The sequence below is a fragment of the Microcaecilia unicolor genome, chromosome 4 (genome assembly GCF_901765095.1).
Source record: "Microcaecilia unicolor chromosome 4, aMicUni1.1, whole genome shotgun sequence".
Taxonomy (NCBI): Eukaryota; Metazoa; Chordata; class Amphibia; order Gymnophiona; family Siphonopidae; genus Microcaecilia; species Microcaecilia unicolor.
Window position 1 is genome coordinate 282775451 of NC_044034.1, and position 72089 is coordinate 282847539.

Below are 72089 nucleotides of genomic sequence, written 5' to 3' on the forward strand. Positions count from 1 at the left end.
CGATCACGTGGTCCTCAGATACAACAGCATAGCCAGCTCTTCGACTTCCCTCTATTACTTGGCTACTTCCATCGGTGAACAGGGTGATGCCCCCCTGCCAGGGTTGGTCCTTGAGGTCAGGTCTGCTAGAATGCACAGTGGCCATTACCTCCTCACAGTCGTGGAGTGGTGATTCAGGGGCCGGAAGGAGGGTAGCAGGATTAAGGTTGGTTGTGTCCAGGATCCGCACCTCCGGATTTTCGCACAGGAGGGCTTGGTATTTGACCAATCGGGAGTTGGTCATCCATCTGGGTCCGTGGCTCTCGAGTAGGCCGCGGATGGTGTGGGGTGTGGTCACAAAGAGTGTCTGGCCAAACGTGAGTTTATTGGCCTCGTGTATCAGCAGACAGGCCGCTGCAATGCTTCGGAGACAGCCCGGCCATCCTCGTGCCACGTTGTCCATTCCCTTGGAGAGATATGCTACAGGGCGTTGCCAGGTGCCGACCAGTTGGGTGAGGACTCCAAGTGCCAATCCTTTCTTTTCGTCGATGAACAAGTGGAACGGCTTAGTCACATCTGGTAGTCCGAGCGCTGGTGGGGCCGCAAGGGCATCCTTGAGGTCCTGAAGGGCTTTCAGTTCGTGTTTCTCCCACTGGAGATTTTGGCCCTCGAGTTCAGGCCCTCTCAGTTTGGCGTACAAACTGTGGGTCAGGATGGCAAAGTTGATGATCCAAATGCGGCAATATCCAGCGGCTCCGAGGAGTGCCCGTAGTTCCTTCTTATTTGCAGGAGTGGGTTGGTTGCGGATAGCTTGGGTTCGGGGGGTACCGAGCCTTCGGGTTCCTTCTCGGAGGCGGAAACCCAGGTATTCGACTTCGATCTCGCATATCTGGGCCTTTTTGCGGCTGGCCCGGTACCCCTGGGCTTCCAGGGTTTTCAAGAGGTAAAGGGTAGCTTCTGCACAGTCCGTGTACGTTTCACGGGCCACCAACAGGTCATCCACGTACTGGACGACCGGCCCGTACTCGTCTTGGTACGTTTTCAGGTCCTGGGCAAGCTGGTCACCAAAGAGGGTGGGGGAGTTCTTGAACCCCTGAGGAAGCCGGGTCCATGTATATTGCTGCTTGGTTCCCGTCTGTAAGTCTTCCCACGTGAAGGCAAACAACTTCTGGCTGTCGGCAGCAAGGGGGATGGAGAAGAAGGCGTCCTTCAGATCAATGACACTATACCACTTGGTCTGGGATGGCACTTGGGCTAAGATGGAGTAGGGGTTTGGTACGAGGGCGACTATGTCGGCTACCTGGTTGTTGACTTTCCTCAAGTCCTGGACGGGTCTGTATTCGGATGTTCCTGGCTTCTTAACGGGCAACAATGGGGTATTCCATGCGGATCTGATTGGTTTAAGAACCCCCTGTTGAAGAAGTTTCTGTAGATGAGTGTGCATACTATGCCGGGCTGCATAGGGGACGTGGTATTGTCCTTGGTTGACAACTTGAGCATTCGGTTTGAGCTCAATCCAGATGGGGATAGCGTTAACGGCCAGTCCTCCGGGGTTCACTTCTGCCCATACATCAGGCACTTCATCCATTATGGCTCGCCTCTGCTGGGCAAAAGGGGTATTCTGGTCGTAACGGCAGTCGCCAGGTCCTACAGTTGAGGGAGCGTGTAGTCTCCATTCTTCTCTTACTGGACAGATAAGTGTTACTGGCCGATCTTCAAAGCGAGCTTCCACTTCACCCGTGGTCTTGAACTTCAAGGTGGCCTGGAGCTTACAGAGCAGGTCTCGACCAATCAAGGGGACTGGGCATCCAGGGATGTGTATGAACTGATGAGACACCATCGTCCCTCCGATCTGGACTTGGCGCTCCTTGAGGAGGGGGGCCGCAAGGGATTTCCCGGAGGCTCCCACAATTGGTATAGTTTCTTTCGTGGCTGGGGCTATGGCGGTGGTGATAACAGATCGCTGGGCCCCCGTGTCTAGTAAGGCCTTCATAGACTCTGTCCCCACCCGAATTTCCACCAGAGGGTCAGTGGGGACTCTGCCCTCCCGGTTTCTTCATGCTGTGCTGTCTCGGGTAGCGTCCACCGCCATCTGCCATTCCCTCCGGTCATCCCGTCCTCTATCTCTTCGGCCCCTTCCCCGGCCTCGTCTGGGGGCCCCTGTACGGTCGCCCGTCTCCTCCTCTCTCTGCCGGTCCCATGGTTCCTCTTCTCTCGGGCTGTCCCGTATCTCCTCTGGACAATCAGCCCACCAGTGTCCTTCTTGTCGACAATTTGCACACTGGTTACGTCCTATGGGGGACCGCGTTCCTCTTGTTCTTCTGCCCCTCCCCCTTGGTCTAGACCTCATCCGTTCTACCAGCACCGTGGCCAACACATCTGCCTTCTCCCGCATCCACCTGGTCGATTCCTTTCGGGCCTCCGTCTTCTCTTCCTGGTCGCGATATCCGAATACGCGATCCGCTATAGCTTTCAGTTGGCTGAGGCTCATCCCTTCGAACCCCTCCGTTCTCTGTAGCTTTCTTCGTATATCCGGTGCTGACTGGCTAACAAAACTCATAACTACGGTTGGGAGGTTCCTGGGGTCTTCGGGGTTTATCGGGCTGTGCCTTCTAAATGCCTCCATAAGCCGTTCCAGAAAATCCCCCGGACTCTCGTCCTTTTGTTGGACTACACTGTGAATTTTCCCCATATTGGTAACCTTCTGTTTCCCCTTCTTTAAGGCGGCCAGGTACGCCTGCTGGTATCGGCGGATAAGGGTTTGGCCTTCAGCGGTTCGGTAGTCCCACGCAGGAGCAGCGAGGGGCGCCTCCGTCTCTATTAGATTCTGTAAGTTGGCATGGGTGGGGTTCGCATCCCGGACAGCTTGCTCCATATTTTGTTGTAAAAGGCGGCGTTCTTCAGTGGTCAGGATGTGGGCGCTCAACTGCCTAAGGTCTCCCCAAGTCGGATTATAACTGTATATAATGCCTTCCACCAGCTCCACCAACTGCTCGGGTTTCTGGTCGTAGGACGGCCCATGCAATTTCCAGTTATACAAATCGGCGCTCGAGAAGGGAACGTGGCTATAAACTGTTGATTCAATGGGCTGGCCCCCCCTTCCGCCGGGTTAGGGGTATAGGTGGTAGATTGTCGAACTGGGAATAGGTTAGTGGCTCCCTCTTTCCTGCTCGAAGGGAGGGCATTGCGCGGACTCGATTGGGGGAACCGAGTAATGTTCTTCACAACCCGTTTACTCTTCCGTATGGTTGCGGGGCCCGGTGACTCAGGCGAGTCTGGACGGGACGTCTCTCCGGCCTCCGACTCTGACCCGGAAGCATCAGCGTTATCCGGGCCCTCCTCCAGGCTCGCGATGTCGGGGTATATCGGGGCATACGGCGGTGGCGCGATGTCGTCTTCGTATGCTTCCGCCGTAGCAAGTATTGGGGCCTTTGGAGGCTTCTTTTTGGGCAACCCCTGAACTTTCCCTAGGGTTTCCTTTGGGGGTTTCATTCTAGAAAGTGTGCTGGTCGTACTGGGCGTAGCTCCTACCTTACCAATGGTAGCAGGGGGCGTGGTCTCAGTGGCTTCAGCGCTAGGGGCGGTAGGCCGTATGGGGGCGGTCCCTGCGGCCTTCTGAACGGCAGCGGTTGCCGAGCTTTGGAGAGCGAAGGCATGGGTCGGCAGGGCCTTAAGTTTAGTTTTCCGGCCCTTTCTCTGCTTTACCACCATGAGGGCGGCCTTTTCTACCTTCCGTTGGGCCCAAGCCGGCGGGTCCCGGACTACATCCAACCACGCTTCTATATATGGGATGTTCTCGGGACAGCCTGGGTTTCCCTCAACTATAACAATATTCATGACCGCCGCCACTTTTTCATACTCGAATGACCCTCCCGGGGGCCATTCGGCAATTCCTAGCCCTGGCCACATAAATTGACATCTCTGTATCATCCCGGCCCTGCTACATTTATCTTGGTCGAACACTTCGCTAAAGTGTTCCGTCATTAAGTCTAACGGTGAAGACCCACCCCCGCCCATCCTAACCTGAGTGCCAAAGGACAGGTGACGGACAAAAGGGGGAAGGGGCGGTGGAGGAGTAAGGGGTCTCGTTCCACCAGACACAAAAGGGTCAACACTCGGCCTGACCAGGACGCGGTCGCCCGGCCTGGAACTGCAAGCCCATCCACACACTTTCATACGCCACAAGAAACCCTCCCGTTCGCCGCTCGGTTTCGTCGCCGGAGCCTAGTGAGTTTCGGGACCTAGTCGTATACCAATAGTCCGTATTAGTCACTGGCTAAAAGAGGGTGATCACGCCTCTTCTTCGGTCCTTACTGGGCCGGTCACTACGTAGAGTATACTCGCCTGTCCGCCGGGGTCGCAGGCTGCGCCGTCGTACGCTTCTTTCTGAAATAGAAAAGGTGCCTTGCCGGAACCACACAGCCCCCTCTACAGTCAGGCGGAGTTGATCGACCCTCCTCCGGGAGATGGACGCTGAAATCAGCGGTGGCCACTCACCACCTTCTCGGGTGGGGATCGATAACCCGACTCGACCGCAGTGGGGGAGGGGAAGAATATAATCCGATTCCCCTTTCTACTTCTGTCCCATCTGGGTCGCCAATGAAACAGGTGGGAAATCAGGAGACGAAAGGCAAACTTTGGTTCCAAACAAGGCAACTTTATTGCTAGCAAGTGAACAGCACCGAGTAGTCTCGGGACACTGTGTGTCATAAATCATCTGACACTTACATTTATACTTCCCTACTGGGCCTGCGCATTTGGCCCCTTACACATCACTACTGGCATGCGCAGTAAACATTTGTAGTTCTTACAGTACAAAATTGTAGTCCCAGTACATACTCACGTCATAACACTGAAATGATACTGGCAAGAAAAACGAAACTTAGCAGCTTATTCTTCACACACACACAATGCTCCTTTCTAGCACAGGAGATAAGGTTCGGCTCAGGAATGCAGGGGGTGTCAGCACCCTCCAAGGTCGCGTTGCTACATGCAAGCTGGTCTTGTATAGGCCTTGCAAACTACTGTTACAAGCTATATGTCTAATAGTCCTGCATTCTGTCCTTACATTAGTAAACAGCAACCTTCTTTCGTTAGTAAACAGTAAAACTGGATAAGGCACAAATGTCCAGTGCAGTAATAAGGTGTGGCTAACCAGCCAAAAGCAGAGGTAGAGTGCATAAGTATACGTCCATCAGTAGGCACAAAAACATGAGGTTGTCCTGTTGTTCAGCAGTATTCGGGTAGCATTAGGCGTTCCACTCCTTCAAATCTACTTCATTTACTCCTAGGAATAACTCCCAGATAATGTCAAGTCCTTAGGATGTACTGTCTACAGCTGCTATTTGCACAGTTATACCCATACTATGGAGAATCTAATTTTCCTTGTTGCTTGACCAGCTGACTGAAAAAACAAAAAAAAGAGAACATTATTTTTCTTTTAACACAGTGTATACTGATGGTGTAGAATCTGTTGTTGGAGGATACGCTCAAGGGAACATTTAGAACAGAATTCAAAAGAGGTTTGGACAACTTCCTGGAACCAGGTAGACTGGAGTGACCATTGCTTATCCTTGGAGATGAGCTATGAGAAATAGATCTACTTTTTGGGATCCTCTAAGTACTTATGACCTGGCCTGGCCATTGTCACAAGTAGGATGCCGAGTTGGATAGACCTTGGCGTGACTCAGCATAACTTACCTTATGTTCTCATGTTCTTTTTATTCCTTATAGTTGTTGCTGTACCTCTTTCTAAGGAGGTAAGGTTAACTGTGGAGGCTGTACATAAGGGAAAAGTACACCGGTGTTTATCAAATTTGGGGATAACAGTAGGCAAGACTGGTGCACAGGAATAAAGATCTAGGTGGATAGGGGGAAGAGAAATCTAGGTTTCCATTATAAAATACTGTAATGCCTGTGTGAGAGAAGGAGGAGGAGGGTTGCCACAGTCCAGCTTTGATATCACAAATTGAAATCTATTTTCATATACAAATGCATTATTTTCATATAGTAAAAATATACAAAAATATTTGTATTTAATAGTATAACACACACACATTCAAGAGGGTTTCACTATACATATACTAGGCTGGATTTATTACTATTTTCCCCAGAAGTACAGACGAGAAAGCCCTTATTAAATCAAGCCCTATTCTTGGAAGACATGACGAGCAATTATTGTGAGTAAGCAGACCTTTATCTTTATAGAATTTTATAATCTTAATATCATCGCTCTTTGTTGGCTTGAAATTGGGTGACATATATAGTTCAGTCTTTCATGAAAGGTTTGGAAGCTCAGGAGTCCTGTACAGCTGACGGGCTTCTGTATAAACAGCAGCCTGCCAAAAACAGCTGTGATTATTTACACACCATGTTGAGATGACCTTCTGCAGATATCCACAAGGAGGCTGTGATACATCCTAGGTTTTGTACATAAAACTGTGCATAAGTGATGATTTATTCTGTCAGTGTAGGAGATTGTGTGTCACTAAAAGAAAATCTGGTAGCTTGCTTTCCATCTTAATTTTTCTTTCTTACACAAAGATAAGTAGCAACAGGTGAACATACAAGGTCTGACTTTAATGTCGATTCTGCACACTATGAAATTGAAAACCTAAATTTGTTTCTAATAGTAGGACACATGAGGACTGGAAATTGACCATACCTACTTTTAGAAGGAAAACAAATATTTTCTGGGACAATAAAAGGCCCTTTTACTAAGCTGCATTAGGCATTAATGTAAACCTAATGCAGCTTAAAATGGCCAACTGTGGGACACACTTGAGCATCCTGTGATATCTGCCAAACCTGCATGCATTGACTGCATGTCAAAACTATCCCCCCCCCCCCCACGTTTACAAAGCCACGCTAGCGGCTGCCGTGCACTAATGCCAACATAGCCCATATGTAAACAGTGGGCTATTGGCCCTTTTTACCAAGTTGTGGCAAAAGTGGGCTGGCTCTGGTGTTGGCGCATGTCTTACACGTGCACCGAGGCATCCTTTACTGCAGCTGGTAAAAGGGAAGTCTTGCCTTCCTGCAGGAAATGGCCACGCAGCAAGTAAAGCACTTGCTGTGTGGCAATTTCGAGGGGGATCCCTTACCACCACCCATTGAGGTGGTGGTAAGGGCTCCCGCATTAACCCAGCAATAACCGGGCAGCATGAAGCACTGCCTGATTACCGCAGGGTACACTCCGGTGCTACAAAAATGTATTAATTTTTATAGCACCGGAAATGACAACACGCTAGGGGTGGGAAGTACTGCTGGGCTGGTATGGTAGCCCGGCGGTACTTCCTGTATAGCGAGCTGTAAGCCCACATTGGACTTACTGCCATTTAGTAAAATGAGTCCTATATTTGTTATTTATTTTTTTGTGGGGGGGCATATCTAGGGGTGGAGAGTGGGTGTTTCTGTACTAACCAGTTAGAATAGCTATATTAATTCACTAACTGGTTAGCACATGGATACTATTAGGCTTATTTTTGAAAGAGAAGGGCGCCCATCTTTCGACACAAATTGCAAGATGGGCGTCCTTCTCACAGGGTCGCCCAAATTGGCATAATCGAAAGCCGATTTTGGGCGTCCTCAACTGCTTTCCGTCGTGGGGACAACCAAATTTCCCGGGGGCATGTTGGAAGCATAGCGAAGACAGGACTGGGGCGTGCTTAACACATGGGCGTCCTCGGCCGATAATGGAAAAAAGAAGGGCGTCCCTGACGAACACTTGGATAACTTTACTTGGTCCTTTTTTTTTACGACCAAGCCACAAAAATGTGCCCTAAATGACCAGATGACCACCGGAGGGAATCGGGGATGACCTCCCCTTACTCCCCCAGTGATCACTAACCCCCTCCCACCCTAAAAAAATTGTTTTTTAATATTTTTTCCAGCCTCAAATATCACACCCAGCTCCATGACTGCAGTATGCAGGTCCCTGGAGCAATTTTAGTGGGTACTGCAGTGCACTTCAGGAAGGAGGACCCAGGCCCATCCCCCCCACCTGTTACTCTTGTGGTGGTAAATGGGAGCCCTCCAAAAGCCATCAGAAACCCACTGTACCCACATGTAGGTGTCCCCATTCACCCGTAAGGACTATGGTAGTGGTGTACAGTTGTGGGGAATGGGTTTTTGGGGGGGTTGGGGGGCTCAGCACACAAAGTAAGGGAGATATGCACCTGGGAGCTTTTTCTGAAGTCCACTGTAGTGTCCCCTAGGGTGCCCGGTTGGTGTCCTGGCATGTCAGAGGGGATCAGTGCACTAGGAATGCTGGCTCCTCCCATGACCAAATGGCTTGGATTTGGTCGTTTTTTAGATGGCCGACCTCGGTTTCCATTATCGGCGAAAACCGAGGCCGGCCATCTCTAAGTCCAGCTATCTCAACATTTAGGTCAACCATCTCTAAGGTTGACCTAAATATTGAGATTTGGCCAGCCCCAACCGTATTTTCAAAACGAAAGATGGATGCCTATCTTGTTCGATAATATGGTTGGCTCTGCCCCTTCCCAGGGCCGTCCCCGGAGATGGGCGCCTCCGTTCAATTATGCCCCGCATTGATTTTATAAAATAGGTTTTCAGAATTATCCCCAGTAGCATGCAAAAGCTCTGGCACTCCTCTCTGAGGCAGGTCCAAATATGTATGTTTATTCTATGCACGTACACATGTTCATTGCAACTCCACACCTGCCCGCCCAGACTATGCCCCTAAGAATGTATACACTGGGTTTTGTGAGCCTTTTATATGTATATACCCCCAGGCATATTTATAATCAGGATCAGAGGTAGAAAAAAGAAATACAGAGATCTCCATATTTAGAAATATATACAAACTAGAGCAAAAGTAACATCACATTTACCATATTTTTCCTTCACCTCAACAAAGAAACATCAACATTTCCCAATTTCATGGACTTTCTAGTTAAAATATTTGCTTGCTACAATATGTGAAATGTATAAAGTTCAACAAGCTTTAGGAATTTGTTTTTCAGTACTCTCAATGCTACCACTGCTGTGGATTATTATTAATTGTTTCCTTCTGTGCTAGTTGGGATGGGTGGCAGGAATCTCAGGAGGTACTGTGGCACTACTGCTTAATGCTTAGGGTTGTGGGTATATTCTCAATATTTGCCAACTAAGGGGAGTTCCTCTCCTCTCCTTGACTGGACATAGGTCCAGGGTGCAGAGGATGGACGGGCCCCACGGGAGGGGAAGAGGGGAGGGAGAGAGGGGGTGTAGGGGAGGGCTTGTTAAGAATGTAAAAAGCGTTGTTATTGTGCTTAGACAGACTATTGTTTGATGTGTTTCTGTTTACACCTTGTACTATGTTGCAACTTTCAATTAAAAAAATTGAATAGTTAAAAAAAAAAAAGCTTTAGGTAATTTTTTCATCCAGGTGTACATAACTTTCATGCAGATTTGGAAATTTTTCCATTGCATTAATATTGACAATGTGTAATCCTTCTAACTGAGCAAGATGCATTACAAAGAACTAACACTTTGAGATATTTTTTTTTTACTGTAACAATGTGCATAAAAGAGATGTGAGAGAACTATATCAAAAGAAGTTATTTCAGTGTACAGTAATTTCCAAAAATATGGTAAATTGTGTGCAAGTATTGAGGTACTGGATTATTTTCTTAACAGAAACTGTAGCTAGGAAGCTTAAGAAGGCAGCAAAACTGATATGATGCTACCCTCTCTGTGAAATGCCCAGATCAGCTGCCATCTATAAGTCAGTGTCCTAGCCAGGAATTTTCAAGAGAGTGATGTGCATCTAGCAATTTCCTCTTCCCCTGCCCCCCCCCCCCCCCCCCCCACACACACACACTGTTTACAGACCGGCATCTCTCTATTCCCTTCCTTGCTCACAAAGATCCCACATTTCCCCTCCACCCTCTAGTTTACAGTCTGGTATCGCGACTCTCCCTTCCTGGTCCACAAAACTCTCACAATTCCCCCCCCCCCCCCCATGCCTTAAAATCACCTCCAGTCCTTGCCCGGGCAGTGCCAGTAGCTGCGGTACTCATAGGCTGCCTGTGGCCTGCATCGGGGCTTTCTCGCTGAACCATCCCGCACTTCAGAAAACAGGAAGTTACAACAGAATGGGAGGGATGGTTCAGAGAGAAAGCCCCAGTGCAGACCACAAGTAGCCTATGAATGCCACTGCCACTGGCACTGCCCGGGAGAAGAGTGGAGGTTATTTTAAGGCATGGGAGGGAGAGGGAATTTCGAGACCTTTGCAGGGCTGAGAAGGTAAGGGAGAGAGGCTGGACCATGCGTGGAGGGCGGGAGAGAGAAGGGAGGGAAATGCAGCATGGCACCATTAATAGTAATTAATTGACAAGGGTGTGTACAAAATTCAAAATTGTTTTCATTGTTAAGAAAATTCATAAAGGAACAGCTGTGACCTTTATTATCAAATCATTTTTGTAAAGGTCGACATTGAGGAAAAAAACAAAAAAACAAAATAATACACAGTGCATTTTTTGTGCTGGTACGCACTGGTGTGGCGTACCGGCACCTTTTCTTTTTTACCTCCAAAATCCCCCTCTGTTCTTGTTTCCTTGCTTGAGAGTCCAGGTCCCCGAACAATCAGTACAAGACCCGACCGGCACCAGCACACTCAGTCTTCGAGCCTATCCACTCATGGAGGCCCTGTTGGTACCGCCCCTCTGATGCATAGGTGATGTCTCAGAGAGGGTGGAACTAACAGGGCCTTCCCGAGCTTGTGGCATTGGCGCGAAGGCTCGTCAGCGCTTGTGCCGGGCCTTGTACTGGCTGATGCTGGGGGCCCAGACTCTCAAGCAGGCAAACAGGCAGGCAGCGGGAGGAGGATGGAGGGTGGGGAAGGAGAATCGCTGGACATGGATGGCAGGGGAGGATAGGGAAAGAATAATCACTGGACATGGATGAGAGGGGAGGCCAGGGGAGAGATGAGAGTTGCTGGATATGGAGGGGAAGGGAGGGCAGGGGAAAGAGGGGAATTGCTGGACATGGATGAAGAGGAGAGCAGGTGTCCCGTCCGTGGCCGTGACAACCCTCAGACTTACCCTGTTTCGGGGAGTCAGTGTCTGTGCTGGCTTCTGCTTGTCTCTGTGTCTGTGTCTGTCTTAGGTTCTCTCTGGCTCTGTGTGCTGATTGCCTTACTGAACCTCACCTGTGTGGGCTTTGCCTCTTCCAAGATGGCTGCCGCCTCCTCCTCTTTGCCAGTATCCAAGATGGCTCCCGCTGTTCCTTCCTATGGGCTGACTGCTCTGAGTGTCAAGCCTCTGTTTGGTCACAAGGTGATTGCTGCAGCTGTGGCTCTGGTGTTGATGGGCTTTATTAGTCACTTGGAGACTACAGTCCTGGCCTTTGCATCTCATCTAAAGGTCCTGGTGTATAGAGTGCTCTGTACACAGTTTCAGTGTTTGCTCTGTGTGAGTTTCTATGTTTGTTTAGACTAGCTAGCTTAGGCACCGTCTGGCTTGTAGCCTGTGTATAGCTTTGCTAGTGCTCTGTGTTTGTTTCCAGTGCATGACTAGTTAGCTTAGGCACCGTCTGGCTTGTAGCCTGTGCATAGCTCTGCTAGTTCTCTGTGTTTGTTCCAGTGCATGACTAGTCAGCTTAGGCACCGTCTGGCTTGTAGCCTGTGCATAGCTCTGCTAGTTCTCTGCGTTTGTTCCTAGTGTTAGACTAGCCGCCCTTGCTAGCCACTATCCCAAGACTGTGTTTGTTCCTAGTGTTAGACTAGCCACCCTTGCTAGCGACTATCCCAAGACTGTGTTTATTCCTAGTGTTAGACTAGCCGCCCTTGCTAGCCACTATCCCAAGACTGTGTTTGTTCCTAGTGTTAGACTAGCCGCCCTTGCTAGCCACTATCCCAAGACTGTGATTGTTCCTAGTGTAGACTAGCCAGCTTAGGCACCGTCTGGCTTGTAGCCTGTGCATAGCTCTGCTAGTTCTCTGTGTTTGTTCCTAGTGCAGACTAGCCAGCTTAGGCACCGTCTGGCTTGTAGCCTGTGTAAAGCTTTGCTAGTGTTCTGCGTTTGTTTCCAGTGCATGACTTGTTAGCTTGGGCACAGCTTAGTTGTTAGCTGGTGTATAGCCTTCCAAGTCTCCTGAGTTTGCTCTGTGTATGTTCCTGTGTACGACTGGTTTGTCTGGGTATAGCGTTCCTATTAGCCTGGGTACAGTTTACTAGTCATTGTGTTGAATCCTGCCGACTGCCAGAACCCGGACAGTCCCTGCTTGTCTGCCTTGCCTTCGCCTAGGTGCCAGGGGGCACTCCTGGATCTTCATTCCTGCTGTTCCTGTAAGTCCTACCGGCTGCCAGAACCTTAGGGCTCAACCCTCGGGGAAAGGCAGTCAAGTGTAGGTGAAGCCTAGGTCCAGGGTGTTCCAGTTCCACGGGTTCCGCTCCAGTGTGTTCCAGTCCAGCGGGTTTCACTCCAGTCCAGTGGGGCCACTCCAGTGTGTCCAGTCCAGCGGGCCCCACTCCAGTGCGCACCCGTCCGGTGCGTTCCAGTTCCGAGTGTTCCAGTGTAGCACTCCAGTCCGGAGTTCCGGTCCAGTCTTGTTTCCTCTCTACCTGGAAGGTGATTTTGCCTGCCACTGCCGCTCCACGGTAGTGGCCTATGGACTCACAAACCCCGCGCTCCCGGGGAAGAAGCCTGAAGGTATGCCAAGGTCCTCGAGAGCACGGCAAGCGCGAGAGACGCGACAGGATGCAAAGGCCATGAGTTCGGCGAGATCATCGGTCCAGGTGGGCTTCATGCCCATTAAGTTCGTGCCCTATGGACAATCCGAGGGTAACTTCTGATTTTTTTTTTTATTTCCAGGACTGCCCAGTTTCTTTTTTGGATCCCTCTATCAACCCAATTTTCTCTGTGAATCGTTTCGTGACTCTCCGTGACTTCCGGAAGAGACTTTTGTCTGATCCAACCCTGAGAGATACTTTTGAAGCGTCGGCTGAGAGAAAGCGTCTCCAGGAATGTGGGGTCCACTATAACCCAGTTTCTGACATGGATTCGGCTATCACGCTCTGCGAGTACCGCCTCAGACTTCTGGAAAACCCAGCTCTGCGGGATACTCCGGAGGCTGAGATCGAAAGAAGACGCCGGGGACTTCCTCCGCTCGAGCCACCTCAGCCGAGCAGTCGGTCGTCCTATGGTGGGTTGGCTCTTCTTTACGACCCCAGTCCACCTGTGTCAAGTCCAGTTCGAGGAGGGAGTCCAGTGGAACCTCCAGCTAAGCCGCTGAGTTCGGGCCGAGGGACGGTCCTGACCATGTCTGTGAAGACAGGCCGAGTGAGGCGTCGGACCAAGCCCTTGACCCCAGTTCAAGTAGCGCTGCCTCCTAAGCGCCTGAGTCCAGTCCAGGGGATGCTTCATACTGAACCTCCAATTCCAGTCCAAGTAACGAGGAAGCTTAAGTCTCCGAGGCCAGTCCGAGGAAGGCGTTTGATGGAGCCTCGGATTCCTATGCAAGTGGCGTTCCAGGTCGAGCCTCCAGTCCTCGTTCAAGTGCCACGCCCTTTGAAGTCTCCGAGTCCAGTCCGAGGGAAGCTTTCGATGGAGCCTCAGATTCCTGTGCAAATGGCGCTTCGGGTCGAGCCTCCTGTCCTCCTTCAAATGGCACGCCCCTTGAAGTCTCCGAGGCCAGTCCGAGGGAAGCTTTCGATAAAGCCTCAGTTAAATTTCCGTCCCTGCCAGGAGGCAGAGGGCGTCCCGAGTTGCAAGTCCAGTCAAGATGCTGAGTCTGGACCGAGTTGCAAGTCCAGTCAAGATGCTGAGTCTGGATCGAGTTGCAAGTCCAGTCAAGATGCTGAGTCTGGATCGAGTTGTAGTTCCAGTCAAGATGCTGAGTCTGGATTGAGTTGTAGTTCCAGTCAAGATGCTGAGCCTGGATCGAGGTGTAGTTCCAGTCAAGATGCTGAGTCTGGATCGAGTTGCAAGTCCAGTCAAGAGGCTGAGTCTGGATCGAGTTGCAAGTCCAGTCAAGATGCTGAGTCTGGACCGAGTTGCAAGTCCAGTCAAGATGTTGAGTCTGGATCGAGTTGCAAGTCCAGTCAAGATGCTGAGTCTGGATCGAGTTGTAGTTCCAGTCAAGATGCTGAGTCTGGATCGAGTTGCAAGTCCAGTCAAGATGCTGAGTCTGGACCGAGTTGCAGTCCCAGTCAAGATGCTGAGTCTGGATCGAGTTGCAAGTCCAGTCAAGATGCTGAGTCTGGATCAAGTTGCAAGTCCAGTCAAGATGCTGAGTCTGGACCGAGTTGCAATTCCAGTCAAGATGCTGAGTCTGGATCAAGTTGCAAGTCCAGTCAAGATGCTGAGTCTGCACCGAGTGCAGAGGCCAGTCGAGATACTGAGTCCATGATGAGTGCTGAGTCTGCACAGAGTGCAGAGGCCAGCCAAGATATTGAGTCTGCTTTTGAGGATGAGATGACATTCCAAGGGCACCGTGATAAACTTTGTTCTGATCCTGCCCTGGGGAATATTCCTGAAGCTAAGGCTAGAGAGACGTCCCAGTCCGGTCAGAAGGGGTGCGTCCAGCCTTGCAGCTGAATCTCTTCCCGGTTCCAGGTCCGACCAAGATGTTGAGGTCGTCCTAAGTTCCAGTGTTCGTCAGGAGGCTGACTTTCTGCTGAGTGCCCGTGCCAGTCAGGCTCCTGAATCCAGTTCCAGTCAAGGGGTTGAGGCCAGTCCGGGTCCCTATCCCGGCTCCGTGTTGGATGCCAACCCGGGGGCTAGTTCCAGATCCATTTCTGTTCAGACTTCTAGCTCCTATCAAGATGGGAATGCCACTTCGATCCTCAGCCCAGCTTCTGATGTCAGCTGGGGTAGTGACTCCAGCTCTGTTCCTGTCATTTCATGGATTTGCCAAGAGGTTCAGGACATTGTGGGTTCCCTCAGGGGAGGGTTACTTTTGAATTGTGTTCCTCTTGATGCATCCATGTTCCTGAGGTTGCCCCGTGGTGACTCGAAGGAGCTTCCTGGTCACAAGTTCTACTTTTGTCTGCCAATTTTGAACTTCATTGTGACTTCCAGCCCAGTGATCTATGTCTGGCTTTTGAGACCTATCAGGAAGTTTCACCATAGTTACCCCTGGATACCTGACCGTCTCCGGGAGACCGAGAGGGGGGTCTTGAGGAGGGGATACTGTCCCGTCCGTGGCCGTGACAACCCTCAGACTTACCCTGTTTCGGGGAGTCAGTGTCTGTGCTGGCTTCTGCTTGTCTCTGTGTCTGTGTCTGTCTTAAGTTCTCTCTGGCTCTGTGTGCTGATTGCCTTACTGAACCTCACCTGTGTGGGCTTTGCCTCTTCCAAGATGGCTGCCGCCTCCTCCTCTTTGCCAGTATCCAAGATGGCTCCCGCTGTTCCTTCCTATGGGCTGACTGCTCTGAGTGTCAAGCCTCTGTTTGGTCACAAGGTGATTGCTGCAGCTGTGGCTCTGGTGTTGATGGGCTTTATTAGTCACTTGGAGACTACAGTCCTGGCCTTTGCATCTCATCTAAAGGTCCTGGTGTATAGAGTGCTCTGTACACAGTTTCAGTGTTTGCTCTGTGTGAGTTTCTATGTTTGTTTAGACTAGCTAGCTTAGGCACCGTCTGGCTTGTAGCCTGTGTATAGCTTTGCTAGTGCTCTGTGTTTGTTTCCAGTGCATGACTAGTTAGCTTAGGCACCGTCTGGCTTGTAGCCTGTGCATAGCTCTGCTAGTTCTCTGTGTTTGTTTCCAGTGCATGACTAGTTAGCTTAGGCACCGTGTGGCTTGTAGCCTGTGCATAGCTCTGCTAGTTCTCTGTGTTTGTTCCAGTGCATGACTAGTCAGCTTAGGCACCGTCTGGCTTGTAGCCTGTGCATAGCTCTGCTAGTTCTCTGCGTTTGTTCCTAGTGTTAGACTAGCCGCCCTTGATAGCCACTATCCCAAGACTGTGTTTGTCCTAGTGTTAGACTAGCCGCCCTTGCTAGCCACTATCCCAAGACTGTGTTTGTTCCTAGTGTTAGACTAGCCGCCCTTGCTAGCCACTATCCCAAGACTGTGTTTATTCCTAGTGTTAGACTAGCCGCCCTTGCTAGCCACTATCCCAAGACTGTGTTTGTTCCTAGTGTTAGACTAGCCGCCCTTGCTAGCCACTATCCCAAGACTGTGATTATTCCTAGTGTAGACTAGCCAGCTTAGGCACCGTCTGGCTTGTAGCCTGTGCATAGCTCTGCTAGTTCTCTGTGTTTGTTCCTAGTGTTAGACTAGCCGCCCTTGCTAGCCACTATCCCAAGACTGTGTTTGTTCCTAGTGTTAGACTAGCCGCCCTTGCTAGCCACTATCCCAAGACTGTGATTATTCCTAGTGTAGACTAGCCAGCTTAGGCACCGTCTGGCTTGTAGCCTGTGCATAGCTCTGCTAGTTCTCTGTGTTTGTTCCTAGTGCAGACTAGCCAGCTTAGGCACCGTCTGGCTTGTAGCCTGTGCATAGCTCTGCTAGTTCTCTGTGTTGGTTCCTAGTGACAGACTAGCCAGCTTAGGCACCGTCTGGCTTGTAGCCTGTGTAAAGCTTTGCTAGTGTTCTGCGTTTGTTTCCAGTGCATGACTTGTTAGCTTGGGCACAGCTTAGTTGTTAGCTGGTGTATAGCCTTCCAAGTCTCCTGAGTTTGCTCTGTGTATGTTCCTGTGTACGACTGGTTTGTCTGGGTATAGCGTTCCTATTAGCCTGGGTACAGTTTACTAGTCATTGTGTTGAATCCTGCCGACTGCCAGAACCCGGACAGTCCCTGTTTGTCTGCCTTGCCTTCGCCTAGGTGCCAGGGGGCACTCCTGGATCTTCATTCCTGCTGTTCCTGTAAGTCCTACCGGCTGCCAGAACCTTAGGGCTCAACCCTCGGGGAAAGGCAGTCAAGTGTAGGTGAAGCCTAGGTCCAGGGTGTTCCAGTTCCACGGGTTCCGCTCCAGTGTGTTCCAGTCCAGCGGGTTTCACTCCTGTATGTTCCAGTCCAGTGGGGCCACTCCAGTGTGTCCAGTCCAGTGGGCCCCACTCCAGTGCGCACCCGTCCGGTGCGTTCCAGTTCCGAGTGTTCCGGTGTAGCACTCCAGTCCGGAGTTCCGGTCCAGTCTTGTTTCCTCTCTACCTGGAAGGTGATTTTGCCTGCCACTGCCGCTCCACGGTAGTGGCCTATGGACTCACAAACCCCGCGCTCCCGGGGAAGAAGCCTGAAGGTATGCCAAGGTCCTCGAGAGCGCGGCAAGCGTGAGAGATGCGACAGCAGGGGAGAGAGGAGAATTGCTGGACATGGATGGAAGGGTGGACAGGGGAGGGAGGAGAAATGCTAAACATGGATGGAAGTGTGAACAGGTGAGAGAGGAGAAATGCTAGACTTGGAGGAGAAGGGAGGGAGAATTATTGCTGGATATGGATACAGGGGAGGGAAGAGAGAAGAGAAATGCTGGAAATGGATGGAGGGGAGGAAAGAGAAAAGAAGAAGAAGATGCACATGGATGGAGATGAGGGAAAGGGAAGTGAGGAGAAAAACTGCACATGGATGGGGAAAATAGGCAAAAGCTGCATCCACGTTATACCTCATCCAGTCAATTCTACAGAGGACCCAGCTTTTACTTATGGACATAGGGCAAGTAATGAAGAAGAAAGGAGGAAAGTAAAGAAATAAATGGAAAGGAAACCCTGGAAACAGAGCAGCAGAATCAGAGACTGGGACCAACATGATCAGAAAAACAAAGTCACCAGACAACAAATGTAGAAAAAAATCATTTTATTTTCATTTTAGTGTTTGGAATATGTCCAATTTGAGAATTTACATCTGCTGTCTTATTTTGCACTGGGTATACTGGAGCTGTAACAGCTTACAGAAATTATTTATAATGAAAAAAATATCACAAGTTATTTTTTTCTCCTATACTGGTATAATATTTTCAATGATACCTGTTTATAGGCACCATGGCTGATATAAGGGGTTTGGCTGCTGTGGGTGTGGCTTCCAAAAAGAGTGGATCCATGAATGGAGACCCTGCCCATAATGAGTACCGGTACCTTTTTTCCTACAAAAAAAGCACTGGTAATATGTAATGGGAAATGCTGTGATGCATATAACATCTGATTCTTCTTTCATAGCACTAAAAAAATAGATACACACATGTTCCCATATTAGATACATAACCCAAAACAAGATTACATTTAGTACATTGTTATTATATTCCAAGCTTTCCCTATCTGATATTCAAAATGATATTCAAAATGGTTTAAGTGGGCAGGAGAGGCTCCTGATTCTTAAATCACTTGGAGCTAGCTAACCACAGATATTCAGCAGCACTTAACCAAGCAATGTTGCTGAATATTGGAACAAAGTGGTCATTTTTGAGTCAGACTGCACAAGGGCATTATGGGGTGAAGAGTTTAAGTGGGTGCAGGCAAAATTCAGTGCTGGCATTTGCATAGCTAACTGGGTGTCGCAACTGTCAGGAATGGTGAGCCCTTGGACCAAAGCTGGAGCTTTGGCAGACAAATTACCTGGGCTGGCACAGGCAGGAATCAGAACAGACTGGACTAGGATAAACTAACAGACTCAACAAGGCAGGACAGAGGTAACTAAACACAATGGACAACACAAGAACCGGATCCAGATGAGGCAAGGAAAAGAAGGCAAGGGCCAGAACTGAAACCCAGACAGGTCAAGGCAAGACTCGGAACTGGATTAAAACTGGGACTGGGACCCAGAAATGCAAGACAAGGCAAAACACAGAAGTAGATTAAAACTGGGTCCAGAAAAGGACAAGGCAAGGACTGGATCCAGACAGGACTAGACTGAAAGAGACAAGACAAAGCACAACTAGACAGGCAAGACAGGGTAGGAGCTAGGCAACAAGAATAACAGAAGCAAGACAATAAACAAGGCAGGGACAGGATTCAGGATTCTCAAACAGGCTTGGCTGGAACAGGATTCAGGATTCTCAAACAGGATTCAGGATTCTCAAACAGGCTTGGCTGAAAACAGATTCTAGAAACAGGCTTGGCTGGAACCGGATTCTGGAACGGGCTTGGCTTGGCTGGAACAGGATACTGAAAGGGACTTGGCTTAGCAGGGAACTGGGACAGAACTAGCTCAAACATAGAGCAGGAGCAGAACCTGGTTCAAACACACACAGGAACAGAACTTGGCAGAAACAGAGCTCAAGAGCCAGGAAGCAAACATGGCAGGCAAGGGATTAAGCAGACTAAGGGAAGACAAGCAAACAAAGAAGCAATGTGCTTACCAGCACCCACAGCTGGATAGTAGTGACATAATCAGGTATGAAGTGGCTTCTACAGACTCAGAATAAACAGACAAGAACCACACACAGGAAACAGAACAGGGAATACAGAAACAGAGCTTGGCTAAACACAGAGGCTGGCTTAAACACTGAGCTTAACTATAGCAAGAGTCAAAAGCAGGGCTAGACTAAAAGCAGGAGCCAAGGGTAGAGTTAAACAGATACAGACACCAAGGGCAGGGTGTGGCTCTCAGGATCAAGGTGCAAAAGCAAACACACATAAACAAAGCAAGCATTGAAACACAAGACTCAAAGAAACACAGAACAGACCTTCAGGAGCAAGATACTCAGGAACAAAGCCAAGCAGGGAAATGCTCTAAACAGGTAGGAATGTAACAAATACAGAAGAAACCTGTCTTCGCAGAAAACAACAATAATCAAACACAGCGAAGATGACGCAAAATAACGGTAAAATGAAAAAAAAGAAGAAAAAAAGAAGAAACAACAAAAAAAATGGAACAAGGAAATAAAGAATTGAAAAGATGAGGATTGCAAAAATATGCACAAGAAGAAAAGAAAAATGTGTGTGTAAACAAAATCAAAAATCAGAAAAAGACGACACAAGAAAAATGCAAAAAAAATGAATTAATTAAGATGATTTTATTAAGGTGATATGACTCGACACAGCTGTGTTTCGGCCCAACCGGCCTGCGTCAGGAGTCTGTTACACCATGTATATATTCTCAGGCAATATAAGTTCTTGTAGGAAATTCAATAAAATCGATTGCCAGTGAACGCCAGTAGCTTTGAAACTCTGTTTAACAAGATATAGATACATTTTCCATACCAGAATTCTACATAACGATTGTTGTCAAATTACGCACACAGCCTTTCTTAATTAATTCATTTTTTTGCATTTTTCTTGTGTCGTCTTTTTCTGATTTTTGATTTTGTTTACACACACATTTTTCTTTTCTTCTTGTGCATATTTTTGCAATCCTCATCTTTTCAATTCTTTATTTCCTTGTTCCATTTTTTTTGTTGTTTCTTCTTTTTTTCTTCTTTTTTTTCATTTTACCGTTATTTTGCGTCATCTTCGCTGAGTTTGATTACTAAACAGGTAGGAAAACAGGAAAGCTCCCTGGGTCCTTATAAAAGAGTAGGCTGATGATGTCACAAGTAGGAAATGAAGCAGAAGCAGGGAGACCAAAGCAAGGCTTGGCTTACAGGAAGAACAACAATAGGAAAAAAGACAGACTGGAGAGGTCAGAGAGCTAGATACAGAGAAACAGTAGGTCTGAACATAAAGGCACGGCCACAACCGTGACACTGGGCAAATTTAGGTCTGTTATTAAGCAGACCTAAATTTGCCCAGTTAGCTATGTGGGTGCTAACACCAGGGGCATAGCCAGACCTCGTGGTGGGAGGGGGCCAGAGCCCAAGGTGTGTGAGGGGGGCACATTTTGGTCACTGTCCTGCTGCCGCCCCCCTCCACTGCCACCCCTCCTCTGCAGTTCCCCCTCCTCCGCCACCCACTGCCACCACTGTACATCTTGGTTGGTGAGGGTCCCCAACCACTGCCAACTAAAGCCCGCTGCCACAAATACCTTGGTTAGCAGGGGTCCCCAACCCCCGCCAGCTGAAGACTTCATCCAGCACTGGTCTCTAGCACTGCCATATTGCCTGCAAGCTCAATTTCACTAAAAGTACAGTGCCTGGCGTGAGGGGAAGAGAGAGCAGGGCAGGCAATGCAGCGGTGCCATCGCAGACCAGTGCTGGATGAAGTCTTCAGCTGGCGGGGGTTGGGGACCCCCACCAGCCAACCAGGACCCAAGAGCAAATTTGGGAGGGCCCAGGCCCCTGTGGCCCCACCTAGCTGTGCCACTGGCTGACACTGAATAGCAGCCAGCATGATCAGAACATAAAAAGGTGCCCTCTGCTCCTCTGCTCCCCCCTCCTCCCATTGCTCAGGTCACTATTTGCCTCCAGAAAGGTCCAGATCCACTCCTATACCCCCACCTCCTGGTAATGTGTACAACCTTCCCACATTGTCTAGCTCTCACTTCCACACCTCTGATTAGAACTCACTCCCCACCCCTAGCAAGTTCAACACCCCCTCCCACTCCCCCATCCCTCTCTCCCTGTCAGGATAGGCTTCTGCCTGGACCTCTCTAAATTCCCTGTTGGTTCAGTGGTCTGATGGGGGCAGGAGTGAACTCCATTCACTCCTGCTTCTAATGGCTGCCTCTTTAAAATGGTTGCCAAGACCTCTACCAACAGCCTCATAGCATTTCAGTACGGAGGTTGAGAGAGGGGTATAGACTTTATCAGGAGTGAGGGTGGTCTATTCTTGTCAGGAGGTGGAAGGAGATCTGGACCTGTGGAGGGGGGGAACAGGACTGGAGTAGTGGAATGTGGGGGGATTTGAATAGCATAGACACCTGTTTCTGTTATGCAGGTCCCAACCAGTTCAGGCACCGATATCGACCTGAACCTGCATATGCTCTGGCAGCCACTACATACTCGATTAGCCCCAAATATTCAGTGCCAGTGCCAGAACATGGCCCAGCACTGAATATCCAGGCTAATTCTGCCCATAGCTGTCATTTTTAATTTGTTTTTACCGTGTTTCCATCAATGCAAACAATCCAGAGTATTGTGAAATAAAGCAAAACAATTACATGCACTGCATGTAAAAAGTAGGATCATTCAAGGTAAAGGTCACAGCAGCCATTTTGATGAGGCAGCTGTGCCAGGCAGGAACGAGTGAGCATTGCTTCTTCCCGTATGCCCCAATAGACAACCAGGGAGCTTCAAGGTAGGTCTAGGGGTGTTTACTGGGTAGAGGGTGGACGACTTGGGCTTGCCTTTATTTTTCTATTTATTTATTTGCAAGTATTTGTTTATACTCTTTAGCAACATCGATACCAGCTATGGTACAATAAATCAATTAAAACATTGACTACATTACAAATCGCTTCCCCCCAGCTCACCCACCAACCTCCATTCCCTTTACCCTACAATTAAGCAATCTAACATGTGTTCCAAACAATGTACAGTAAATATAATCCATTAAGTCCATTACAAATTAATTATCTTTCTTTCTCCCTTCAACCTACCCTCTTCCCCCATCCACCTTAACTTACTTTTATGCCACTGAGACTTGGGTCAAATATGTTCTACTCCTTGTCTATGCAAGAACTGAAGTATCCTGAGAGTCCTTCATTATTCTTATGGCCTACTCTCTCAGCAAAAACAGTCACAAAACGCCAACTCCTCGCAGTAATTTCCTGGTAGAAAATTCCATAACCAAGACTTTCTTTCATTGATGTACATCTAATTTCCTGAGGCCCATGGAAGTCCCAGTTGGGAGGAGGAACAAAGCTCTCTACCTGAAGCATAAGGAAGATATAACTACCAGTCTGGCAAATGCACTTATATGTTAAATGAATAATTGAGAATTTAATTCTAAACTTCACTTGCAAATACTGCAGTACTACAATAACAGGAAAAATACTCTCAAACATCTTCTGTTGTAGGCCAATAGAAGCCCTCTCAACTGCCTGATCTTTATAATCTGAGATTTAAAAAAAAATTCAGTGTTTCTCATTTGCTACATGATCCAAGATTTAAAACACTCTTTTACCACAGTATTGCACATGTTTCTGTCCTGATAACTGAAGAGAAGCTGCCTATTTATTACTTCTTGCGTTTTTGAAGCCTCTCAGATTAGCCTCTAGAAGCAGTGATCCTCCCACATGATCAAATTAAAATTGGTACCCACCGCCTATTTATCCAAGACATTAGAAGTCATCTTATATGTCTCCAAATGTGACCTTCAGCTGGCTCGCCTGCTGCTCCTATGTCTTTACATCCTGTTGCAAGAACTCATTTGTTTCATGTCTGGTAATGCTGTCAGACTCTTGAAGCCTACAGTGTGCTTGTCATCAGCAGACGAGCCAAGCTGAGAATGAAGCGCTTCACATAAGTTGTTAATACAGATAGAAATGGAGCCTGACTGGGAATTGTTCTCTAAGGAGTTTTGAACTGATGAAGGTAAACTATGTGCCGTCTCCCTGGATGATAGCTTTGAATTTTACAGGAACAATGGTAGAACTGAAATTTTAGCCTATAGATTTTTATTAGTTCTTTTTTTTTTTAATTTTGAGTTTTGAAATTGGCATTATTACTGCCAATCAAAATGAAATAAATTATGCTTCTGAGAGAAGCTTGTAAAGGGATTTGAAACCATATTTCTAGGTCTTTTCTTTGCAAAATCAGTTCAATGGTAAATTAAACAAAATATGAGCTTCTGAACTAGCACATCATTGAGATACAAAACTGTAATCTTAGTGTGAAATGCAATTGGCTGTAAAGTTACATCTAAAATTGTTCCTTATTTGCTACACAGAGAACATAACAGAATGATGATGAGAGAGAGAAAGGGGGGGGATGATAAAGCATTTAAAAGATATGTGAAGTTATGTATTTTTTACTCAGCTATCAAGGATCTCAGTCATATACTAATACACATGTATACATACACTAGGGCAACGTTTATACACAGAGCTGTCCTTTTATGAAGCTGCGGCAAAAGGAGGCCTGTGCTGGCGTTAGCATGTGTTTTTGATGTGCACTGAGGCCCCCTTTTACTGCAGCAGGTAAAAGGCATGTCTTTGTTTTTTCAGGAGATGGCCATGTGGCAAGTGAGAGCAAAAACAGAGAGGGTCCAAACGTACACAGAACAAAGCAATACACACAAAAGGGCGGTTGGTAGTAACTGATGTAATCTGCTAGGTATTTGGCAATTCATACACTAGGACATTTTGTTTCCTTTTATACCCTTAAGGAGATTGACATTGATCCCTGAGGCAGGCACTGTTGGGCGCTGAAACACGGCCCGTGTCAGGTCCAGTCTATTAAAGATCACATGTGGCAAGTGAATCACTTGCCACCAGCCATTTTAGGGGGGGGGGGGGGGAAGCTCTTACTGCAACTCATTGAGGTGGTGGTAAAGGCTCCAGCGCTAGGGCGGCATGAGGCAGTGCCTGATTACTACCAGGTACACACCGGTGCTACAAAAATTGGAATAGTTTTGCAGCATCAGAAATGGCGTACTCTGAGGAAGAGAACTACCACCAGCAATACTTCACTTTTAGTGAGCGGTAAGCCCGTGTTGGGCTTACCGCCGCTTCATAAAAGGGCCCCACTTCATAAAAGGGCCCCAGAGTGCTGTGTGAATGACAGTACTACTCTTATCGGGCAGTTCCAGTTGTTGTTCCAGTCCTGCCTGCCTTCAGCTTCAGTTCCAATCCTGCTTGTTTCGGTCCTGCTTGGTAGTGACGGCAGCTGGCCTTGCTGAGTTTAAAGGGGGTCTGGACAGATTCCTGAAGAAAAAGTCCATTGATCGTTATTACATTTTGGGATTTTGCCAGGTTCTTGGGGCCTGGATTGGCCGCTGTCGGAGACGGAGTGCTGGGCTTGATGGACCTTTGGTCTTTTCCCAGCTTATGTATTTATGTACCAGCCCTGTCTGTTTTCAGCCTTGTTCCCTGTTTGAGTGGTTCGCCTGCTGCTGCCGTTTGTTGGCAGTGGCCCAAGGGCTCACTACTCCTGACTCCGTGACAGTGTGCTTATTAGATGTTTCATTAGTAATATGCTGACATTGTATTATAGCTCTGTCATTTGAATTTCAGTGCTGTTAAATGTGTATATTTTTGATACTGTTTCATGGCAGTCCTATTATTAGGTTTCAATTTGCAGTTTTCAAGTTCACCGCATTTATTGTATTTATGTTTATACTTGGCCATTTTACTATTGTTATGCTGTTAACAAAATACTGTACACCACCTTGGGTGAATCTCTTCATAAAGGTGGTTAATAATTCCCAATTTAAAAATTAAAAATATATTTAACAGCTGGGTTACTGTAATGCCATTTTCGCAGATAGTAACGAGGGTCTCTTAAAAAGATTTCAAACAGTTCAAAATACAGCTGCTCATTTCATCTTCAATCTTCCACGCTTTGAACGAGCCACTCCCTTATTAATTTTACTTCATTGGCTTCCCATCAAGGCCAGAATATCATTCAAGTTATGCAGTTTCATTTACTAAATACTGCACGGGTTGTCTCCAGATTACATGCATCATCTAATAGAGATATCTTCACAAAAAGCCTCACGTCAGGACAGAGACTCCCTTCTACTCGGTCCACCAAATTTTAAAAACGTAACATACAAATCTGTTCTTTCTACTGACTTCACCTATTTTGGAACCCAATATTGGAATTCTATTCCCAAATCTATTAGATCTCATTCAGATTACCTACTATTCCACAAATTATTGAAATCAGATTTCTTCTCAAACTCATTTCAAAATCCATCTCACTAAACTTTACCCCAACAAACTATAAAATTCCATATTCTTATTCTTTCATGACTTCATAGTTTTCAAACCTTAAATTTCACTTACTATATATGTATATTCTATAAATTGTCATTATCTCTGTACCACTAATATATTATTTTATGTATTGTTTGTAATCATTAATCTGAATCTCTAAACAAAATATGTAAGCCACATTGAACTTGAATATACTTTCGGGATAATGTGGGATATGAATGTGATAATAATAGTAATAATACTCATCCCAGAATAATCAGAGTAAATGGATTATTTGACTACCGCCCACTTTGCCCACCTTCCTTACTGGTAAAAAAAGTACCTCCTGTGGTTTCTTCGAGTTTGTGTGGATGATAGGATCTATTATTTTGCTTTGACTGAATCTGCTCTTTGGTACCTCCTGGAATTTGCTGCCTTATTATTATTATTATTATTATTATTATTATTAATTACATTTGTACCCCGCGCTTTCCCACACATAGCAGGTTCAATGCGGCTTACATAGTAAATAGAATTACAAAATCTTGAAGGAGAATGTTACAAGTTGTAGTAAACATAGTAGTAGTGGGGTTTTGAGGATATGTAAATTGATCATGGAGAAGTAAACAAAGATAGGATGAGCAAAAGGAGAAGAGATTGGGAGGGATAAGGAGTAGGAAGGACGGAGAAGACGAGATTGAGGAATGAGCATAAGGAGATTCTGAGACATGGTCAAAGGTATAATAATCGTCAGGGCAGGAATCATGTGGGTGGGTTTAAAAAGTTAAGTTGGGCCATTAGGGTAAGCTTTCTTGAAGAGATGGGTCTTCAACATTTTTCTGAATGGTAGATGGTCTTTGATTGTTCGGTGACTGCATTGTCTTTCCTAATGAACTCTAGAACATTCCTGAAGCTTTGCTAGATCCTTCTCATGTCCTCCACACATTTTAGGGTATCAAAACTGTTATAGATTTTGATATTCTCTGAAAAAAAAAATCTTTCTGGCCAGCCTTCTCAACATTGTATGTAAAAGTCTTGAAAAGAACAAGATCAAGCACAGATCATTGTGACACACCACTGCTAACAGCGTGTTCTTTGGAGTGAACTACATTTACCACTGTCCCTTGTTGCCTCTTCCTCAACCTCGATTCTAGCTCTGGAAAGTAAACATGGGGAACTGACTAGTAAAATGGAAGAGATCTCACAGGGCAAGAAGGTCAATTAGTAGGATTAGAAGAAAGCAGAAACCAGTCTGCAAGAACTTCAGGTGAAATTCAGGAACAGGATGACCACTCTGCTAACTCGAGCAGTTATCAGGACACATAGGTTAGCACAGATTAGAATTGAAGTCTTAATTGCAGGTGATGTGAAAGTTGCTGCATTCAGAGGTGCAATGGAAGCTAAGTCTGAGTACAGAGCTTAAACAAATAATAAATTGAAAAAGCCAGCGTGTAGAAAAGAGAGCAAGGGGTGAAGAAAGATATAAACACTCAGCTACTGTATATGAGTTGAAAGGAACAGAGGTTGAAGTAGTGAGGCCAGCTGAAGAAGATATGACTTTAAAGCAGTAGTTATACAATACCCAACATTCTTTGCAGGAAAAAGAGCTCCAGAAGTAGCACTGCTCCAAGGGCAACTGCATCTGAAAGAAACTGAGAAGGAAGGACCAGAAGAGGAAATGGAAAATTATCAGAGGCTAAAGAGTCAAACCTTAGTATGTAGTACAAGAAACCTCCATGGGAACTACTGGTAACATGACGTGCCAGACTATGGGAGTCTTAGAAGGGGCTTTAAGCTGGAGGGATGCTGGAGTAACAAGAAGTTCCAGAGAAAAAGGTGAAAAAGTTAAACTTCATTGTTGAACTCAGATAATGTGGCACAAAAAGTGGGTTTTGACCCAAATCATGACTAAGGCAGGCAAAGCTCAGGATGACTATTCAATTCTGAATATACCATGGAAAGTAGAAAGGTATGACTCTAAGGATTGGTTGAAGATTTGGAGGAAACCCTACCAAATGTTAAAACCAGCTTGTGTGACCCTTCTATTCTTTCAGTTGGGAAACCCTGGATGTAAGAAAGACCCAGGCAGAAGTACTTGAGCCAGAGGAGATAGTTTACCTAATGAATAGTGATTTCCCTGCTCCCTATAGAAACTATGGAGTGACTAGATTTTAAAAAACTCTTTTGCTCAATTGTTCTGGTCTCATGAATTACCGTCCCATCTCTAACCTACTTTTATTGGGCCTGATTATTAAGCAAAGATCCTTAGCCAATTTCACAGCTACTTGAATGACTTTGCTCAACTGGATCCTGTTCAAATGGTATCCATAAGGTTCATAGAGGCAAAACCCTATTGGTCTCAACTCTGGATTAGCCTTAGCCTAAATATGGAAAATCATGTTTTCTCAGCTCTTGATATATTTCTATATTGAATACTATTTCCTATAATATTCACCTAAGTGGTTTAAGTAGTAATAGGATTGTCACCAATACCTTACCCTGGTTTGAATCCTGGTTCATGGTTGGCTGATAATTGGTGATCAATCCTATTGAATTCCCTTCCATTCTGAACTAACTGCAGGTTTCTGCTCCTTATGCTGTTATATTTAGTACATACATGGAGTCTCTCTAATCCCTTCTCTCTTTGTGCAGTATCCTACCAACTCTACCTAAATGATATCCAGTTAATTTTAGCAATTCACTCAGATTTTACCTAACTTAAGCATACTTTTTCATATACAGATCTGCATGCTTCGATTGTCAAAGATAAGCAGCCTTGGTTTGATGCTTGAATCTTGATTCTTGACTCTTATCTGTCCAAACAAAAGCTGTGGCTAAAGACACTTTTTTTGAGTTGAGCCTTTGTTTCAGCCTGACCAGATGACAGCAGTTTTGCAAGCCCTATCTCTAACTTTCACTAATTATTGCAATGTTTTTTTTTTAGCTTGACCTCCCACACTCCCTACTTCAAGCTCTATTGCAATAAATCCAGACTGCTGCTCACCTCAACAGCTAGGACCACATCCTCCTAGCACTTTGTAACCTTCACTGGCTCCCAATCATCTGGAGAGTCAAATTTTCAATCATAATTTTAGCCTACAAAGCCTTGTAGCAAAAAGCCCTCTGATATTTCAAAGTCACTATCTCTTTTCTGTTCATCTCAAGGTCATTCAGATCCGCCACTGGGTCATTGCTATTTATACCTTTGCAGAACAGATATATTGCAAAAGAAACATATTATAGAAATGTTTCTATTGCTGGTCCAACCTTTGGGACAGTCTACCAATTGAATTCCAATAATCTTATATTTTCCTTCTTTGCAGAAAAGAGTAAAGCCTTTTTATCTCATTGATTTCAGGACTCAGGTTCTCTTTTTGCTGACCACTTGATGACCCTGTTTATTTCTGTCTTCTCCATCACATGCCTTTTTCGATAGTAGCTCAAGGCAAGTAACATCTATGTAGAGTAGATAGTTTTCTGTCAGCCTAATGGTTTACAGTCTAAGTCTGTACCTGAGGCAATGGAAGGTGAAACCACTTGCCCAAGAAAACATGGAAGGATTTGAACCCCAGGTTTCCTGGTTCATAGCCCACTGCTCTAACCACAAAGGGATAAATTCTATAAACACTGATATTTACATGTAGATTGCATGAATATATCAATAGAACAATGACATATATGAATGTATGTGTGTAATATGTATGCAAAACCCCAAATTCAACAAAGTGCTATTCTGTAAATATGCACATTTTAAATAGCACATATTTTACAGGATGGCACACGCTTAGGTAGAGTCTGAGCAGAGCAGGGGTGGGACTCACATTTAGGCTTGTAACTTATAGAATACTATAGGTTAGTGTTTCCCAAGTCAGACCTGGAGTATTCCCTTGCCAAAGCACACAAAGTACTGTTACAAGAGATTCTACCCACTTCTCCAGCAATTAATATGTTGGAAGAAATGAGTTATTTTGGGGAAAATAGCTCAAGAGCAACTCGCCACTGCTTATAATTTAAGAGCAGGTGCTGTATTTATAAGTTTTAGGATATTAATTTCTCCACCAATCACCAAAGGTGATAATTGCAATAAATTAAATAAATTAAATATATATATAGCTTCAATATACTCAGAACACAAAGAGACCGTATTTTTAGCTTCAAAAAAGGTTGATTTAATATACAATTGCACACGAGAGGTAGGTATTAAGAGGAATCTTTACAGGTAATCTGTGCATAAAAATAGAACAAAGTAGCAGGTAGATCAAAAGTTATGTTACTTACAAGTCCTTGTTACACAGTATGAACAGCATTAGGTAAGCACATGTTTTAGGAGCAAGGCATCAGCGGACCCCAAAGAGAGCAGCAGTTTCCAAGAGAGGCAGGTTTCCAGAGGAGGCAGGTCCTAAGAGAGGCAGGTTCCAAGAGGAGCAGGTTCCAAGAGAGCGAACTGGGCTGTTTCCAGGCCTTTTATAATGTTAGCAGAGAAGCATGGTGTGTGCATGTGTTGGATATTTTGCAAGGCATTATGGTTAATGTAGTCTCATGTCTGCACACGACCCCTGAGTTGGTCCCATGTCTTATGACATCACGAGACTTACAGTCTGGAGTTTGCTGGCAAATGTCTTTGATGTCCTGTTCAGTCTCTGGGGCAGATACACATTACAAGTCCTTCCTTTCTGCACATGTCTGGAAGCTGATGGGAGGGGCAGGTATACCTTTGACAAGCAAATGTCCTGTTTATGCTTCCTCTGAGTATTCAGGTGTCCACCTTAGTCCATCTTTTGTTAGGTGGGAGGGCAGAGGAAGCTCTTTTGTGTTTGTTAAGTGTTTGTAGTTAACTTATTCCTGCTCTCAGAAGCTCCCAGAAAAAGGAATGGAGAGAGAGAGGCTTGAAATAAAACTATTCTCTCTGCTGCTGTGTCAAATATATATTTTTAAAAGATACACAAATATATTGCTGTATATATATCCAGCAAATATGCTACATATTTCAGTAATAAACTGATACCGTTACAGTACCAAGAGCCTTCAAAAATGGAACAAGTCCTTTTATTCTCCAGTGTAGATCAACCTTGTACATCAGTGATTCAATCTTGTACATCAATGACCCGACACGGGCCATGTTCCAGTGCACAGTGCCTGCATCAGGGGTCGTTTGACATCAAAAGTCCAGTATGAATATGCCTAACATCTCAGCTGAGGGCAAAAAAATAGAAACCTTGTCCAAACGCTATATGGATTACCGTGGCACTGGCACAGCCTAGTGAATATCCACATTGGTAATCCATACAGCATGGGTATGTTCATACTGGACTTTTGATGTCAAATGACCCCTGATGCAGGCACTGTGTGCCGAAACACGGCCCGTGTCGGGTCATTGATGTACAAGATTGATTTACACTGTAGAATAAAAGGTCTTATTCCATTTTTGAAGGCTCTTGGTACTTTAATGCTTTGAACTGTGAACTCTCTCTGTACTGTTTTGTATCCCCCCCCCCCCTTTCCAGTCAGGTTTTCAGAATACCCACAATGAATATGCATGAGATTGTTCTGCATACACTGCTTCCATTGTATGCAAATCTCTTCCATGCATATTTATTGCAGATATCTTGAAAATCTGACTGGCAAGGAGGTACCAAAAAACAACAAGGCAAGCGATCTGTGGCAAGGGGGTACTCCTGGACTGACTTGGGAAACACTGCTATAGGTTATGCATGTGTCTCTGGCAGTTAGGCCCATGCACTTAATGCCAGCTCTATGGTATAAAGAGTATATTTTTGTTGTTACTCTAGTATTCTATAAAGGAAAGTAGACTCCTATGTTCCTTTACAGTATAGTCTCCCACCAGATGCTCTCTGGGTTCCTGTTTATAGGTGAACAGTTAGGGACCCCTTTACTAAACCGCGTAAGCACCTACCTGCGCCCAATGTGCACCAATTCTGAGTTACTACCCGGCTACCGCATGACCCATGCTGTAATTTCATTTTTGACGCATGTCCCCTACCAGCGCCAGAAAACAATTTTTATTTTCTGGTGCATGGTGCTACCGGGCTGTAAAAGGAATTTGATGCACATAGACCATTATAAGTACATAAGTACATAAGTAATGCCATACTGGGAAAAGACCAAAGGTCCATCGAGCTCAGCATCCTGTCCCCGACAGCAGCCAATCCAGGTCAAGGGCACCTGGCAAGCATGAGACCTTGCTGCTAAGTCAATGGGTGGCGGTAAGGTCTCAGACCCAAAATGGATGTGCACCAATTTTCATTTTGCCGCACATCCATTTTCAGTCAAAATTTTTAAAAAGGCATTTTTACAGATGCGCTGAAAAATGGATCTGTGTGCATCCAAATCACGCGTTTACACTAGCACAGGGCATTTTTCAGCGCACCTTAGTAAAAGGACCCCTTAGAGAATTACCTCCCAGCTACAAATTCTCAAAACCCTAATGTACTCATTTGTTCTTAGCCCACTGTTGTGTTTGAATTGTTTAAACATTATATTCTCTGTTTATTTTTATGACACACTGAGGATAAGGTTTTTTTTTAGGGTCAGTGAAGCATAAAAGCACTTTAATACCTGTGTTTGTTGCCACTATCTGTATAGGTAGTAGTGTTGAATATACAGAAAGTAGGTCACTTTACTGGCACTATCCATTTTTAAGTCATCTGGGTAGCAGCTGTGCATAGTCCCTCTATTTGAATAATGTTTGGCCTGTCCTTACCCCACACCCAACTCCTTCTTATACAGACACTACAAGCTGTTCAGACAGACTTTCAGCCTTAAACTATCCCTATAAGATTTGAAAATATATGAATAAAGAAATTATTATACATTCACCGTTCATTTGAATGTTGGGATGAAAAGAAATAAGAATGTTTTAAGGCGTTATTCAGTAAAAATGTGTTTCAGTAGGTGCAGAATGAAGAAAAGTTAATTTTGAATAAAGCCCTTAAGTGCCTTCTTACACAGAGACAGACAAAAACTTAGATTATTACAGTTCTTCATTAAACATTAATTCAGCGTTTCTTAATTTATGACTTAATCCACATTCATAATATACTGGTAAAATCTGACAAAATGAGTAGCAGCAGCAGTACTATAAATAACATGTAATTAATTTGGGGACGTCTTTAGGGCCAAATAAATGAGCACATCTGGGTTTGGAGAATCCACAGCTGTTTGTGTGGCAGCAGGAGATTTCACACAACATAACTCAATTTCAAAAAACATCGTTGTCATATGTGATAACAATTTAGGGGTCAGTTTTAAAGCCACAACCACCATACAAGGATACTAGAATGACTTATCTGCTTGTACCAATATTCAGTAACCTTATCTTTTTAAGCAGGACAGCTGAATATGCAGGTCCTAAACATAATTGAGGGGCCATTTTTCAAAGCGTAGGTACAGTAAATCCAACGCGGGCTTACCGTACACTTAATCGTTATCAATAGAAATCAAACAAAATAAAACATGGAAAAGAAAATAAGATGATACCTTTTTTATTGGACATAACTTAATACATTTCTTGATTAGCTTTCGAAGGTTGCCCTTCTTCCTCAGATCGGAAATAAGCAAATGTGCTAGCTGACAGTGTATATAAGTGAAAACATTCAAGCATTACTATGACAGTCTGACAGGGTGGGAGGAGGGGGGTGGGTAGGAAGTATGCATGGGGACATCAAAGCATATCATTGATATTCTAACAGGGTGGGTGTGGATAGGTGAGGGGAGGGTGATCAACAGAGACATACAGCTTTATGGTTTATAATGGGCTAGGAACCCCAGATCCTTGTTAAGTCCTTTCTGTTGGGTGTTAAAATGTTCTTGTATGGTTTTAAAGTTACCTTTGAGGATTCTCACTGTGAAGTCACTGGTACAGTGTCCTGGTCCTGTAAAATGTTGACCAACAGGCGTGGGAACCCTGCTGGCACCAGTATTGTTCATATGATGTCTATGTAAATTGAATCTTGTCTTAAGCATCTGGCCTGTTTCTCCAATATAGCATCCTTCGTTACATTTTTTACACTGAATGATATATAGCACATTGGAAGATGAGCAAGTGAAAGATCCCTTTATGTTGAATATCTTTCCTTTGTGGCTACCACACTCCTCTTGTACACTTAATCGGAACTACCTCTGGCCCACTGCCAGGTTACCATGTGGTAGGAAGCATTTACCACCACCCATTGAGGTGATGGGCGCTAAGTGCTCTTGCAGTAACCCGGCGGTAACCGAGCAGCATGCGGCGATGCTCATTTAGTGCCATGCTAGAAATTTTTCTCTTTAGCGGCATGCCAGAAATGGTGCACGCTCAAACCAGAAGTACCGCTGGCCTACTGCCAAAAAAGCAGGCATAAAAATGTCTGGATGGCATCATTTGTACTAAAATGGCCACACAGACATCCCTGCAGAGCAGAGGGGCAGCTTAGTGGTCAGCGCAGTGGACTTTAAACAACAGGACCCAGGTACAAACCCCACCTTAATTCCTTTATATGTTACTAGCCGTTAAGCCCGTTAAAACGGGCGAGTATTGGTATGGGGTTTTTCCAGGGCCCCCTCCCCCGCTGCTGCAGGGCCCCCTCCCACCACCTCGCCGCTGCAAGGCACCCTGCTCTCCCTCCTTCCCTGCCAGCTCCAAGGCCCCCTGCCTTCCCTCCCAGTTCCAAGGCCCCATGCCCTCCCAGCTCCAAAGGCCCCCCTCCGTTCCTTCCCCCCATTCCAGCTCCAAGGGCCCCCCTCCATCCCTCCCCCCTCCCAGCTCCAAGGCCCCCCTCCGTCCCTCCCCCTCCCAGTTCCAAGCCCCCCTGCCTGCCCTCCCAGTTCCAAGGCCCCATGCCGTCCCAGCTCCAAGGGCCCCCCTCTGTCCCTCCCTCCTTCCCAGCTCCAAGGCCCCCCTCCGTCCATCCGTCCCTCCCAGCTCCAAGGCCCCCCTCCTTCTGATACCTCCCATGTCCAGCATTTCTCCTGCCCTCCCCTCCCCCCAAGGTCACCGCCGCCCCTCCCCCCCGAGGTTGCCACTACCGGTCCCCCCCCCCCCCCCCGGCGTCCTCACCGCCGCCCCCTCCACCTGGCCCGGGCCCTCTCTTCGCTATTGAACTTACATTGCCAAAAAAGCAGCAGAGCAGATCAGCTGAGCTGCCGTCGGCCTTCCTTCTCTGCCTGTGTCCCGCCCTCGTGTGACGTAACATCGGCGAGGGCGGGACACAGGCAGGGAAGGAAGGCCGACGGCAGCTCAGCTGATCTGCCCTGCTGCGTTTTCAGCAATGTAAGTTCAATAGCAAAGAGAGGGTCCAGGCCGGGTGGAGGGGGGGCGGCGGCGGTGACTCCGGGTGGGGGGAGCAGTAGCGGCGACCTCAGGGGGGGAGCGGTTTCCTCCCTCCCCTTTGCGCAGTTTCCTTCTCTGTCTCGCCCTCGTCATCACGTATTGACGCGGGGGCGGGACAGAGAGGGAAGTCTCTACTGCGCATTTGCAGGTGAGTACGGTCACTCGCATTTTATATGTTTGATTGTGAGCCCTCCAGGAACAGTGTCTTATAAATTCAGGCACAGTAGGTATTTCTATGTTCCAGAAGGGCTCACATATATGCACAAAAATAAAAGAGAAAGTTGGAGTTACACCTGGGTCCTGTTCAGTCCACTGCTCTGACCACTAGGCTACTCCTTACACTTGCTTGATGCTCTACTAGGAATTGCTATAGTACCTGAAGCTATCACTTTTGTGCCTTATGGGGGTGGGGTGGGAGGGGGTCAGTAACCACTGGAAGATGAAAGAGGGGTTATGCCTTCAACCGCCAGTGGTTAGTTGCTAACTCAGGACACCTTTTAGTACCGTGGATGTGACTGATATAAGCCTAGAAAACAAAAAAGCAGCCTTATTTTTTGACTTGGATATTTCTTTCTGTTCCCTTATCGCTGAAAGACTTTTCCACACAAAACATACCTTCAACATGTCCCCTTGTTATTTGGATGAACTGCAATGTAAAACATCCAAATTCTGTCTTTTGAAAATCACAATACATATATATATTTTGGCCATTTTGAGACGTCCTTCTGTTTTGAAAATGAGAGCTATAGAAACATAGAAAATGATGATAGATAAAGGCCAACCATGGACATGGGGGAGTGCTGATCACAGGGAACGGATACCTAACCATACCATTTACTATCTTTTCCTCTCTCTTAGAGATCCTATGTGCTTGTTCCATGCTTTTTTTGAATTCAGATATAGTGTTCATCTCCACCACCAGGCCGTTTCACACCTCTACTACCCTTTACATAAAGAAGTATTTCCTCAGATTACTCCTGAGTCTGTCCCTTTTTACCTTCATCCTATTTCCCCTTATTCCAGAGCTTTGTTTCAGTTAAAATAGGCTCACCCCTTGTGCATTTATGCCATGGATGTATTTAATGGGCATAGTAATCAATGTGGGCCACCTTTAAGGCGTGCTTTTCTTTTACTGTTAGTCCCAGTTTTTAGTAACTAGGTCTCAATAGTAGTCCACATTGATAATTACACCCCTAACAGTCCCTATTCACATGTCCCCTCTTCCACCTTTCTGCCAAAGTAAAAGAAAGGGAGATCAGAGATATGGTAGAGACCTTTAATCTGTATATACATTTAGAATATATATTTTTGAACCAGGTTATATACATGTAAGTTAAGTGCAGTGATATAAAGTTCTCTTTATCCTTAAATAGTAACTACTGACAGCCGAAGGCTGAATTACACCCAGAAATTCAATGCTGGGCCATGTCTGTACACTGTCATTGGATATCCGGGTCCTCAATGAACTCAGAAAATAAGCAAGTGCTGGCCAATATTCAGTACTTTTTGTTCATTCCTAACTAAGCACTGAGCTGTCCTAAATTCACCCGCTTAAGTTTATGCAGGTGTCAGCTGAATATCACCGGCACCCATATAGGTCTTGGCTCCTGCCCAACATGCCCCCTGGCCCGGCCCTGACCGGCTCTCTTTTTTGGAGGCCAGTCAGAAGCGATATTCAGCAGAGCTGACCGGTTTAGTGCCACTAAATATCAGCAGCTCTGCGGGGACAGGCGATGTAAGCATGCCAAAGCCTCACCAGCCAGCTTAAATTGCTTTGAATATCAGCCGGTTTGTTTCGACTTATACATATTAATATCGATAAAAATTTGAAGAAAAAGTTTTTGTGAGAATATGAAATGTTTTTTAACAAAAGGGAGTTAGGAGTTTTTACAACCATTGATTTGATCCCTGGGCAAGCTTGTTGTTTGTATATTGAACTTGATTGTCCAGGATTAACTGAGGTCTTTCCTCTACATTTTAAAGAACTTTCTCTTTCTTGACATTGTTGAAGATGATGTGGTAGTTTTTGTGATACTAACCGGATAGTGCCACACTGATCTGAGGAGATATTCAGTGGCACTACTTGGTTAAATTTCAATGAATATTCCTTTATGGCCTGCTGATCAGGCTATAATCTGGCAGGAGCCTGTCCTGCGTGCTTAAACCACTCTGATTTTAGTGAAGTTTTAGTGAGTGAATGCTAAATATCAAAGGGGTCCTTTTACTAAGGTGCACTAATGATTAGCATGTGCTAAATGATAAGAAGCTCATTACATACCTATGGGCATCTTATCATTTAGTGCACACTAAGGGCTTCAAGCAGCGGTAAGCCCAACGTAGGCTTACCACTTGCTATACAAGACATACCACTGGACTACTGCAGTACTTCCCAGCAGTACTTCCCACCCCTAGAGCACCATCATTTCCAGAGCTGCAAAAATGTTTTTATTTTTGTAGCACCGGAGTGTACCTGGCAGTAATCGGACAGTGCCGCGTGCTTCCCGATTACCGCCAAGTTAAAGTGGGAGCCCTTACCGCCCCCTCCATGGGTGGTAGTAAGGGCTCCTCCTGAAATGGCCGCACAGCGAGTGATGTACTTACTGCAAGGCCATTTCCTGTATGAAAGCAAGACTTCCCTTTTACCAGCTTTAGTAAAAGGGTACCTCGGCGCGCGAATAAAACATGCACCGACGCCAGTACTGGCCCCCTTTTGCTACAGCTTGGTAAAGGGGGCCCTAAATCTGTTAGCACACCTTAGTAAAAGGACCCCACACTATGCTCTCCTCCATCTATTTAGCATGTATTTACTAAGTCCAAAAGTTTAGCACCAGCTTCAGAAAGCATCTGCAAGGCATCTGCAAGGCTTCGTTCTGTTTCTGAGTCTGACATCCTGCACGTACAGCGCGCAGGACGTCAGAAACAGAATGAAGGACCCTTCGGAGGAAGAAGAGGACCTCCTTGGCTGGCGGGGATTGGGGTCCCCCGCCAGCAAAGGTAGCCCACGTCAACGGCGGGGGAGGGTTGGCGGCGGGAGGGGGGTCGAGAGGGTCATCGACAGGGGGGTCCAGGGCCAAATCTACGGGGGCCCAGGCCCCATGTAGCTACATCACTGGTGGGGAGTATGATAAACAGAGAGAGATGGTTGAGTGATCATTATGAGACAAAGCAGTATACCTCTTTGTGCTTGTGTTATTTGTTAACCAAGTCTTTTTCTTCTTAATTTGGGTTAATGCCCCTTTGCACGAGTGAAACAACATGATGTCAGTGAAGACCACAAGGTCCATCTGTTCTGCACAGTTTCCTTCCTATTGCAGTATAAGGCAGAACCTACTTGATCTCCATCTTTGCTCTTCCTTTCCTGCAGCTAAAATCTTGGATTGCTATATCTGTTCCCATTTCCTCTGAGTGACTAAAATGTGAAGCTCAGCAATAGTGAGCCAATAACATTACACTCCAGGGTGGGTTGTAAACTGCAGTTTAATTGATTGTCACTTCAAGGTGATTTGTTTCTTCCCTTTTTTTCAGAGACACAGATGGATTTCAGAAACAAAGTTGAATTAAGACTCAGTAAAACCCCCATAAATTACAAAAGCATGATTCCTCAGGTCCATTTTCTCAGGAAGGGAAGGGACATTCAAGGAAAAGAAAATAAAAATAGATACAAAAAATATGCGGGGAAAAAGCAAAGAATGCTGCAGGCAGCTAAATATGTTGAAAGAATAAGACTAACAATCATTTTGGGATGAGAGAGAGCAGAGTTTATATAGGCTCTGTGTATTAAGGCTTTGTATGAACATTAAAGCTGTTTAGCATACATGCACTATGGCCATAGCCCCAGATTCTATGTATGGTGCCCAAATGTGCATGCCCAAATTTCAGCATGCTCCTGAATTGCTTGTGCAAATTAATTGAATAATGAGCTAAGAACTATTTTTGAAGTTAATTGGCACCCATTAAAATTTGTGCACGCATCTCTCAGCATTCTGTTCTATAAGGCTGTGCATCTAACTCCCATAGGCGGAGATGCTATATATGCCGCCTAAAAAATCGGTGCTGAAATCAGTGTCAACTAAGTGTATTCTACAATTGGTGCCTAGCTTTAGGCGCTGATTATAAAATACGCTTAGTTCCTACTTCAGCGCCTAAATCTACACGCATCTTTGTTATGTGGAGTTTCCTGCCCCTTTAATGATCATGATGGGAAGGGTCCACAAAAGCATCTTCAGGCATATTAGCCTCCCTGATGTTCTCAGGAAATAGTTAACTTTTGAAAGTTTAACACTACAGTAAGTTTATCATGATCCAAATTGCTTCGTTTTAATAGCCAGTGTGACATGCTCATTAATGTTATCCATGGCACTGGGGCTTTTTTTTTTTTTTAATATCACTGCTCCTCCATTCATTACCAATATCATGTGTTAACATGATTGTTAATGCACATTTTAAAGGAACTGTTGTCTTATCAAACTTAGCAAACAGACCCCATAAATCAAGTCTGAACAAGTAGAGCACAACCAGTACAGGAATGTACATAGAAAATGAGGATATCTAGAAATAACAGAGGACAGATATAGTGCCGTTAATATATTTGATTGTAATGGGAGAAGAACCTTACAGAAAGCAATAACAAAAAACATGATATACAAGGTGGACAGCAGAGTTTTGAAGGAGCTTATAGGGACTGAGAAGGGACCAGGGCAGTTCTACAACTTCATTCCAAATGATAAGGAACCATGCATGTTAACATTTGAAGGACTGAGGAAGGGAATGTAGAGCTTAATAGCAGGGATGGATGGCCATCATATTCTCTGTTTCTGTGTAATATAATTGTCAATATGATCACATTGCTAAAAAGCTCAACCAGTTTGTATTCCTATTAATAAACAGTTCATGTACTGATCTTACTTATGCTGAAAGTTATCTATGAATGTGAATATTTAATTTCCCAGGCTATCATAAGATGATGATTATTAGTTGTTAGTGGGGTCAGGAACAGGGCTAGATATTCATAATTCACTTTTAAAATATATTAACAGGTCTATTTACTAAACTGTGTTCAGTGTTTAATGCAGCAATTAACATGTGCTGAAAGTGTGCTGTCACATTAATTGTTAGCACATGCTAACTGCTGTGTAAGAAGGGTAATTTCAAAGGCTATTCCATGCATATATGTCAATGCATGCATGCATGTAAAATGCCACTTATAAAATTACTCCCATGTACTAGTACCTGAATGTATGTATTTGTACCTGACCCATGTATAGGTATCTTGAATGTGGAGTAGAAAATGCTTTCTTTATAATAGAATTACACATGTGTACATTTTCATGGCTCCCAGGTTTGTGTAAATGTGTATATGCCTACTATAGTCCAGATTTATGTAGCTTTTATGCTACCATTTTTGACACAATATTGGATCTATACAAAATCTGAATTTAAGATTACATTAAAGACATTTTTATTTCAAGAGGCATATAATATCACTACCTGAAAGAATGATGGCTTAGTGACATACTATTTTTGTCTAATTGTATGGGTTCATTACTGCTTGTTTGATGGAGCAATGAAGAAGTATATGTAATGGAGAATTATGTGTAATTGATTTTTATGTCCTAATTGTTGAGTGGTGTACTGATTTTAATGATTTAATTTATTTATTTCATTTATATCCCACATTTTCCCAATCAAATTGGGTTCAATGTGACTAACAGATTATTATACTAACAATACAAATTGGGCTCAATTTATCTAACATATTATTAAGCTAACAAGGTAAATTAGTCAGTGAATACATCAGTATAAGACTTGTTGTGTTGAATTAAACAAAGATTAAATAGGATGTGATAATTAATTTGAAAGAATAACATCATAAAGTGAAAAAGAATGGAAATTGACACTTTGCATTAGGATTCTTCCTTATGGGAGGGTCCATCAATAAATAACATTTCTTTAAAAAAAAAGGTTTTTAAGGATTTCCCAAAATTTCAAATAATTATGCTTCTATCTGACTAGTTTTGGGAGGGAGTTCCACCATTTGGTACATTTTAATTTTTATATTATTATATTGTATATTTATTTTTTGTCATATTATGTATGTAATTATGTACTCCGCTTAGAATTGGAGTAAATAAATAAACACCTATATGCCTAGGCAGTCTGTTATAAAATTACTTTCCGCACCTGAAATTTCCTATTACAGTGTGTGCCTATGGATGAAGAATGTGTGTGGACGGTGCCCTGCAGTTACTGCAGAGGCCATTACCATACACTAACTTTTAATATGGCCGATAACACAATGGTCTTGAAGTGTAGCTAATTGCACTGTGGGGTCTTTTCCAAAGGCACGATAGCATTTTTAGCACACGCATAACACTAGAGATGCCCATAGGAATATACAGGTACCTCTAGCGTTTAGCACACACTTATTTTTAGCATGTGCTAAGAATGCTAGTGCACCTTTGTAAAAGGAACCCTGTGTTATCTGTCATGTTAGTAGCTAATATATTGTAGCAAACATTGCTGCATATTAATTATTTAGATGCCTTCCCTGAAGTACTGGGAAGCCCCCCCCCCCCCCCCCAGTTAATGCAAAGGTTTTGTGCACGCATCTGAGATGCACTTGCAAATAATTGACTAACGAGCTTAGAAACATCAATAATTGGGTGTTAAAAACCAATTATTGATGTTCATTGGCATTCTTAAAAATGTCTGATAAACCCCAAAAGATATCCAAGCAAATACTGATGTGCTATACTTAACATTGACATTCACACTTCAGGCAGCCCTTAACACATACTTAAAATTTTAAATAATTCAAACAACAATTTCTTTTTTGGAATAAAATTTGGCTGCAGCTTTATTTCCAAATATTAATAAATTCATTTACTTAACATCAACTTAGTAACATATAATTTTCCACCAGGTTAACTTCAGAATGCGGTTAATAATGTTAAGCCCTTCGGTAACGAACTGGCTCACTTTCTCCCCACTTCACAGTGTGATTAATAATAATGTTAAGCCATTCGGTAACGAACTGGCTCACTTTCTTCCCCCCTTACCCCCCTCCCCCCAGGTGACTTACGGTACCGTCAAGCCACCTCTTACTCATGGCGGTTCCGCCCACGAGTTCATTTCCATTTCATATATTTCATACAATTCCTTTAACCGCTTCTGGTGCCTCTTAAACCCCTCATCCAGGCCACAAGCGGTGACAGACTCCATCTTGTCACCGCTCCCCCATAACCAAAGCTGCCGCCAAATCCTTCTTTAAGCAATCCTCCAACAAATCTTGGAGTGCACTCAAAAAGATATCAGTTCCAATATCGGACAGATGAACTCCATCCTGCCTATACAAACCTGCACAATCTGACGAGATCAAATCATGTGCTAACACCAAACCCCCCATTCTCCCCATAAATTTTGACACTTCCCAATTCACCCTGCGCCTCAACCGCTCAATACCTTTTGGATTAACTGCCCCCCTCCACACTCTTCTGGGAATAATCTATGACCATACAATCACTGCTCCTGGAAAATAACTCATCACCTCCAATAATTCTGCTTTCATTAAACGAATTAACTGAACTCCTTTTACAGCACATAAATCATTTCCCCCCAAATGAATACAAATTAGAACTGGAGAAGAAAATCGCCGAGCTTGCAGTAATGCTGGCAACAACTGCTTCCAAGTCATTCCTCGTATGGCCAACCAGCGGATTCGAATACCGAATTCCACCAATCCCAGGTTGGATCCCCACTTTGATTCCAGAGCATGCTTGTGTGCCCAAAAGACATATGAATGTCCGCAGATCCATACACATATGTCCAGAGGCAATACATCTGTAAAAGAAACTAGAACAATTAGCATAAACCTAATCACTTCTCATCCCGAACATACCCTTTATATCTATTAGACCTCCATCTTCCCACCCGCTGAATTAAAGCCACTGAACCCCCTTCTTGGGCTACATTGGAAGCAGCACCAATTCGAAAGGAATGTGTCCCATACTCCTTCGGCTCCAAACCCATATATCTCAAACCTTTCTTAAGCACTGCTGCAAATTGATACCTCGTTAAAGGCATACCATTGCTATGCACCAACCAAACCTCACCACCCACCGGTCCTACACCATTGAACTCCACTGCACATTGCACTGGACAAAATTCCAAAGTCTTAGCCGCTCGCAGACTAATCCAAATGCCTTTTCCATCTTGGTCCATTTTAGACTTCCTTAAATATATACGCAACACCCCCTTTTCCACCACCACATCCCTTCTTCTCAAACCTTCATCATCCATAGCTCGCGTTGATGAAGCTACCAACTCCCCAACCCTGCAAGCTGAAAAGAAGGCTACCACAAAAGCCACCTGAAATAACAATATTTCATATTTTGAAAAACAAATATTGGTTAATACCTTGCACAATTGCACTACCTGTGCATAAAATAGCGGCCTCCTCACCCTCTCCATTCGTGATTTCCCATGTTCTCTGGAAAAACCACACAATAACTTACGAATCAAATATTTCCCAGCTGGATCTCCCCAACCCAGCAATTTAGACACAAATGCTATTGCAGCCATCGTCTGAGATACCATCCCAAACGACCATTTATTATCCACTGCAAAAGCAATAAGTCGGACCACTCTCTCTTCACAAATTGGGAAAACCAAATCCCAACCTCTGTCAGCCAGAAATGATAGGAATCGCCTCCATCCAACTCCATAAGCCTTCCAAGTATTAGGAGCTAATGCTCCCATCAACAGCGCCTCACAACCTCCTGAAAATTGTGCCACAAATCTTCGGACATCCGTGTAGGCTCCCAATCTGCTGACGGAGCCAAAGCTCTGAAGCGATGTAACTGTAAACGAGATAACGCATCAGCAATCTCATTACAAACACCAGGCACATGTCTCGCTGTTAGCCATAAATTTAATTGCAGACATTTTAACACACTCAATCTCAACAGCTCCACTAACAGCGGACAACGCGAATACTGCTTATTGATTGCCCATACTACTGACATGTTATCAGAATACAAGGCAATCCTCCTGTTACACAACCTCCGTTCCCATAGCCACAAAGCCACCCAAATTGGAAATAATTCCAACAAAGCTATATTCTTGCACAAACCCATCTCTCTCCACCATTGAGGCCACTCTTCTGCACACCATGCCCCTCCAAAATAAATCCCAAATCCAATTTCTCCCGACGCATCCGTGAATAATTGTAAATCCACACTTGAAACCAATACATCTTGCCAAACACAAGTTCCATTAAACACCGACAAAATTCTCTCCAGATTTGCAAATCCGCTCGCACTGCCTGTGTCACACGCACTCTAAAATGCGCCTTCCGCAAACCAACTGTTAACAATGCTAAATGTCTCGAAAAAACTCGTCCCATAGGAATCACTCTCGTTGCAAAATTAAAATGCCCCAACAACGACTGAATCTCCTTCAACGTCACCTTTTTCTTGATGCATACCCTATCAATCTCCTGACGCAAAACCACAATCTTTTCTTTAGGCAGACGAGACTCCATTCTCACTGAATCCAACTCTATCCCCAAAAACACCAATTTGGTAACCGGGCCCTCACTTTTTTCCTTAGCCAAAGGCACACCCAACTCCTTTGCCACCGTTCTAAATGCTGACATCAAGGAAGCACACTGCAATGAATTTTCTGGACCCCCAAACAAAAAAATCATCCAAATAATGAACAATAGAATCCCAACCACTAACCTGTTCCACTACCCAATGTAAAAATGTAGCAAATGCTTCAAAATAATTACAAGAAATAGAACAACCCATAGGCATACATTTATCAAAATAAAATTTACCTTCAAACTTAAATCCAAGCAACCTAAAAGCTGTAGGGTGCACTGGCAATAAACGGAAAGCTGCTTCAATGTCCGCTTTTCCCATCAATGCACCTTTTCCCAAATTCCTCAACAAATCCACCGCTTGTTCAAAACTAGCATATTGCACTGTACACAAATCCGGATCAATAAAACTATTTACACCAGAACCTTCAGGATAGGACAAATTATGAATCAACCTGTATGTACCCGGCTCTTTTTTCGGTATCACACCCAATGGAGACACTATGTCCCCACACTTCCTCCTCCTGCCATTCCGAAACTCCCTGTTCGACCAACGCCCATTCCCCCGGTATTTCCAACTGAGCCACTACCATACCCGGGAAATCCAGCAGAGGCTCCCGAACGAAAGAGAGGATTAACCGAAGGAGTAAAATTAGCAATCCACAAATCCACATCTCTCACACCCCAATTCTCAGATTTGTCCTTCGCCAAACTCCGCCTAAACTGCTCATCATAATTTACCCAAGCCCAACCTCCATACATTTTATAAGCTCTCAAAATTAAATCACAGTAATTCCATAAACCCGGATAAAGAGCAGGTTTCTGACCTCCCAACACACTCGCAAAAACATGAAAACTTAACAACCAATTCATGATTGTCTTTGGTACCCTCCCTCTTTTCTTCTTTCCTTCTTCCTTACCCCCATCCTTCCCCCCATTAACATCCCTATCACGCACTAACAAGGCAAATAAATCTATATATTTTCCTTTTAAAATTCTCTGCTTCCATTTTAACGTTATATAACAATCCAGAGGGGCAATATTACATAATGTATGACCCATCCTCGAACCCATAAATATACCCAGTGCTTTTTTTGTGCCGGTACGCAACGGTACGGCGTACCGGCACCTTTTTTTTTTGCTCCCCCCGCCCCGTGAGTCCATGTCCCGCACGCAGTGCCGGCCCCCATTTCCGGCCGCTGCTGCTTCTCCTGTTGAGCAGCAGCGGCCACTACACAAAGAAAAAGATTTTTTTAAAAATTGAAACCTGGCTGAAACGCGGCACCCCGGCACTGTAGACAGCCATTAGGCATTGGCTGTTGCCCCGCAACCGCTCCTCCTCTTGCCTCTACGTCACTGCGCTCCTCCGGGGTCTTCCTCCAGGGGCAGTGACGTAGAGGCAAGAGGAGGAGCGGTTGCGGGGCAACAGCCAATGCCTAATGGCTGTCTACAGTGCCGGGGTGCCGCGTTTCAGCCAGGTTTCAATTTTTTTTCAATCTTCTTTTTCTTTGTGTAGCGGCCGCTGCTGCTCAACAACAGGAGAAGCAGCAGCGGCCGGAAATAGGGGCTGGTGCCGCGTGCTCGCGTCTTCGCGCCGTTCGCGTCAAACTTGGCAGGGAGAGGGAATCCAACAGAGGGAAGGATTGGGGAGAGAGAGAAGAGGGAAACCAACAGAGGGAAGGATTTGGGAGAGAGAGGGAAAACAACAGAGGGAAGGATTGGGGAGAGAGAGAAAGAGGGAAACCAACAGAGGGAAGGATTTGGGAGAGAGAGAGGGAAAACAACAGAGGGAAGGATTGGGGAGAGAGAGAAAGAGGGAAAACAACAGAGGGAAGGATTGGGGAGAGAGAGGGAAAACAACAGAGGGAAGGATTGGGGAGAGAGAGGGAAAACAATAGAGGGAAGGATTGGGGAGAGAGAGGGAAAACAATAGAGGGAAGGATTGGGGAGAGAGAGAAAGAGGGAAAACAACAGAGGGAAGGATTGGGGAGAGAGAGAAAGAGGGAAACCAACAGAGGGAAGGATTTGGGAGAGAGAGGGAAAACAACAGAGGGAAGGATTGGGGAGAGAGAGAAAGGGAAAACAACAAGGAAGGATTGGGGAGAGAGAGGGAAAAACAGATGGAAGGATGGGGAGAGAGAGGGAAAAACAGATGGAAGGATTGGGGAGAGAGGGAAAAACAGATGGAAGGATTGGGGAAAGAGAGAGGGAAAACAGATGGAAGGATGGGGAGAGAGGGGAAAACAGATGGAAGGATGGGGAGAGAGAGGGAAGATGCTGGATGGAAGAATGCAGAAAGAAATAGGGGAGACACTGGAAGGATGGGGAGAGAAAGCAGAGCTGCTGGATGGAAAAGGGGAATAGAGAAAGACTGGAGAATAAGAGGAAGGGGCATGGGGAGAACAAGGGTGAGGAAAAGATGAAAAGCCACAGGTAGATGAAGGACATTAAAGAATGGATAGTAAGAATGAATTAAATCTGGACAGAGAGAGAGCCTGAAAAATATTGAAGAAAGCAAAGAAAAAGGAGACAAAAATGACAAATGGCACAGAAGAGTTAAGCGAAAAGAAAAGAAAGCAGAATCACAGACTGGGACCAATATGGAAAGAAAAACAGTCACCAGACAACAAAGGTAGAAAAAAATCATTTTATTTTCATTTTAGTGTTTGTAATTATGTCCAATTTGAGAATTTACATTGGCTGTCTTATTTTGCACTGGGTATACTGGAGCTGTAAGAGCTTACAGAGATTATTTATAATGAAAAAAATCACGTTATTTTTTTCTCCTATAGTACTATAATATTTTCAATGATGTCTGTTTATATGCGCCATGGCTGGTATAGGGGGTGTGGTTAATGTGGGTGTGGCTATCATAGGGGTGGAGCCATATGTGGTGACCCCGCCCATAATGAGTACCGGCACCTTTTTTTCTACAAAAAAAGCACTGAATATACCTGCCCTTTGATTCTCCCGCATCCCACTTACAACATTCCCCCTTTCCACCTCTACTTCATCCGAAGAAGATGAAGAAGACCCTGATGAATCCCAGGAGTCTGAAGATTCCTATACCTGCATAGGATCACCTGTTCCACCCCTCCTCTGCCTTTTTTCACTATCCAACCGCCTTACCACATGACACAAATTCCGCAAAAATTTTTTATTCCGCAGCTTCTTTCTCAAACCTTTTCCCGACACCCCTTTTTCCCAACTACCCCGATCTCTAACCCCCTCCCGTACTTCCCCTCCCCGCCGCCCCCTTCTATATCCAGTTACACACAATTCCTCCAACTCACCCATTGCTCTCCCAGAAGAAGGCCCCTCCAACGGATCCTCCGCCGCAGCATCCTGCAAAGGAACATCACCACGGGTCCGCATACCACCTGCCATCGCACTGGTTGCCGTCCCACATTGCATCCTGCTACCCCTCTCCTGCTCGATATTCAATCCCACCTGACACCCCATTTCCACACCTTGTCCACTATTCACCCCTTCTGCAACATCAGCATCTCTCCCTATATTCCCCATACCCCCTTTAGCACTCCCCCCTCCAGACACATTCATCCCATGTTTCTTTTTTCCACTCACTTTACCCCCACTTTTCACAATCTTCTTTGGCCCCATTAAACAGTATTTTTATTTATTTATTATTTATTATTATTATATATATATATATATAATTATTTATTTATTTAATATAATCAATTACCCACAATCACTCACTCTCCCCGCTCCCAAGCAAACACCCCTTCAATTTTGAGTCCCTTAATCTCTCCTTTTAAAAAGGTTACACTGCTGATTTAGGTCCCCTAATTTGCCCATCCAGTTCCTGACCAGGGTTGCACCTGCTTAGCTTCCTGCTTTTGCCATGTGACATACACCTAATAAAAATGGTGCTCATTATTTGCAGCTGTGATCACACTTTCTCCAGTAGTTGATCAAGGTGTGTTACATTCAAGTATTCTGGGTTTGTGTCAAACTTTGTCCCTGAAGTGACTTGCCTTAGGTGGGATTTGAACCAGCAACCTTATGATTATAAGGCTGGTGCTCTAACCACTAGGCCACAGCAGCCACAATAAAAAATTCTACCCCTAACACCTCGCAAACCGGAAGTGCCTTCCCAACACACTTTAACTCACCCACCCCCTCCCAACGTAACACACACTTCAAAAAACCCCGTTTGTCCGCCCAGCAATCAAAAAACCAACCCAAATTCCCCTCCGTACTCCTCACCTCCGCAAAACCGGAAGTGCCGTCGCGATGTTTTCTACACGCCACTGCCAAACACCAGCCTCCCCCACCTCAGGTAATCTTTAAAGGGGAATCAAACCAGCAACCTTCTGATTACAAGCTCAGTGCTCTAGCCAGTGCTCCACTGATTAGACAAAAGAATTCATTTCGTTTTTTCTACTTTAAACCCCCCCCAACTTCTCTTTCACTCCCTCCTATTCACCCGAACCCTCTCCTACCTAACTAAAAACTAATTCTGAGCGCCCAAATCTTCCCTATCCTAGCACTTCCCTTCCAGCCAATCCTATCCCTTAATTCCTACCCAATCCCCTTTCTCCCTTTCCTGTTGCTAACCTAAACACTAACTACTTCCAAACTAACTCCCTCCTGCAACTCCCCCCCCCCCCTTTCCTTTCTTCTTCTGGCTGCCTGGCTTCAGTCAATGTTAACACCCTCACAGCTTAACTGTGAGGGCTTCCTTATATTGAAAGGAGGAAAAGCCTCAAATGCAAAGGGGATTCTCCATTGTTGATTTATCTTTACAACCTTAGGGAGACCCCTTAAATCATCATGGGCACAAAAACCTACTCGATCTTGAATGTTAAAATACTAGAACCAATCTTTTATTCTTAAAGGTTCTAAGAATCACTTATCTCTCCAGCCTTGCAGTCGCGTTACATCATCCATGGCCTGACTTCGGCCCAAGTTTCGGTATCTGCCTCAGGGTCCGTGGTGTCTGACGACTATTATAGTTAATACTACCGCTGCTTCCATCTCTAATTTGAACAGTCCAATTAAGTAGACCTTAACTTATAGTGTGGGGAGTACTTCAATGTCAATATTATCACTCTCCCAAACACATACTTATTCAAATAAATTTATCAAACTCTATTTTCACAACATAACTCCTGATGATAGACATGTAAGCATTGTTTTTATTACCCGAGGATCTTCAGATCTTTCAAAAGTTTCTACCATATGGGAACCACGCCCCAAACTGTAAATGGTATTCTTTACATCCTCATTGATCAACCCATGAAACACTTTTTTTCTTTTTTTATCTTAAAAAGCACTTCTATTCAATCAGCTGATTGAATAGAAGTGCTTTTTAAGATAAAAAATGAAAAAAACAATGCTTATATGCCCATCTCTAATTTGGCATTTAGATTATTCTTAAAAATGTGCCTGCGCATTTCCCTGTGCCCTGCTCTATAAAGCACAACGTATAACTCCAATCACACATATATGAAAAGGGGGCGTGACAACGGGCGCATCAGGGGCATTCCAAAAATGTTGTGTGCGGATTGACAGAATTCGCCTGATACATGCCTAAGTCAGACACTGGCATTTATACCTGTTTTTAGCAGGCATAAGTATGGTGCTCAAAAGTTAGGTGTGGGATCCGTGCCGAAAATGATTCTATAAAAGGTGCACTCCCTTTATAGAATAGTGCTTAGGCATGAATTAATAATAATAATAAAACTTTATTTTTAACCCGCTATATCTGAAACATTCTAAGTGAGGAACAAAATGGCATACAAAGTAAAATAAACTACTACAACAAAAAATACATGACACAACACTGATACAAAACCATCCATTGCAACAACTCTGATAAGAAGTATACAATGCAGTAAAACAACACAGTCTCATTAATCTAATAACCCATATGCTTGAACGAACATATGGGTTTTTAACTCTTTCTTAAACTGGGCACTATTCTGCCCAGAATGAAGTTCAATCGGTAAGCTATTCCACAATTTAGAGCCTTTACACTCTTCTAAATGAACCTGCCTGAAAGATGGAACTTCAAGCAGCTATTTTTGGGACGATCTCAGAGTGCATCGAGGTTGATAACATCTTAGAGTGGAACTGAGTGTTGGGGAAATACAACCATTCAATGCTTTAAAAACCAATAACAACATTTTGAACTTTATATATTGCGCCAAAAAAAAAGCACTATTCTATAAGCCAGGACTCGCATCTAACTTTAGGCACAACCATTTGCACCAACTGATACGTGGTGCAAATGTACGTGTCTAAATTAGGTGCATATCCCCCATATTCTATAGCAATAAGCAAAAATGCTAGGGACACTCCCATTCTGCCCATGACCCTCCCATTTCCGTGCCCCCATTTTTTGCTAGCACAGAAAATGTAGGTGCACATATAAATTCAAATTAAATCTAATTAGTGCCAATAATTGCTTGTTATTCAATTAAATTGTGCACACAAATTGGGCACATGTCCAAATTTGCGCGTGCAGTTTTTGGTGACTTTTATAGAACTAAGGGGTTGGTGTGCAAGTGTTTTGGCACTGAATTTTCAGCACCACCTATCGAATTCCTTTCCCTTATCTTTGGCTGTTAATGAGTGCTAAGTCACAAAAACTTTAAAAAGCTTGGGGCTCCTTTTACTAAACGGTGGTAAGCCTAACGCGGGCTTACTGCTCGCTATACAGAAAGTACAGCAGGGCGGTACTTTCCACCCCTAGCATTCCATCATTTCCAGATCTGCAAAAATGTATTTATTTTTGTAGCACTAGAGAGTACCCGGTGGTAATTGGGCAGTGCAGGAGCCTTTACCACCACCTCAATGTGTGGCGGTATGGGCTCCCCCCTAAAATGGCTGTGCGGCAAGTGCTTTACTTGTCGCAGGGCCATTTCCTGTAGGAAAGCGAGACTTCCCTTTTACCAGCTGCGGTAGAAGGGAGCCTCGGTGACTATGTAAAACACAAGCCTACGCCAGCACCAGCCCCTTTTTGCAGTAGCTTGTAAAAGAGGCCCTTGGTAAATAGTTCTCTAAAGGAAATTGTTGCAGCTTTTGGCAAATGAAAGGCTATAATTTCAATTTTCATGACTATTTTACAACTGTTTTCAAGGTAAGTTTGCTTCAATCTGGGGATAAAAATAACATGACTATGCCTAGAAATTATATTTTAGTTGTTTCAAAATACATTAGGTCCCTTAGAACAACTCATCGTTTAGAATGTCTTTTTTCTTTCTATCATAATCAATTTTGTTTCAGACAATAATAAAAACCTACAACCCATGCAGAACAGATACAATTTGGAAGCAAGCAAAAGTACATTTACTTGTCCCGTGATAAACGGTTCATTTAATTGCTGACTGAGAGTTTCCTTAGCTTTCAAAATCTCATTATGAATCATTGTCCCAGATAAACAAGAGCCTGCAATACAAAATGTTTCATTTCTTTGCTCTTTAGATGTTTTTGAAAAACTAAACTGTGTATAGTAAAGATTTAGAACCTTCCAGAAGCTTTTTAATGATGCTGTCAGTCTTTACTTAGTATCTTAATACACTGGCAATAAGTAGACTGGGCTCTGTTGTTTTTAACTCATGTTATGGGATTAAACTCTGAATACAGTCTAAAATCAGACTTCTTGACAGGCAATACCTGTCATCTGCTATATGGGAGATACAAAGCAATAGTCATTAAAAGCCCACTGTTAACTTTGTCATTAATTTGAAATTATTAATATTTTAGACCACACTTTGTCAAGTTCAGTCCTTGAAAGCTGTAAACTGGTCAGATTTTCAAGATATTCCTAATAAATATGCATGAAATATTTGCATGCAATCGATGCATGCAAATCTATCTCATGCATATTCATTACTAGGGGGCATGCGATGAAGCTACAATGCAGTAAATTTAAAACGAATCAGAGAAAATTTTTCTTAATTCAACGTGTAATTAAACTCTGGAATTCGTTGCCAGAGAATGTGGTGAAGGCGGTTAGCTTAGCAGAGTTTAAAAAAGGTTTGGACGGCTTCCTAAAGGAAAAGTCCATAGACCATTATTAAAAGGACTTGGAGAAAATCCATTATTTCTGGGATAAGCAGTATAAAATGTTTTGTACTTTTTTGGGATCTTGCCAGGTATTTGTGACCTGGATTGGCCACTGTTGGAAACAGGATGGTGGGCTTGATGGACCTTTGATCTTTCCCAGTATGGCAATACTTATATACTTATATGGCTACCAAGCCCCAAAATACTGGAGCTTTGTTGAAAGTTTCTATGATTGACCATTGATTCAGAGCTGGCTCTTTAAGACTAGAGAGTGACTGTTCTCCGAGTCTAGTTACTTTCAGTTCATCTTCCCTCCTCCCATCTGGAGCCACCAGCAGTGCACAGCAGTAAAAGGGTGGATAGGAACCAATTCCAAGTGATCAGTCACCACACCAGCATAAGATGCTCCAATGAAAATTTAGTCCAAAATTGATTTCCTTTTAAAATAGCTCCTGCTCTAGACTGCAGTATGAGAAGAGACTTCTCCTCCCCCCATTAATGGACACACTCTCCCCCTCCCTCTCTCTCTCTCTCTTTAGCTTCTGTTCAATCCCCAGTGAAACAATCACATGAAATTAAAAAAAAAAAACAGTATATTTTTGTTACATTTGTACCCTATGCTTTCCCACTCATGGCAGGCTCAATGCGGTGGGCAATGGAGGGTTAAGTGACTTCCCAGAGTCACAAGGAGCTGCCTGTACCAGGAATTGAACTTAGTTCCTCAGGACCAAAGTCCACTACCCTAACCACTAAGCCACTCCTCCACTCTTTTTGTATACTAGCATTGCTAGTATACAAAACTGTGGCCTGAGGACAGTGAACAGAAGTCTGGTACTGAACTTTAATGACCAGAGCCTCTCTGTACAACCGTATTACAGAGAAGTGCAAGCTGATAATTGTGGCTTCTAACCTTGTATGAGAGACCAGCTATCAATGCTGGCTGGGTCTGTAACTTATCTCTGTACTAACCAGATGATTACTGGTCAGTTTGCTGTGGACACAACTTAAGCTGAAGGGAAGAATCCTTAAGCAGTTTACAGGTGTTAACAGGTGACTATGTAGTGACTGAGGTGACTGAGGTGTTAAGCAGATAGATAGAGCTGGAAAGCTGGGTTTTGGACTGCCTTGATTTTCTGTCCTCTCATGCCATCCTCGATCCACTTCAATCCAGTTTTTGCCCTCTACACTCGACAGAAACAGCACTCTCTAAAGTCTGCAATGACCTGCTCCTCGCCAAATCCAGAGGCCACTATTCCATCCTCATCCTCCTCGATCTATCCGCCACGTTTGACATTGTCAATCATGATTTACTTCTTGCCACAATGTCCTCTTTTGGGTTCCAAGGCTCTGTCCTCTCCTGGTTCTCCTCTTATCTCTCCCACAGCACCTTCAGGGTACACTCTCATGGATCTTCCTCCACTCCCATCCCACTATTTGTTGGAGTTCCCCAGGGATCTGTCCTTCGACCCCTTTTCTTCTCAATCTACACCTCTTCCCTAGGCTCACTGATCTCATCTCATGGTTTTCAGTATCATCTTTATGCTGATGACACCCAGCTATATCTGTCCACACCAGACATCACCGCGGAGACCCAGGCCAAGGTATCGGCCTGCTTATCTGACATTGCTGCCTTGATGTCCAACCGCCACCTGAAGCTGAACATGTCCAAAACCGAGCTCCTCGTCTTTCCACCTAAACCCACTTCTCCTCTTCCTCCACTTTCTATCTCAGTTGATAACACCCTCATCCTCCCCGTCCCATCTGCCCGCAACCTCGGAGTCATCTTCGACTCCTCCCTCTCCTTCTCTGCGCATATCCAACAGACTGCCAAGACCTGTCGTTTCTTCAACATCAGCAAAATTCGCCTTTTCCTCTCTGAGCACACCACTCGAACTCTCATCCACGCTCTCATTACCTCTCGCCTTGACTACTGCAACCTACTCCTCACCGGCCTCCCACTTAGCCATCTATCCCCCCTTCAATCCGTTCAGAAAGCTGCCGCACGTCTTATATTCTGCCAGAATCGATATACTCATATCACCCCTCTCCTCAAGTCACTTCACTGGCTTCCGATCAGATACCGCATAAAATTCAAGTTTCTACTCCTTACCTACAAATGCACCCGGTCTGCGGCTCCTCACTACCTCTCTACCCTCATCTCCCCCTATGTTCCCGCCTGCAACCTCGGAGTCATCTTTGACTCCTCCCTCTCCTTCTCTGCGCATATCCAGCAGATAGCCAAGACCTGTCGTTTCTTTCACTATAACATCAGCAAAATTCGCCCTTTCCTCTCTGAGCACACCACCCGAACTCTCATCCACTCTCTCATTACCTCTCGCCTTGACTACTGCAACCTACTCCTCACTGGCCTCCCACTTAGCCATCTATCCCCCCTCCAATTCGTTCAGAACTCTGCTGCATGTCTCATCTTCCGTCTGGACTGATATGCTAATATCACCCCTCTCTTCAAGTCACTTCACTGGCTTCCGATCAGATACCACATACAATTCAAGCTTCTCCTCCTTACCTACAAATGCACCCGGTCTGCGGCTCCTCACTACCTCTCTACCCTCATCTCCCCCTATGTTCCCGCCCGTAACCTCCGCTCACAGGACAAATCCCTCCTTTCAGTACCCTTCTCCACCACTGCCAACTCCAGGCTCCGCTCATTCTGCCTTGCCTCACCCTATGCATGGAACAATCTTCCTCAACCCCTACGCCAAGCCCCCTCCCTACCCATCTTCAAATCTCTGCTTAAAATTCACCTCTTCAATGCTGCTTTCGGCACCTAACCTTTCGAGAAATATAGTATGCCCCCCAATCTATCTGCCCTATCAGATTGACTCTACACTCGTCTCTTAGATTGTACACTTGTCTTTAGAATGTACACCTGTCTTTTAGATTGTAAGCTTCTTGAGCAGGGACTGTCCTTCCATGTTAAATTGTGCAGCGCTGCGTAACCCTAGTAGCGCTTTAGAAATGTTAAGTAGTAGTAGTATCTTTCATCCAGAGGCTCTGCTGCTGAGCACATGGCTTCTGATGGTGAGAAATCAGGGTTCACTACTGTAGTTTGGGGACATTTAGTTACTATTTCTAGTCTGCCAAAAGGATGTGTTAGTTTTTATTTGCATGATTTATTAGCCAATATATATTTCGTTTTTAGTATTCTCTTCTCAGGAATAATTATTAGTGCTGTAACAGAATATATAAATGCAGATATCTCTTTTTGTGTTATTCTTAGATCTTTGGTATAATTCTAGTAGTATTTATTTTGTGTGCTTGGTTGCCATTTCTAGTCTTCTATAATAAAGATATTGTAACCAGTGGGTTATAATTACCTGGATCTGGGGGAGGGTCTGGGGTCCTGGGGCCATTTGGGTGACCCTTTGTTTCATTGGTGGCTAGATCTGGAAGTTTTGGGAGACTCTGGAGGCATTTTGCGGCCTCCAGAAGGAGGTTGCATCAGACATGAACTCCCATGACGCTGCCTGGCCAGGAAATGACGTTTCCTGAGCCTGGAGCTCTATGGAATATAGCTGGTGTTGGCCTGGTCAAGTCTTAGAGCATGCACGCTTTTTGTGCATGTGTAGTAGTGCTCCAGAGACGCAGCTAGGTCCAAACCAAAGCTGGAACCTCAGTTTTTGAGCTGCCCGGCCACAGTTCCAGAGATATTGCATCTTTTTACCGCTGCCTTTAGGGAGGGCTCTCTGGCTGGGACCCAAATCTAAGATGGGAGTCAACATTTGGGCCCTTGGAGAGTCAGGTAGGGGGTCTGGTGGCCTAGATGTTTTATTATTTTAAGTTTAAATAGTGTTTTTTGGATCTGTGTCACTGCGGGTCGCAGGTATGGTTAAAAAAATATTTTTGTTCCTCTAGGGGAGGGGGTCTGAGGGTATGCCTAAGGTGAGTTGGGGGAGTGTACTTTAAAAATTATTTTAGTTTTTTCATCGTGATTTTGTGTGTGAGCAAGTTTTTGGGCTACTGGATAAGTTTGGGCTCTTGTCATACGTGCTAGTGTCGGAGGGTGTGTTATAATTTTTAAGAGTGATATTGTAAAATTTCAAGTGAATTAAAGTATGGTTTTGGGGTGAAATTCAATAACCCCTTTACAGTGTTCTATTTTAAAAATTGAAAAAATATTTATGGTACATACACGCTTAATTGGGATAGGGATATCCTTTTATTAAAATTGGAAATATTTTATGTGGTGTTTTTATCCCTAAATATTACTTCTCCATTTATTCCTATGGAAGTTTTAACTTTCAAAATGGAGTTTGGGGTGATATTCCATACTTTGAAAAGAAATCATTAGATCTGTAAGGAGGTTCCTGATTGGTGGATTCAGGTTATGTGGCAGGAGCAGGGCAGTGTAACCAAGGGAAAAGCTTCTCTGAGAGAGTCGGAATGAAGAGCTGAAGATTTCAGGAGAAGCAGAAGTGAGTCTGAATCTCTCCTGTGTGTGTGGAAAGAATTTTGTGCAGCAGAGAGGTGCTGATTGACTGAGAAACCTGAATGCTGAGACTTAGGTAGAAGGGTGAGTTATATTCAATTTTAAAAGTGAGTGAAACCCCCTGATAGCAGATTCAGTCATTGGGGCCTACACATAAGAGTATGAAGGAGGCTGAGATTGAGTGTGATTGCTTGTGTGAGTGAATGCATAATATCATTATCCGCTAACCTGATGCTATTCTATAATATAAGGCTCAGTAACAGTGAAAGGCCTAGAAGATAGGGAATTGCTTATGTATGTTATTTGATTGAGTGCTCACATATAAGTGTTATGTGACCCAGTGCTAGGGGTTGTCATCTAATAGGGATCAGAAGGCAGGGTTTTTCTTAACTGAGTTCTTAAAGTTTAAGTTGGTAGCTTTCTGCAGTGACGTAAACAGCGCTGGACACTGACGAAGGGCCTAACATCCAAGAAAGACCAAAGTTATTCTTAATACAGATCACAGCTAAGTAATACTTCATCCTGTGAACACAGTGGGTTTATTGAGGAACCAAAGGGGTGGGAGTATTGAAAAGGGACAGTAATTCACATTTAATTTACCTGGGTTCTAGGTCCGGGTTCAGTAGGGGTCAGTTACCCGTGAAACAAAAAGTAAATAAGAATCATTTTCTTGCAAGAAAGAAAATTAGTTAAAGAATTAGTCTGGAAGAAGTATAGAGAAATTGTTGTTTGTACTTATCTAGGGTACCTCTAAGACATTGTTTTATATTCTTAAAAAAACCCTGTTATTTAAGCTAAAATTCAAATCTTTAATTAAAAGAATTCACATTTTTTCTTGAAACAGAACTGGTGTCTGGCTCATTACGGTTAAGCCCTGTAAATTAGTTTATATTTCCTGCACCTGATTCAGATCAATTGTACTTGGTCAGTAACACTGAACCCCTTCACTGAACAGGAACAAGCTTGAGGTAATAGGCCACAACTACATGATAAAGCAGAGCTTATGCACGCTTCGGGGGGGGGGGGGGGGGGAGGTTTTATATATATATATATATATATATATATATATATATATATATTTCCACATTGGCATATTTCTTCATTAGGTACTACAAGTGTGAAATGAAACCCAGCATAGCAATCCTCTAGACCCATGTGTCTAGGGGAATAGCACCACAAAAACACCATAGTAACATTAGTAGATGATGGCAGATAAAGACCTGTATAGTCCATCCTGTCTTCCCAACAAGATAAACTCATATGGTATGTGATACTTCAAGACCAAGTATACATATGAAGTATCACGTACCATATGTAATATTACATATGGAACTACTTCTCCTGTAGAAATGGATACGGCCATTTTTTAAAGCTTTATTTCTCCGGAACACCCAGTCTGATCTGATCCATTTTTAAATTCAATGTGTCTTTTCTTTGTTTTCCTCCATGCATAATTTGGTCCCAATCAGCTACATTTCCAGAGAGTTATTCTGCCCCAAGACATATAGACATTCTCAATCCCTTATATTTAATTTCTTTCCGATGTAAGTTGGGTTGGAAAGAACAAAACTGATGAGTAGTAGTATCATGTTATCTATTTTTGTGTTTCTTATGATTATTCCTCAAGTGATAATCTTCATTAAATGAAACATCAGTCAAAGCTTCTCTCTAATGGAAACGAGAAATGCAGTGTAAAAGTTATTAAAGAAGCAAGATATTGATTTTTTGACAAGTCATATGCAGAATAATTTTCCCTAGGTGAAACAAAGGCAGTTTTTGCTTTTACAATACGATTAGAACCTTAAACTGTTCTCCAAGGAACTGTACCTCTTTGTTGATATCTATTCTATAATTTATACTTTATTACATAATTATTCTTCCTCTGTTGACAACATAAAGCAGTTTCATAGACAAGCACTTAAACATTAATGTTACCATAAATGGAAAAAGAAATTAATGTTGAAATCAAATAACATGAAGAAAAATGGGACAAGAAATAGTGAAGGGCAAAGCACTACAGACTGAAAGAAATGATGAAAGAATTGGTAGTGAAAGAGATTAAGGGGAAAAAAGACCTAACGGAGACATGGTAGATTGCCCTACCAGCTCCACATCCCCCTTCAACTCCTATTCCTCTCAGTAACTCACAAAAAAGCATTCCTGGATGCAAATTAAATGACTTTCCCCTTTATGTAACATGCAGATAAATTAAAATATTACAGTGCATAAATATTAAATGCTACCATTTTGGTTTGGTGTTAAATTAATACAAAAATATCATACAGTTGTTCTTTAATCCCACAAATTACAGCCTGTTACATAGGTCCCTGCCCTAGAGAATTTACAACTTAAGTTGTATATCATGTCATGCAGAGTGAAATGACTTGCAGAAGGTCACAAGGAGCATCAGTGGAACAAGCAGACTTTTAACCCTGGCTTCTCTAGTCCTCAGTCTTCTGTTCTTAACAACTAGACTTTTCCAGCCTTGCCTGTAGGCTCAGTGATTCCAACTTAATATAGTACTTCCAACCCAGCAGTAGGCACAACTGTATCTATAAAGAATATCGATGAACTGGAGGTGGAAACTAACTTGTTCCTCAAAATATATAATTCCCAAAATTATATAGGAATATTATAGGAATAAAATTATATTCAAGTATATATTTATCTTACTTAAATATCACATTTCTCCATTGTCATATGAAATCTGCTATTTTATTAACAAACACATTACAAAACATATTCTTTCTTATATACTACATAACTACAAATTGTTCTCATAAAGTGTCCATATTATTGATATCATATTGAAAATCCTGCATAAAAGAATTCCTGTGTTCTACAAATCAGTTCTTTGTCCCATCATACCGTATTGGATTACTTTGTGATCATATTAGTACTTCTTCAGCCAAAAAACAGCTGATTGAATAAATATTTATTCGATGTTGTCCATTTTCTTATATCAATCATCTCTGTATGAACAACGATTCGCAGCTCTACACAGTACTGTGTTTCGCCATTGGCATCCTCAGGAGCTGTTCATAATTCGCTAATTTAGCGACATATCAACCTGATAAATCCGTTTAGTAATGATTTTTCAATAACGGTAGCTGAAATCAAAATATAATATGATAACAATCTCATATGACTTCTCCTTATTTATAATCATATACAATTCATAATCATTCTTAAACTACTCACAATATGATGATATTTATCTAAACTTCTCACTGACACATCCTTTCAGACGGGAGACCTGTTCACGTAGGTTCATCCTGTGTACGTTCAATCAGTGAAAGCAAATGGCACATGCGCTTCAGGTTACCAACCATTGGTTAAATACTATAAGAGGAACCAACCCTTCATCTGCCTATTAAATAACCCTCTAAATCATTAATACTACCTCCATTAACTCTAGATCACACTTAATTACATTATTTCAGACCATTCTACTTCTTTGTTAAGTCCATATGGATAAACCGTTTTCCAGGTGAAGCTTATCCGTTGTTCTGTAATTAACAATTTCTGACTCATATTACCACCCCTACCTTTCATATCTATTTGAACTAATGGTGCTTCTAGATTCCTCTGAAAAAGTCCTTTCTTGAAATAAGCACGTTTACTCACAGCTAACTGCAGATCAGAGTTTGTGCCCCACTGGCAAAGAGTCTCCTGGTACTAAGATTAGCAGTAGGTCAGAGCTGGCACAATGGTGTACAATGCCCTCTTTCAGCACCATTCAAGGTAAGAACTACGTTCTCTAACGTGGGTAACACAGGAAAGGGAACTAAAACTGGCTTACAAAAATGGCCACTACCGCATGGACTACAACAGGAAACAAAACAGGGCACACTCTGACCCAGTTAGCAGGGGGGAAAAGCACCATGGGAGTAGAGCCCAGTACCCTACACCCACCACAATGCATTGCTAATGTGACTCTGCAGGGCACCTAACAGAAAAGGTGTCACACTCACCCGAGAGCCACATCGCAACCAGGGAAAGGCTGTCGGAGGATACAACACATTCTGCTGTCATGGAGGTGGGTACGGCATTTGAGGCTGGCATACAAGCTGGCAATAAAGGTTTATAATTTTATTTTTTTAGTTTGGAAGGGGATTGGTGACCACTGGGGGAATATGGGGAGGTCATACCCCATTCCCTCCAGTGGTCACCTGGTCAGTTGGGGCACCTTTTTGAGGCTTGGTCGTGAAAATAAAAGGACCAAGTAAAGCTGGCAAAATACTGCTTAACGCCGCTTTTTTTTTCCATTATCGGCGAAAGCCGGCCATCTGGTAGCCACGCCCATGCCCGCCCATGTCCCGCCTTCGCTAATCTACCGACACGCCCCCTTGAACTTTCGCCAGAGAAGCGACGGGAAAGCAGCGCTGCTGTCAAAAATGCCGCTTTCGATTATACCGATTTCACCGCTTTGCCGAAATCGCCGGCCATCTCCCGATTTGTGTTGGAAGATGGCCGGCGATCACTTTCGATTATAAGCTGGAAAGTTACTAAACTAACCGTACTGAAATCAAAAGAAGCAAACGCCCTCACTTCTTATTCTAAAACAGTGATCCCTGTCCAGGATTTATATTTGAGAAACTGTGTCCTTGCTAATTAAAGAAATAAAATTTTAATTATAGGCCATGACTTCCAACGCACTATGCTCAATACTTTTCTTCCTATTCTAATAAAGAGCTCTTATCCTTACTTATCAGGCACACACCAGCAGCATCCTCACTTGCACTCATTAAAACCATGGTCTAGGCTCACTCACTCACTCACTCATTTACTCACAGACACACTCCACACATCCAGCTGTTTACTCTGGTTAAATGTTTTCTTTCTTATAGCCACCATGCAAGTCACTCTTTAGACCAACATCCAATCCCTAATATCACTTTAAGCACACTCAAAACTGCTTTGTTGTTATTCTTACCATTCTCAACTTTTTAATTTTTCCAAAATCCTCACCCCCTAACCCATCTCCTGAAGATCTCCAGACCCCATAACTACCATTAAAATTTCCCAACAATTAACCCCTTTTGTCCCAGCATCACAAACCCCAAATGAGCAATTTACAATTTAAATAAACACATTTCTGGGCCACCAGACCCCATACCTCGCACCCCACAGTCCCAGGACATGACCATCATACTCAATTTGGGTCCCAGTGGACCCTCTGTGGCAGCGGCAAAAAAACACAAATTTCCGCTGAACTCCACTGGGGAGAGCTTCAAATCTAGGCCCTGGCTTCATTTTGGGTCTAGTTGTAGCTCCGGAGAGGTATTACCTAGATCCACAAGATTCGGTCAGATCTGCAGATTCGTCTCAAGCAGGCCATTTTCCTGATCATGCCTGCCCCAGAAAGCTCATTCGATGGCTGGGCAGCATCAGGGCAGGTCACCATAGCTCCAGCCCCAACAACTCCTGGACCAATTTCAGACCCAACGGAGTGTCTCCACTAGCCACCAATGACTCCCTCCTGGACCCAGGTAATTGTTTTTCATTTTATAAAGTATTAACCCCTGGTAACATTCATTTTCTCAGGAGTCTTTCTAGATATACTACATCAACTGTCTCACCTTTATCCACATGTTTATTCACACAAAGAAATAAAGCAAATAGGTGAGACAAGATGACAAGACTTCCCTTGGCTGAATCCATGTTGACTCTGTCCCATTAAACCATGTTTGTCTATGTGTTCAGTGATTTTATTATTTATAATAATTTCCACTATTTTGCCTGGTACTGACATCAGGTTTACCAGTCTATAATTTCCCAGATCAGCCCTGGACTCCTTTTTAAAAATAAGCATTACATTGGCCATCCTCCAATCTTCAGGTATCACAGATGATTTTAATGACAGGTTACAGATCACTAACAGCAGATCTGCAATTTCATATTTGGGGTGTATTCCATCCGGTCCAGGTGATTTTCTACTCTTTAATTTGTTGATTTGGCTCAGTACATCTTCCAGGTTCACTGAGATTTCTTTGTTTGCATTCTCACCCTTGAAAACCATCTCTGATACAGGCAGATCTCTTATATCTTCTTCAGTAAAAACCAAGACAAAGAATTCATTCAGCTTCTCTTCTATGGCTCTGTCCTCCCTGAGTGCCCTTTTAAATTCTTGATGATCTAACAGTCCCACAGATTCCTACATTGGCTTTCAGCTTCTGATATACCTGAAAAATTGTTTCTCTTCATATTCTCTTTTGGTCTTCTTTATTAATGTTTTGCATCTGACTTTCAAGTGCTTATGTTGTTTCTTGTTTTCTTCATTCAGATCTTTTTTCTATATTCTGAAAGATGTTGTTTTGACACTAAAAACCTCTTTAACTTCTTCCTTTAATCATGCTGGCTGTCATTTGTTCTTCTTTCCACTTTTATTAATATGTGGAATTTATCTGGTCTGGGCTTCCAAAATGGTATTTTTAAACAATGTCCATTCCTAATTTAAAGTCCAAACCTTTGCAGCTAAGTCTTTCAGCTTTCTTGTACCAATTTTCCTCATTTTATCATAGTTACCCTTTCAAAAATTAAATGCTGCTACAGTAGATTCCCTTAGTGACTGTACTCAAGTTATTAAGTCTAATTTGATCATGTTATGATCACAGTTTCCGAGAAGGACCCAGCACCATTACCTCTTGTGCTAAGTCCTGCATTCCACTAAGGACTAAATGTAAAATAGCTCCCCTTCTTGTTGGTTCCAGGACCAGTTACTCTAAGAAGCTGTCATTTATTACATCTAGGAATTGTACTTCCCTAACAGTCCCTGATGAGGCATTTAACCAGTCAATATTGTGATAATTGAAATCACCCATTATTAAACTGTTGCCAAATTTGCTAACTTTTAAAATTTCTTTTAACATTTTTTCATCTGTCTGTTCGTGTTGGCCTGCAGTTGATAGTATAGCCCTTCACGTATATTCTTTCCCTTCACACCTGGAATTTCTATCCATAAGGATTCCATATTGCCTATTGTTTCATGTAGAATGTTTATTTTGTTTGACTCAGTTCAATCTTTAACATACTGTGCAATCTCCCCCTCTAATTTGATCCTATCACTTTGTGATAAAATTTATACCCGGCTAACACAGTGTCCCACTGATTGTCCTCCTTTCACCATCTTTCTGAGATACCTATTATATCCACCTCTTCATTTAGTGCTATATACTCTCTCTTATCTTTTAGGCTTCTAGCATTCGTTTACAGTTACTTCAAAGTATGTTTTTGTCTTGCATCTAAAGCTGCTTAGAAGTTGACAGGGATAATTTGCAACCTTTGCCCTGTTTAAACACTCCTGGCTTTCTTTCACCATTGTTGAAACCTCTTTATTGGGATTCCCTAAAGATCCTGCTATATACCTTACTCTGAACCATGTGTTCTAAGTGACTGTCAACTCCCCACCCCCCACCCCCCCCCCCCCCCCCCCCCCCCCAATTCTAATTTAAAAGCTGCTCGATCTCCTTTTTAAATGTTAGCCCAGCAGCCTGGTTCCATCCCGGTTAAGGTGGACTCCATTCTTTCAGAACAGGTTTACCCTTCCTCAGAATGTTGCCCAGTTTCTAACAAATCTAAATCCCTCCTCCCTGCACCATTGTCTCATACATGAATTGAGACTTCAGAGCTCTGCCTGCCTTCTGGGTCCTGTGTGTGGAACAGGGAACACTTTTGAAAAAGCTACCCTGGAGGTTCTGGATTTTAGTTTTCTACCTAAGTCTAAATTTGGTTTCTAGAACCTGCCTCCCACATTTTCCTATGTTGTTTGTGCCCACATGTACCAAGACAACTGGCTCCTCCTCCTAAAATCTTATTTATGTGATGTGTGAGGTCCACCACTATTGCACCAGGCAGGCAAGAAAACCAAGCAATCCTCAGATCCACCAGCCACCCAGCTATCTGCATGCCTAATGATTGAAACTCCAACTAATATGATCATCTTAAGCCTTCCCTCCTGGACAGAAGCCTCTGGAGACACATCCTCGGTACAAGAGGATACTGCATCCCCTGGGGGACAAGTCCTAGCTACAGGATCACATCCTGCCTCTCCAAAGTTATGCTATCCCTTCAGATGATCTTTCTCCTCCATGGCATCATAGAGGCTGCCAGACTGGAGGTGGGCTTCTCTCCTATGTCCTTGTAGGCCTCCTCTATATACCTTTCTGTCTGCCTCAGCTCTCCAAGTCTGCTACTCTAGCCTCCAAGGATCGGACCCATTCTCTTAGGACTAGGAGCTCTTTGTACTAAGTACACACATATGACCTCTCTCCAACTGGGAGGTAATCAAATATGTGACACTCAGTGCACAAGACTGGATAGCCCCCATCTCGCTGCTGGACTGCTGTCTGCATCTTATTGTTGATAATTGATAATGGAGTAGGGAATTGTAGACTGAAGTCTCCTTACATCTGTTAGTTATATTCTAGGCTATGCTAATATTTTGAGGTTTTGTTTTTATTATTTTTATTATTTGCATTGATATTTTTAGTTTCCCCTCTACAGACCTAAGTAGATTATTTCTAAGAACTAATTACTGGCTAATAGAGATGCCATGATTAACCTTATTGCCTTCTAATTGGTTCAAGGGCCTATAAATCAGAGATCAGGCCAGGGGTGGGTGGAAGAGAATTAAACTGTAAACTGAGGTTTCCTATGACTATCAGCTGTGCTCTACACTGATGCCATGGTAAACTCTAGAATAGTCCCTTAACTGCTAGCCTATGAAACTGTAATAGAGACTTTAAATGCTAAACAAACAAACAAAAAAACCCTATTCTTTAAACTGCCTTTGCTAAATAAGAAGAGTAACTTAAAAATAAAGACTTAAAAATAAAGAATTAAATGAGATTACTTATTTAATTCTAAGGGGGTCTTTTACTAAGGTGTGCTTGCATTTTTAGTGCATGCTAAAAATAGGTACGCACTAAACTTTAGAAACACCTATGTGTTCCTATGGGCATCTCTGGCGTGCACCTGTTTTTACTGTGCACTAAAAACGTAAGCACGCCTTAGTAAAAGACCCCCTTAGTCTATCTTTTCTCAAGTTTAAAGCAACTTCTCAGCAAATAAGTTACCAGTGCGTGGAGTTCTATCCTGCTCTGGAAATCCTCTCACAGCTCATCTTCTGGAGCTAAACCAGTCACTTTACTTATTCAGTGCCATTACTCATCCTACACCAATTATGTGATCCTGATTTTTTTTTCCAACACAAACTAAAGCAATACCTCCCCTGACATTTCTGTGGACCTGTGAGAAAAGGAGGTCTGCCTCTAATGAATTATGAAATGCATATAACAAAATGTCCAAGAAAAGTTACTAATGTACATTAAAGGACTAACATATATTATTTCCCCTCCCCCTAAAATAATATGCTTTAAAAGAATAATTGTGAGTTATTTGCCTTTAATGCATGTTTTTATTTAGCACAATGCATGCAAAGCATCTCATTATTATGCAAAATGAATAACACAGCTTGCATTTAATCATACATTTTCTTCCTTCTCTGAGATCATGAGGTCAGAAATGCATGGAAGCATCTTAAAATTTTTGCCGAAAATGGACCTGCGGCAAAATGAAAATTGCCGCGTGTCCAGTTTAGGTCTGAGACCTTACCACCAGCTATTGACCTAGCAGTAAAGTCTCAAGCGGTAACTGGGCAGTAATGACCTATGCACATCAAATGCCACTTGGCGTGCATCCAATACACGAGTCCAAAAATAAAAAATTTTCAGATGCGCATTTTGGATGCACGCCAAAAATGAAATTACTGCAAGAGCCACGCAGTAGCCGGGCAGTAACTCCATTTTGGCGCATGTTGGGCGCACGTAGATGCTTATGCAGCTTAGTAAAAGGGCCTCTGAGGTTGTGGCTCTAGGGATCATAGGGATTTAAGAAGAAGATTGTAGGTACAAGATGTAGGGAAAGTATGACAAGGGGATCGGGGGGGGGGGGGGGTGACAGTCTTGTTTACAGCACCTAAAATATGAAAATATAACATTTAAAATATAGCCAACTTACTAGATATACTAAAATCATATTAGCAACATCATCAGAATATATTCCAAGATAAATATGTCACTGACTCTCAGTATATAAAAAGTCAGCACTTCACTTTGCTTCTACTGTAGGTCAAAACTAGATATAAAAATATGTTAATATAAAAATCATTAGAGAAATCATAGAGAATGTAATCAATTGATTAAAAATCTTTTACATTTTAAAATCTCAAAGATATGTTGAAAGATGTATTTAAATAGCTATATTTATAATAGTAGCTAAAGCAGACTCTTATCATGCATAGCGATGCTGTTAATAATGCCACCTCCCAACTAAATTAACAAACTGCTCTGATCTTAAAAATATCACTGGATTGTAACAATCACAATTCACCAGATTTCTTAATAATGTCTAAAAAAATTTATATATAAAATAAATTTAAGGATTGAACCCTACAATAAGCAGTAATCATACTGTCAGCCTAAATTAATCAAACTGATCAACATGGAATTCAGATCAAATTCAGGTAACTTTATCGCCAAGACAACTGTACATATGTTGCCAAAGATGGGAGAGAGAGAGAAGACAGATTATTTATTTATTTATTTATTTGTTGCATTTGTATCCCACATTTTCCCACCAATTTGCAGGCTCAATGTGGCTTACATTATGCCTTGATGGCGATCGCCATTTCCGGGTAGAGAGTTACAGGTGGTATTACATTAAAGCAGAAGAATAGTGCAATAAAATACAAAGAGGTATTGCATTGACATTACTTACTGAGTTATAGAATAACTTAAATAATCAGATAAAGAGAGTTCATTTCTGGCATGAGCGATACAGTTTGTTCCAGCATGAAAGCTAAAGTGGTAGTGTGACTTGTGTTGCTTTATGAGTTGTAGCGGAGGTTAGGGTAGGTCTACTAATGAGAGCCAGGAAAAGGGCTTAGTGTGTGGTAAGGCAGGACTTTCCTGCGCACTAAGCCCATTTCCAGTATGCCTATGAAAAAGGACACTTAAGCATTTCTTTTTCAGTTCGTGCACTAATATTTGCATTAGCTCATGTAATCTGAAGAAAATTAATGTGGGAACACTTACCCCCTCCAACAGTTACTTCTTTTTGCCAAGAAGGTTTGGATTTAGGTGCTAAATTTCAGTTACGTTATCCATGTAAATGTGTAATATCTTTTTAAATAATCATTCTTATGATTTCTATGTACCATCTCAGTTACAATTATTTTTCTGGACAGCAAGGGTCTTCCTAGTTCATGATTTAATTATATTATTCGCTGCATGCTGAGCTAAAATTTTGTAATGAGCTCAGCTACGCTACCTTTATTTTATTCCTTGATATTACCAGCTTCCTCTGGTTTTTTGCCTCGTGGATCTTCTCACTATGTGGTCTATTACGTGGATTTTGTAGTAGTTAAATTATTTCCTTGAAAATTACTTTTGTTATAACTTTGGGCCTCTTTTATCAAGCTGTGCTAGCGATCCCCAGTATGACAAAGCTGACAAAGTCCATTTTCACTGTGGGCAATCTGTCTGTATTTGGTTTATCATTGCCCTTTTTTGTGATATTGGTAAATAATTCCTGGAAGGTCTTGTGCCAGGCATTTTTATCCACTTTATAGAACAGGGATAGGCAATTCTTGTCCTTGAGATCCCCAAGCAGGTCAGGTTCTCAGGATATCCACAATGAATATGCAGAAGTTAGATTTATGCATACAAATATATCTTCTGCATATTCATTGTGGATATCCTGAAAATCTGACATACGTGGGGCTCTTGAGGATCAGAATTGCCTACACCTGGGGTAGAATATGAGGTTGGTTATGCTCTTATCATTCCCATAAAGAGAGCAGTCTAGACAGTAGTTCTGGGTAACTTTTTTAACGTATATACAAGGATTCATGTTACAATTGGTAGGTTGCTTGCCTTCTGCACCCAAGATCTGAGTTCATATCCCACACTGGTATTTCTGCCAGGTAGCTAGCCTTTGGCTAATTCAAATATCCATCCATTTTTGGACAGTTAATGAGTACTCGGTCTTAACCGGGAGGGGGTGGGGTTTATATAACAGGAGAAGGCAATGGCAAACTACCCTGCTAAAGTCTGCCAAGGAATCATTAGACAAGTGACAACACGTATAAGTCATTTATAATTTGGCATTTGAAGCCAAAGGACTACCATTTTAAAATTGTTTTTTATTTATTTTAACATATCACTTTTGAAGTCTATCTTTTTCTGTTCATTTTTTATGTTTTCAGGATACTAGATCTCATAGATTCCATGCCCCTTTTGGAGAATAGCATTGTTTCCTGCTGTCATTTTCATTCTTTTTGCAGACTGGAGAGTTTGACCCTTATTCTAGTAGCTTTTGCTATTTCTTGTAGACATTCAAAGTAAATTTCCTCCTTTGAATCTCTTAATCGTTACAAGAAAGCCTTTGGACATAGGCGCCCCGTATAAGAGGCTTGGGGAGGCTAAGCCTCCCCAGCCCAACTGTGACCTTCTTCGCCTGCTGCCCCCACCCCGTGACGAGCTGCAGGCTTCCCCGCTCCCCAGGTCGTCCATCCCGTCTGCCCTCAGCTACCCCCTAGCCCTCGTTTGCTTCCTGCCGCTGCCCTACCTTTAAATATTGCATTTTTCTTCCAGTCGCAGTGCCATTATTAAAAGCAGAAGCAGGCTCGGCTCCAGCCTTCCCTCGCATAGTTCCGCCTTCGCGCAAACAGGAAATATGTTAGAAGAGGGTGGAGCCATGTGAGGGAAGGCTGAAGCCGAGCCTGCTTCTGCTTTTAATAATGGCACTGCGACTGGAAGAAAAATGCAATATTTAAAGGTAGGGCAGCGGCAGGAAGCAAACGAGGGCTAGGGGGGAGCTGAGGGCAGACGGGATGGACGAGCGGGGGATCGGGAATTGGGGGGGGGCTGGAAGTTAACATTGCTGGATGGAGGGGAGGGCACGGGGGAGAGGAGGGTTGCTGGACATGGGAGGATGGAGGGGAGGGCAGGGGAGAGAAGAGTTATTGGCTCGACATGGGTGGATGGAGGGAAGGGCAGGGGAGAGGAGAGTTGCTGGCTGGACAAGGGTGGATGGAGGGGAGGAGAGAGGAGGGTTTCTGGACATGGGTGGATGGAGGGGAAGGGAGAGGAAGGTTGCTGGACATAGGTGGATGGAGGGGAGGGCAGGGGGGAGAGGAGGGTTGCTGGACATGGGTGGATGGAGGGGAGGGCAGTGTTTAGAATATGTCCACTTTGAGAATTAGGTGCTCAACATTAAAAGTTTAAATTTATTTACTTATTTATGGCATTTTATCCCACATTAAACATGAATTAGGGTGTTTTGTGGCTCTACATAAAAATTGTGATATTATGATCCCTTGTTTCATATTGTTGACGGTCTGCATTTTCCATGTGGGTGGTATATTGGTGTATTAGGTTCTGCCCAGTGTAATATTTATGGTACAGTAAGGTTCTGAGTGTGTTTTTGCACAAAGTTGTGCATAGTGTTTTGCAGTTGAGCGATTGTGGTTAGTATATGCTTTGAGCAACCACTTTATTCTTTGACATATGATACATATCTAATATCTAAATTTAATAAAAGGTATTGTGACTTTTATTTTTTTTTCCTGTGTTATCAGACAATTATGGATTTAAGCCCCACCCCTAACCCTGCCCCCTTTAGCCTCCCCAAACAGTTGGGCCACCGACTGCCTATGCCTTTGGAGTATGGCAGGGCATCCAGGTAGTTATCAATATAGGTTTAATAGTTTAGATATTTTCACAATTATTCTATTTTTGAGTTATGTTCCTTGGTTTTGAAGGATGTAAGATTCTTCTCAATTCTTCTTTTGTGCTGTATTTCCATGTTAAATTTATGGATCCAATGTCATTTCATAGCTTATAGTGCTATATATTTAGCTCCCTACTTCCATTTGCATCCTGCCTGTCTTGTCATTAACATAATATATCACATCAATTAAAAATCAGATTCATTAAGGAAGAATAATAATAACATCTAATATATAACATGAAATAAATACATTAAAATTAATTAACTAAATTAATGACAAAATATTTTGACTTAATACTTCATAATTAAAATTAGCTGTAAAACAAGTTATAAAGAGACATAATAATTTAAGTTAAAAAAATTGAAGACTTACTGTTTGACCTCTGCCCAACTCTGTGGTATAGTTCTACCACAAAAGTGGGCCCAAAGCCCCGCCCATCTGCATGACCTGGAAGTAATGTCACTGTACCTGAACTTTAAATTTACTGCCTTTTTTTCAGCAGTGCACAATAAAAAAAAGCATGCTTAAGAAGCATGTTGTGCTGCTTGGTACGCTCCTTTATGTGCCTCTTGAGGGTGCCATTAGGGCACGCTATTCTATTGTTGAAACTTTTAATCTGTTTTATGTTTTCTCTTTTGGACCCTGACAATGTTATTTCAGATTCTAGTGCTATGGGGCTAGAAAAACTCTAATCCAGCAGTTCGCTCTGCCTACAGACAACTAAGATTTTCAGTTCTGGTGCCCCTGTAGTGTACTTCTGGGAATCTTCCATCTTCTTGTAACTCCTCATCTATTTCTCTGTTAAGAATTAGCCTTCTAAACATTCTCTTACTTCACCAAAATACTCATTCATTTTGAATCTGATTGAGGACTCTAGGCTGGATGTGCTTTGTTAAATGGAAACATGAATCTCTGATGCTGACCTTATCTATCTTAATAAGGCTTGGCCTCCAGTTTTACTGCTCTGTGTACTCTGTGACCATAGGAGAGGTGGTGGTCTCATTCAAGTGTTCATTCTGAAATGTTCAGAGATAAGGTCTGTCCCTGATGCTTCAGGTTACCAGTGTCAAAAGCAGAGGGAAAGACCATGATAATCTTATAGGGGCTATGAAGAACTGGGAACCTAGAGCAGTAGACCTGGTAAAGCAATCCATAATGAGAAATATATGAAACAGCTACAGTCAGTGTTCTCCTTCTTGGGGCTCTCTATTTCCTTGCTGCTTCTGCACTCCTCCTGCTAAATCTACATGCCTAGCATGAGTGGATGTCAATTCCTCTCTTCCTTTG